Here is a 71,596-nt window from a genome sequence, read left to right as displayed (position 1 = left end):
CATGTGCTTTGAGATGCCAATTGATAAGCGTAATTTTAGGGTATTGGAAGATAGCTCATTAGACCTGAGAACAAAGTAAGGTAGTCGACGCCCTAGTTGACATCGAGATAACCAATTGACTAGCGCTGTCCACGTATTGCGTAACCACAGAGGAACAATGTTTCGTGGTGGGAAGAAGCCAAGGTATTCGCTGACATAAAAATGAAACCAGCTTGCACAGGGCAGGCTAAGATTGTGAACTTTTCTGTGTGGTGGAACTAATCGGTTGATAAGAATGTATATGATTTGTAATTCTCTGTAAATACTATAACCTACCCATGACTCTATACTTTGAGCAAATAAAGCAGCTAAGTGGCTAGTAAGGAAAGTAGCTTCAGTCAAAATCGACGTCTAGAAAACAGCTGAAGTTAACAGAAATTGTAAACAGCACGATTCGTCAGCACAATATGGTATATTCGGAGAAAACTGATTGCCGAAAATTTTGTGTAGACATTTTCTTGAGGCAAGCGTAGGGGAAGAGCCTGATAACTTGCCTTGTCAAATGGCTCTTCACTTGAAGTACATGTGCACGTCCTCTACAACTGAAAAGCTGTATTGTATTTTTCGCTCATACTGCTCACATGATCATGAAGTCGATGACATCGCCATTAGCTGAATGTTATGATCAAATAATTCACACAGATGAATAAACAGAAACCTGTTTTTTTTGGTTGTACCCTTTGGTGTGCACTCGTGAAGCAATGACCGTGTAAGAGCTCGCTACCTTCCTTGTTGCCGCGAATATTGCGAAATCGACGCGTAACGCTTCTGCACACGTGTTGTTTCACCACTCCTTGAAGTCGTTATTGATTGCAGTGTAGCTGTTAAAATAACAGGCAAGGTTACGTTGAGTTATGGAGAATATATATTGTTGGTGACTATCTCTGGGAGCAAATCTTATTAAAAGGACAAGTTTCTAAACAGCTGAAACAGTCATACAGTTGCAGTAATACGGCAAAGATCAGCTCGAGAATATGTCATAATTATCAAAAGTGCTTTTTAAAACAAAAAAAGCTGCATGATGTACCGGCAAATAAACATCGTAAATAGAACTTCAAATAATTACAGGGAAGTAATTCGGTAAAATGAACAATATAATAGCCTATAAATTGCTGAGAGAACAAATGATGGTATCTTTCAGGTCTTGTCCCCACCAATAATACCCAGACCTATAAAACGGAGCAGATTTGTTTGTTGTCAACACTACTGACCACCGATAAATAACAAAGTCCTAAATATTGCGCAAACACCAAGAAACGAGCAAAGGGTGCCGTAAAAAACAGTTTTTATACATAGTTCTGGGATTAAAAGAGCGCTAGGAACATGAGAACTTATCTATAGAACAAACTGTTACTTTTTAAACGAAGCAGTTCGCTCAGACGCCCACCAAGTAGACTTGTTAAAGAACACAAAACGCACACTGACTGCTTTAATGTATAAAGGCGCTTATGATGTACCACCAAAGAAGCTCTACTTGATTTCATTTTATTCCTGACAACGAAATTTGTTTCCGTTGACTGCATTGAGGTGGCGAAGTTACGTGATTGACACTTGTCGTCTTACTAAGGTTCGCTCCCTTTTTGTTGTAAGCTTTCGCAGTTTTGTCTGTTACCGAAGTGATTTTACCTAAAGTAGTGTCCTCATGAGACTAAAGCAATCTAGGACCAATACTCTACAGCATCATTCATGCTCCCTTTTAATGTGTCTTTCAGTACGGCACTTGAAAAAAAAATGCAGCAACTTTCTCAACAACTCGCTATGAAATCTTTGTGAGCAAACGCAAACAGCTGCGAGACATAAAATGAAGCAAAGAATAGTTTATCGGTTCTTGGGCCATGCACTTCACTGGAAGGCTGTTTACGCCTGGAATATCGTACACGAAGCGTGGCAAAACTGACAATACCACATGTTTGCCAAAGATGAATCGGAAAGCTTAGAACGTACCGTATAGTGGCTGACTGCGCCAGGAATGTAGAATGATTAGTTCACACATTGTCGTTTTACTCACACTTGCGGACGCGGCGAGAAAAGACGATTGTACGATTCGTGTGCTCCAGCATCCTCGACTTCGTTAGAATAGAAAGTGAGCACAATGATTATATCAAATAGCGAAAATCAGAGAAATGAGAAAAATAAGCAAACTACAGCTGAGAGTTATCTTTAAAGACGTGCACATTCAGGCAAAACTTCTGACGTTTTCCACATTTCTTTTTCCACGTTTGTTTTCAGCAGGTCTTTTTTTTTTTTGGTACGCATGAACGACAGAATTCTTGAAGTTCCAAGAGAAAGTCCTTGAAAAGAAAGAAGAGTTGGATAATAAGAAACCCATTCGATTCTTGTAACAGAGTTGATTAAATGCCATGAAGTACTTTTGAGGGTCAGCCACTTTACTGTTATGTTTGAATTCGACTGCACTGAAAGACAAAGTTCTGTCCAATCAATCAATCGAATTTTTTTCTTTTAATAGAAACTAACATTGAAATGCGGAAATTAACACTACGAAATGCTAAATTATATTAGCAAGTGTTTTAAAATGGCAAGAAGTGACATTATAATAACGGATTTATATGCGATAACACCTTATGGTGAGTTTGGGAGCTATTTATAAAGACTCAGTGCCTACTATAAATAGCTCCCCTGTATTTCATTTGACCGAGTCTCAGTGAATGACGTTTACACTTGCTGATGAGTGATACGCACACTCAGGGTCGACAGCGAGCTACGCGGTGAAGGACAAGGCGTCGAAAGAAAATTGCGCAACGCATACTGAGCGCAACACCAAAAGCAATGCACCCGAAGCGCCTCAAGAAAAGACAGTGGCGATGGCTCCTGCAGCCGCTGGGAAGGCGACCCTCAAGCGACAAGTCGGTCTTGGAAGTGCTGTCGCCCTCATTATTGGAAGCATCATTGGTGAGCCACCTAGGCGTTTATGACGAATACACGTCGAAGGCTCGCTGGCATGGCTAAGTGGCCCATGCTAACAGTACCAGAATCGCACGAACAGAAAAGTACCTGGTGGAAATAGAAACGGCCACCACCATAACTAATTTGGTGCACCATCTGACGAATTTTCGGGAAATTGCGGTAACGGTCCACACGAGCGGAAAATTTCTCTCGTCCACTTAGCTCATAGTAACCAATATTGAAAATTATGAACTGAAAATAGCATCCAGTCTGTTTTGATAGGCTATAGCATTCCATTGCTTTATAAATGTTGTGTCTAACAGGAAAGGCATTCTTCTACCCGTTCATTTTTTATAAGCTTCCCTTTGAAGCATAAGAACTGCGTCAAAATTGCGAGAAACAAAACTGGGTAATTGAACTTTTTTATGACTTCAGGTCCACATAAATCTCGTCAGACTGTGATAGCTTCATATCTGTAATATGCCTTCCTCTCCAGCATTTCCGCACTTTTCGGAATGCCGACGGCCAGGCAGAAATAAAAAAATATAGATATTTCTCAGCTTCATGTGCACAGCTCAACAGAGACGCCTCTCAGCTCAAAAGTCAGTACTTCTTAATTTCTTCTCCCTAAGGAGAGTAACCAAAATTCAGACTGTCAAGCAATTTGAGCAAGCCACCCGAGCCCAAAGTCGTGCCATGAATAAATAATTGATTAATTTCTTATATGAATAAATTGAATGAATTGTTGTTTTGGTGATTCGTTTGTGAAGATAAGTTTGATTACTTATTAAACAAGAATTCAAGACTGTCTAAAAGATGATAATAGACTCATTTTAGTATTCATTGCTCACATGCCTTCGGGTACTGGGTTACTAGGTTGAATTCTGTTTTATTTTATGTGTTTTTATTTTTCGCAGGTTCAGGAATTTTTGTCACTCCTAGCTCCGTATTCAGGAACTCTGGTTCTATTGGTGTAGACTTGTTGGTGTGGGTTGTCTGCGGAATCTTAAGCATCATTGGTGAGTTTGTTATTACAATATGTTTGAAAGAATAAAAACGGTAACCACAAAATAAAAAAGCGCCATTGAAACTTAATTTTCTGTACAGTTTTCTTAGGCGTAAGATTATACAAGAGACTTTCAAACTGTTTGAAACAACACTGTCTTCTCCTCACCTTTAAAGTAAGTAAGGCACAAGTTCTATGATACCACGAGAAATATTACGTTATTTTTGAATGGCATCACTAGCGCCGAGGTTTTAAAATATGTTAAAAAACCTTTATTGCAAAATAAGTCAATGAACGTCAGGGAACTACCTACTTTCCCCATCACTCTCGGATGAAATACCTTGAGACACGGCCACAGCTGGTGCTTGACTCAAGACGTCCTTCTGGACTTCCTGGTCCAGGCTGCTGAGCAAGTCCTTTCAGAGGCCCTGCCCTGCAGCCCAGAGCGCGAGCTATAGCACTTTGTCAGACATGAACACAGCCTGTGGGCCAAATTTGCTGCCTCATTCCGAAATTTGCGCTGTGACCAGCATGATTCCGAATTCCACTTTCTGTAGTAGAGTACCTGGTTTGGTGAAAGACTGGTCGGTAATCTTCGCCAAATAATCGTTTGTTTCTTCCTGAAGAGTATTGCCACTTCCAGATGCATTTGCCGATTTACTCTGTGGTGCACCCTCACTCCTTATTATCTGTGATAAAGCTTCAGAACCTAAAAATTAAAAGACGACTCTCCGAAAGGGACTTAGCGTTTCTATTTAAAGATGATTACAGAATCCTGGCACACAAGATTGTGCAACGACGTCTTCTTACAGAGGACAAGCGCCGCCTGCAATCAGCTCCCCGCCTCTATCGTCTCCATATAAGAAGAAAAAAGTTTCATACTCCCATCACAAGATGCCCACTAAATTTGCAAGCTTTTTTTCTCTTTTACCCTTTTACCTGTATTTGAACTCATTGTTATTTCCCTTCGTTTCTGTTGTTCCTCTGGGCCATATGACTATTTTAATAAATATATTCATAAATCAACCCGTGACTTGCTAAAAGAGTTAACGCGTCTTTCTTAAGGTAGGTATATAAACCCGTGACATGCTAAAAGAGTTAACGCGTCTTTCTTAAGGTAGGTATACTAGTGAAAGCCACATGTGTAGCAAATAAAAAGTCATACAACTATTTTTAAAGTGTATAAGCGCTGTAATACAGGTCTGTGACAAACTTACACCTTCACTTGCCGCAGGTGGACTGTGCTACGCCGAGCTGGCGACGCTGCTGCCGGCGTCTGGCGGGGACTACGCGTACCTGACGGCTGCTAGCAAAGTTCTGGGTCGCTTCGGCGACGCGCTACCATTCCTCCAGATGTGGTGCTACTCCCTAGTCCTGGATCCGATGAGCGCCGCGCTGCAGGGCCTCACTTTCTCGAGCTACGCGCTCAGCGTCATCTACCCTACTTGCGAAGCCCCTTACGAGACGACCGTGCTCGTAGCGCTGGGCTTCACTAGTGAGTCGGATCGTCCTTGCGTTTAATGCTAAGCGGCGAAAAGGTTCCAATGCTAGCGTGAAAAGAGTAGAACAGACCGGGAAAAAAAAGTGAGATAAGGTCGTCTTAGTCAAAACCAACAGCGTAAATGGGCATGGTCAGGTCATTGCCGTAGCTAGAGGGCAACATAAGTCCAAGTCGTTAAACTAAACAAACTCGAGCTGCATTTAAAAAGAAGGCAAGCAGCACGTTATAGCGTGACAAAAAGTTAGGTGGGCCGACACGATTAAAAAAAGTTTGCGGGTATAATGTGACCTCAGCAAGCACAACACCACGTTCAGTAGAGGAACACAAGAAGGACATCCACCCTGCTGAGGGCTCAGGATAATAATCATGATAATGAAAAGCGACAGCTAAGGACTTGAGCTTATGGCATGGCGGGTTGTGATGGCGGGCACCATCGTCATAACGATAATTATAATTGGCCGTGGTGGATCACTGTTTGGGGGGCTCGGCTGCTGACGCTGAAGTCTCGGGCGCAATCCTGGCTGCTGCGGTCACATTTAGACGGAGGAAAAACGGCAGAGGCCCGTGTACTTTGCTCTACCAGTACACGCCAAAAACACCAGATGGTCGTAATTTCAGGAGCCCTCCACTAAGGCACCTCTCGTAATTATATCTTGATTTCTGAGCGTGAATCTCTAAAGATAATAATATTTATTGATTATACTACTAGACTAACATTACTGGGTCTCAGCTGCGCGCTATGCTATTTATTGTAATAACGAGTGATATAAAAGGGTGGAACTTTATATGAATTCAGCTTCTCAGTATGATCAGGTGTGAAAAATATAAAAACTCCTTCTTTCATATACCTACATTAAGCTCTTCACTAACAAAATAATGATAGTAAGGAGCTTATGTCTTTCCTTAGTCTATGTGGGGACCTCAGATAACAGCTGTAGACCACAGATGTTATGAGAAACTGTGCGACTAAATAACGGAGTATTTTTGATACAAATTGGTGATGGTGAACGCTCTCAAATTTTCTAATGACAAATATCTCTCTAGATGTTTGAAATCAAAGCAAAATATTGTGACATTTTTCTAGGTAGACAATTGTAAATGACAGCGCTGGAACGATGCAACAGCACCATGTTTAAGGGTTTGGAAGCAGCAGTTAAAAATGATACGTCTCGCGCCTTAGAGGTAATACTGACACATTTCTGAGTCTCCAAAAAAGGAAAAATTTTTGTTTTGTTGGAGCACAATGTTGATTTGTGAAAACACAAGTAAAAAATTTGGCTTTATATAAAGTTTTCTACGCCTAGCCTTTGCAGGGCAGCTTCACAGAAACAGATGTCATCACGACGAGCCAACACCGTTCGCTGGGGTTAAGAGAGAGAGAGAGAGATAAAGATGCAAGGAAAGGCAGGGAGGTTAACCAGACGCACATCCGGTTTGCTACCCTGCACTGGGGAAGGGATAAAGGCACCAATTTTGTTGATTTCAGCTCCATGTATGACGTGATGTTCGTAACCCCAGTGATTGTGTGTACTCTCTCTGCAACCTCTTTTCTCCCCTTTATCCCTCGCTGGGGTTAAGAACATCACGTCATACATGGAGCTGAAATCAACGAACTTGGTGTCAAAGTTTCAGGGCGAAAGTTCGCCTATTTATATACACAGCATGTAACTGACGGTTGACGATGAAAATACCGCTCATATATGTCACAATAATCACTGATTCCGCGTAACGTCCCAAAACCATGATGTGATCATGAGAGACGCCGTAGCAGGAGGCTCCAGAAATTGCAACCACCCAGGGTTCTTTAACGTGCAACTAAATATAAACACACGGGCCTGAAGCACTTGCACCTCCATCGAAAATGCAGCCGTCGCGACCGGGAGTCGAACCCGCGCCCTACGGGTCAGCAGTCGAGCCCAATAACCACTAGACCACCGGGGCGCTGGTTGTTATACGTCATGAATTTCTGTGCCTACGTCAGGCTGTGTTGAAACTTTATTGTGAAATCAGTGGTAAAGTTTCAAGGCAGCGGTCTAAAATATATTTAATACATTGACACAAACTGGGCTATATAGAGCAACCAGACAAACATTTTCTAAAAGAGTTGAGTACTCCATGATATTACCGACAGAATTTAGATATTGGAAATAAACTCTTTCTTGCATTTTTTCCCAGGCCTGGCTATATCTGTAAACTGCTTCTCCGTGAAGGCATCTGCGAGAGTTCAAGACATCTTCTCCAGCATCAAGTGTCTCATTTTGATATCAGTCATCATTACGGGAGCAGTATTCGCTTCGACTACCACCCGTAAGTAAAGACGTGTGCTTTTGGTTTGATCGTTGCAGTAAAGTTATGTGCAAGTACAATGCATGCACTTGTAAAATAAGTCAAAAATGTAGATGAAACCTAATTAACATGGCACATTTTAATGTACCGCTACATTTATGTCCTTTATTGCTCACTGCTACCAAAACCATCCAAATGCAAACGGCCTCTCTACATGAAGAGCTGCACAAGCTGGAAAACTCTGGTTAGGTTACCCTGCTTCAATCATATTACTTTCTGAAGGTCTCATGATGTTTAAAGATACACCATTTGTACGCACTTAATTCTAAAATTGAAACTTAAAATAAGACTACTATCAAAGTTCCTGAAAGACATGTCTAATCCAACATGATTAACTGCAAACCGTCGCGCTGGTAACTACCGTTAAAATGACGTGCGAATTTCGCCTTTCTTTCTCAATAACATGTAAAATAGAGCCGCCTGAAATTCCCTGCATGTAGTAAGAGGACATTTTTTTTGCAAGCTTTCCTCTCATATTAGGACGTATACAACATGGCTTCCATTTCAGGCAACAATTTTCAAGGTGAAGCCATATTCAACAAGCCGGAGTCTGCCAGCCGACTAGTCCTCGCGTTTTACGGTGCACTCTTCTCTTACGGAGGCTGGTGAGTGAAGCTGCGTAGGGGTTGACGCGTCCACCATGTCCACATTCAAAATCACTGGGCATTATTTTTTTTACAGCTGAAAGTATATAGTTTACACTAATGCATTTTCCCTACGCTTAGACTATCATCAAGACAAATAAATATAACTTCAAAAGAAACAAATATCTTCCTAACTTTCTCGAAACAGCTCGTTAGATATTCAGGAAAAAAGGTTCTTTGAAGATAACTCAGCAAATATTGTAACCACGTAAAGCAAAAAGAAGAGCTTCATTGAGGCAAACTACGGCCCTGATTCATAAGTCATGAAATTAATATAGACTGCTGCGTTAAAGTAACTTCTCCCGAAAATATGCAGGCTCACCATTAGCGTGACAGGTAGTAATGGCTGCAGGGTGACGTATTTAGGTTTAGCAGAATGATTAAGTGGGCTGGTTAGTGTTGCATAGTAGACGAATAAAACAGCGCTGAAGAAGGAACGAGAAAAGGACTCACACGCGGCGCTATAGCACCATGTTTTAATGTTTTTCTTGTCCCGTCTTTACCTCTGTTTCATTTTTCGCCGACGTTTATATCCCAATTCATGAGTAATATTGATAATCTCACAACTTATGGCATTCGCACCTAGCGGCACCACGTTCCTCGAACAGCACCTGGGATTCACCATTGAGTGAGTGTTGTTAAACTGTATCGAAACATCTGTAAGAAATACCTTGATTTGCCTGGAGAGGTTCGAGTCCATAGCTAGCACGAGTGATAATTCATGACATAAATAACACAAAGTAATCATCAGTTGCGTCATGAGCGATGAAACACTCACCAGATATGAGGGTATGAGTCAGGGATACGCGAGTGCGAAACACTATTAGAAAGAAAGGGACAACTCATCGAAAGCCGTAATTGAACGCCGGCATCCTGCGTGACCAAAAGTCTGCGCAGGGTTCCCCTTCTGGGTGGGGGCAAAAGTTCGTCACAGCACCCCCCTCCCTATCATGTCATTGTATGGGGCTAATTTTGCGCCCCCCTCACCAAATGCCTAATGTATGAGACTGGCTTGCCTCCACCCTCTCGCCCCTTCTGCCCACTCACCGCGCGTACGCCTGTGCGTGACAGTCAAGTAAATTTCGCAGAGCTCCGCCAGCACTTCAAGAATCTTGAGAGAAAATAATGACGGCATACCACGCCAACGTCAGCTGTGGACGCCGAGTTCACTATCGGCTTTTATAACCGTGTAATAAGCATTACATAAAACTCCTGTTTTCCGCAAGCTATGGTACACTTTTGCACAACCAGTGTGATAATTACGCGCCCTATGATATGCACATCATCACACCGTAGCCTGCAGCTTATTTACATAAAGCTCCAACTGTGCTCTCACGGGAGTACCATCCTTACGTAGGACCATAGGATACTCCTTGAGCGTCAATTTAGCCTACATGTGTACTAAACCACGATCGATCCCGTAGCCAAAGGTGAACAGTCGGAGAAGAAAATACTGTAAACCAACTCGCCTTCCCGTGCTGTTGGTTCTTCCAACATATGCTGTCTTTAAAACGAGTGTTTACCGTAAAGAGTCAAAGCTTTCACCGAATAAAGACCTTGAAACGCCAAGCACAAACTTTCTCCCTACGGGCCTTCCCCCTATATACCCATATCTACTCAAAATTCACAGCGAAGTCTGTCGAACTCACTAGGCTTGACTGAAACAAAAACAATATGTAGTAGAAGCCACTTCCTTTGTTATTTTCTTTATGTTCCAGGAAGCAAATATGCCTCATCGCTGAAGAGGTCACCGAGCCAAGCAAGAACATTCTGAGGGCCACCCTGCTCGGCATCCTAGCGGTAACCGCAATCTACGTGCTCACCAACGTCGCCTATTTCGTCGTCCTCGACTCGTACACCTTCGCGAGCTCTGAAGCGATCGCCGTGTCCTTCACCACCGCCACCTGGGGAGCCAGAGCCGCCGTCGTGATACCAGTGGCCGTCTCCATAAGCACCTTCGGCACTGTCTGCGCTGGTTTCTTCAGTTCCGCACGCGTCATCCTGGCGGCGTCCAGGCAGGGACACCTGGCGCCCATCTTCTCCTGCATCACGGTTCACTCGTCCACCCCAGTGGCCGCCATCATGCTCCGCGGAGCCCTAGCCTTGGGCTACACATTTATTGGTTCTATTTCATACATCGTCGAAGCTTCCGTGTTCTTGGACAACGCGTGGGAAATCGCAGTGCTCCTGTGCCTATTCTGCTTCCGCCGCACCATGAAGGAGGCACACAGACCTTACGCTGTTCCGCTGCCCCTGGCGGTAATCAAGTTACTAGTGTCGATTGCTCTGTTCGTGATACCCTTACTGCGACCCGTGGACTACGTGCAGTATGTGGTCATCCTGGCCATGTTAGTCGCCGGTGGTGCTTACTATACGGTGTTCGTTGTGTTCGCACACAGTGTTCCCGGAAGTGAACACGTCACGCGGTTTCTCCAGAAAGTTCTGGTTTCGGCGCCGTGCACGAACGAGCTGGAGATCATGTTGAAAGAGAAGATGTGATAAACGTGCGTCTGTGCTGCGAACGAAGGCGAGGGCAACTCTCTGTGAATGTACTTCAGAACACGTAGTGCCCTGAACCCGGGAGAAACGTGTGCCTTGTGTTTGTTTTGTATTCTGTCTGATTAGTGTGGTAAATTGAAGTACGATAAACTACCGACACACCCAAACACCCTTCTTTCTCTGTGAATGATTTCGGCATCGAACGTACAGAATATATATACATACTTATTTTGTTTACGGTTTCACGTGTGCCAATGGCACTGCCAAATTTAGTCATGTATGCGTTGCGAATACATTAGACACAGCTGGTGCCTAACATGCACTTGAAAAGTACTCGATTTTTGCAGCTTTATAGTTTGGAGTATCCTCTTAGACAAAAAAAAATTTGGAATGTTTTTCTGGTTCGAAACGTCGTCTACTTCGCGTGTGTTCTTTGCGTTATCACCGAGGGCCCTCTACTTCCCGATAGCGAATCGCATGTGGTTATCAGGATGGCTTAGCACTCGGCAGGTCATACTACAGCGGCACAGCTTTCGAGAAAAGAAACGCAAGCAAGTTCGATGACGATTATTGTAGTGTGACAAAAAGACACCTCAAAAGGACCCGTTGCCCCTAGGAGAATAAGAAGAAGGGTACAAAAAAGGCAGGAAACCTAGTTATACACCTTTTTGTACATCAGGTGCAACGTTGTGGTTGCTATGGCAGAAGTTCGGTGATCAAAAATGCGTAAGTCCGCGTGCCATGCATGCGCTAGAAATTTGTTGTTGTAAATGAGGCATCTGCGATTGCCTTCAACGTCGCGCTACGGAAACGGATTGCTGAGGCCACTATAGGGAGACAGAGATGCTTTAGAACCACTGATTGAAAACTGTGTAAACAACTTGAGCTGTTTATTTCTATGGCAGATCATATCTTTATTTATTACTCGCCTAAAAAGAATTCCTAACAAAAAATTGGAAGAAATTATCATGGAATAATTTTATGAGATCAATGCAAGTACTGCCAGAAGTCTTGCTAGCCTCCATAGCATAGCAACTGATGTATAATGTGGAGAATAGGGCAGAGTCCGGAGGCTACCTGCACTGGTAATAAAATAGAGAGGAAGGAAAGTTAGAAAATGGTAGATCAAGGAATGTAGGAAGGAAGGAATAAGGAGAAGGAAATAGAGGTTAGCCAGTTTTTAGACCGGCTGGCTATCCTGGGCTGGAGAAAGGAGATGAAGGTTTTTGTTAAGAAAGGTGGGTGCGTTTACATACCATCGTGATCGATATTGTGAAGCATTTATATTGGTTGGCCTTGTATCTCTGTGAACCGAGCTAAAATATTCAACTAGCGCTTTCGCATGTTCGCCCTAGTCTATCGCGTGTGTTCTCATATAAGGCTGTTTGTGACGTAAGATTCTAATAGATTTTTTCGTCAGGACAGCTCAGTTTCAAATACTGTTCTTCGCGTGGAAGGCCTCGGCTTTTGCCAAGCTTCCCGACAATTCCGTGACTTCTCACCCTATTCGGAATATCATTGCCCTGCATAATGCCGCAGGCATGCTTGCGTCTAACATGTGGGGCCATAGCCATATACTAAGCCTCGTTGCGATAAACAATGAGCTGCGGTTTCCTTGCCTGCCTTGTTCACCCGCATAGATACACAACCAACTCACATGGCGTGTGTAGGGAATAATGAATATTATTGGCTATATGTACTGCTAATTCTAGTTACTGCGGATCTAAAATTCACAAGTGACTGCAGATGTTTGGTTGTTTGGTAAAAGTTAAGAATTTAGTAAATATAGTTATTATAGTTTATAGTGCCTTATTCCGGTTGTACGTAAACAATGTTATAGCAGCCAAACTGCCGTTCTTTGGGTGCGACGATGCTCTACAACGTAATGCTAACTTCATTCTCTCTGCATATTTTTGCTCTCCTTCGACCTTTATTTCCATTCGTATTCGTACTTTCTAGTGATTGGCTTCGTAGTCTCCTTACTTGGGTTCACTTTGGTCAGCCGATTTCACATTATACGGAGACAAGCGGTGCAGTGCTGCACGCAAGCATCGCCCGATCCGGGCCACGTTTTTTTTAGCAATGATTGGCTCTTTTTTGCAGCTTCTGTAAGTGAGCCAATAATTATCCAGAAATGTGATCGGAAGGAAGCCCGACCGCAATCAAAATCGTCCACGCGTAAAACCGGGATTATTACACGTTCTTGAATGAATGAGCAGTTTCACGTTTTTTCGGCGAAATGTATGGATAATCGAAGCGAAGCTGGTCCCATACCGCCTGACAACGCTTGGCTGCATTGCAAAATTTAAAAAATTAAAAATATATATAATATTAGTGAGAAGAATAATTGACAAGGTTCTGCATCCCATAAAACCACGATGTAATGATAAGGCACTCAGTCATGAAGGGCTCGAGAAATGTTGGCCATCTGGTGTTCTTTAGCGCATATATATATATATATATATATATATATATATATATATATATATATATATATATATATATATATATATATATATATATATATATATGTATATATATATATATATATATATATATATATATATTTATATATATATATATACATATATATATATATATATATATATATATATATATATATACATATATATATATATATATATATATATATATATATATATATATATATATATATATATATATTTATATATATATATATATATATATATATATATATATATATATATATATATATATATAATTGCAGGGAATAAATTCTTGGACGCCGGTAAATAGTATGAAAAAAAAAGGAGACACACGTCGAAAAACGGAAAGGTTTCTTTACGTTTCGGCCGTGGGACCGGCCGAAACGTGGTTATTCTGACGAAGGCCGGTCCCACGGCCGAAACGTAAAGAAACCTTTCCGTTTTTCGACGTGTGTCTCCTTTTTTTTCATATATATATATATATATATATATACATATATATATATATATATATATATAGATATATATATTTATATATATATATATATATATATATATATATATATATATATATATATATATATATATATATATATATATATATATATATATATATATATATATATATATATGTGTGTGTGTGTGTGTGTGTGTGTGAATAGTATATTATCACTATTATGTAAGCTGAGCCACATTCTGGCTGTGCAACATTTTTACGTTTTATCTTTAACTCTTAATTACTACAGCTAACACACGTAGAGCCTGGTTAACAGTGTGGTACATGGTATATACATGTACATGACGTTCCCTTGTTTCTGCGTCCCAATTGTCAGGGCCAACCCGTTAATACTGTTTGTGTAATGTATTGTGCGATGCGTTGTGCGGGATGTACTGGGATTGACACCCAGCATCTCCACCAAAATGTTGCGCATGTATTTTACTACTTTAGTGTGGAAAAGTATTCCAGCAGTCAAGATGGCGGCTGGTGTATTTTCCTTTGAACATCAACACGTCGCCGTTCTCTTGTTCGCACAACCCCGCATTGTGATAGCCGCAACCCTGCGATCATTTGTCTCGTTCGCGGGTGAGAGCTGACTGTGTTGAACCATGCGTGCCGATAAGGATTTAATTTAGGGCTGAATTCGAGTATTGGCCCCCACAGGGATGAGACACGCTTCGGATGCCCAGCCACGGCTGTCGCATTTATAGGTGCGGACCGAAGGAGCACTCATACATTTAGATTACGGTCTGCTTCGAAGAACGTCGGCTGTTTAAAAATTAGTCTGCACTGCTCCGCCACGACCTTGCTGGTCATGACGATAGTTATAGCGCGAGAAAAAAACGACGACACAGAGACAAGAAGGACACGAAGGATCTTGTCTCTGTGTTGTCGTTTTGTTCTAGCGCTATGACTATCGTCATGCCATACGAACTAGCCCAAATCTGCCACACTTCTTGCTGATCAACTGTGAGCTGTCTGGCACGTCAACATTTGTGTGTGCGCCGTTGTGTGTTTGTGCATGCGTTTGTGTGCTTGTACGTGAGAGAGAGAGAGAGAAAGAGAGAGTACTCGAGCAACATGCTCCGCACTCTCCGGAGCCGGCTGCGCTTAGCCATTGGTCTGGGCTCAGCTTCATGCTGGCAAAAACTGCCCGCGCGACGCGTAAAGGCCGCGCTGTTCGTGCGTTCTTGACAACACGGAAAATGCGGCGCAGTGTGTGCTCTGTCGCTCGTCACGACCGTAGCCTTTGTCGGAAGACAAACTGGAGGACAGGGAGCGCTTTCAAGCATGAACGCCATTTGACCAGCTGCGTTTCAGGCCATTGCGAGTGCATGCAGCACGGCTGTTCTGCTCATCCGTCGTCGGTGAGCTCTCCTCCTGTTTCTTTGTTTTCGTATGTAAGAATTCCCGACAGGGCGCGTAAAATACTTCAAAACTTTATGCTTTCTCAGTGCTGCGGGTAATCAGTAACTGCGACATTATACAGGAAAAAAAAATGTTTAAAAAGTGTAATAAAGATGACATAACACGTAAATTTACTACTAATAATAATAATAACAATAACATGAAGAAAGTAGAGAAAAGATCAATAAAAATCTCGATTATTCATGGTCATTGTTTTTTAAATTTTGTTTACTTCTGTCGTCATCAATTCTTAGCTCACCCCTTTTCTAAACGAAAAAAGACTTTTATTTAAATCACTAGTTTAATCAATAATTTAAATCACTAAGTTTTCGTCTAGGCAGGAGCCAAATACTCAAGGAACAAGCTAGCAAACAAACAAAACCATGATGTAATTTCGAGGGACCTCGTAGGAGGAACTGAGTGAAAACTTCATCGAACAATGTAAGTGGCATTGGGTGAATATGGGCAAAGAGCAACAACGCCTACGTGATGGCCTCGGTTCCTTTGACATGAGAGGCTGCCTCGGCGTGCCAGACAGCTCCGAGTCGATCAGCGAAGTGCTGGTTAAGCAGTCCAGTCTACTTTTAATCACCCGAGATTCGTCGAAGAGCACCTATATCTGGGTAAATAGGTGCTCTTCCACTCCACCCCCATTCGAATGCAATGGCCATGACCTGGAGTCAGAAGCGTGCCTCTTCGCCATGGGTACGGAACGCCAGTGTCAAAAGTCAGCTTGGCGCAAACGAAATTCTTATCGACATGCATGGTTTAGCAGGTTCACATAAAAAAGAGCGCCAATAACGAGAGAAAAGAGAAAGAAGGGGACAGACAGCGGCACTGCCGCTGTCTGTCTCCTTCTTTCTCTTCTCCCTCGTTATTGGCACTGTTTTTTATGTGAATCATATCGTACGAACTCGCCCAAGCAACCACGTTAGCATGTCAAGTTTTCACTCATAAGCAAGACATTTAACAGTTTGGTGCTGACATATTAGACGTAGTAAAAAGGAAGCGCCGTGCTCGCGTGCTCTCAATGTACACTGTTAATGAGCTTCTACGTATGTTAGCTGTGGTTAGAGATTAATAATCTTGAACATGCGTTGTGCATAGACCTATTGCTTCGGCAAGTGGTCGTGCATGTTTAAGGCAGTCGATGTTTGGAAAAAAGACATGGCCACTTTTCGAAGCGTTAAAGTATGTAGACCTTCACGTGTCACAACCAGAACATGGTTATGCATGCACGCCGTAGTGGAGGCATCCGAATGTTTCGACCATCCGAAGTTCTTTGACAGTTCTTTAACGTGCACTCACATCACGCAGTACACGAGCACCGGCCTTTCACCTCCGTTGAAATGCGACCACCATGGACGGGATCGAACGCATGATCAGCAGCCGAGCACTGTAATGACCGTGCCAGCATAACGCATGCTTTAGGGAAACTGTTACATGCATGTTGTCTTGAAGCATTCATCCTGTCCTCTGCTGTTGGCAACACATTATGCCGTTTGGTCGGACTTGCCTGCTGTAAGTGGTAGTTTATGCCGGACTTCATTAGGAATGCAGTCATGACTACTGATAAGATTGCATATTGGTCGAGTTCTATAAATCAACGTGGCGTGGCCCGATGAAATAGCCGGATACGCTTGCGCTGGCATGGTTAGCCTATTTGAATACAAGACATACATGCAGAAAAACTTCATTCGTAAGTCCGTTTGTAAATCACCCTCCACGAGTGACTGGGCCACCGCGGGGTCTCAATGCCACATCTAAAAGGCCGCGGCATTTTTTTTTCGCTTAAGTGGCATCGGCAGTCCGAGTCGAGGTAACAAGCAATATGGTCGAGACAGCAGACGATATCAGGATCTCCCAGTCCTCCCAGCTTAATATGGGAGGCTGTCCCTGCAAGGGAAGTTCAGGTTCAGCAGGGCAGTAGAAGAAGATGTGGGAAAGCATGGCATGAAGCTCGTTGCGGGGGAACGTTCAGGAGAAATGTGGTTTCACAAAGAGAACATTAAACTTACGAGACTTACAAAGCACAACGACAAACTTTTACAACCACTAATACAGCTATCAAATCTGCCGGCTCACGTGTTTTACTCTTTGTTGTGAATAATTACTAGAATATGAAGCTCGTGACAGTAAAAAAGCGTTGTTTTGAGAGCAAGAGTCCTCCCTTCTAGCCGTTTATTGATTCCCTTCTCAGGCACTCAAGCAGCTGATATCGTTGTTTCAAGTGACTGACATGCCTTCTCAATCAGCAGAATGCCTAAATGTGACAGCACTATCCAGCACGCCAGATTTTGTGGTCTCTCAGACCTAAAAGATCTGTGGAGGCCCACTTGAGGCTTTTTAAGCATTGATGTCGAGGCCAAATAAATATGCCGGCACAATAAAGCTCTTCATATAATGCGACTCTTCACTCCACCTGTGCTTGAAAATGCTAGAGCATCCACAATTTTCAAGGCAACAGTACCTGATAATTCTTAATCGACTTCAGTAACCCAGATTATGCCTAATTATCGCCCTTAAACATCTTCAGAAAGGGGAAGAAGACAACCACTCGTTTATAATACGTAGCCACGAGAAAGTCCAAGGGCATTTCTCGGAGATTGCGAAGTTGCCTAAAAATTCATCGTGGTTCGGGATTCGAACCCGGGATCGACGACTTTCCTGGGTGGTCGCTCTACCAATTGAGCTAACCAGGAAGCTAGAAATTAACAGTGCGAGGACTCCGAGAATTCTGTGTGAATTTTCCTGCGGCTTCGTGCTACAAACGAGTGATTGTCTTCTTTTTCTTTCTTAACCTTTCCGCCTCCTTGCGGGTTTCCGTATAGAACTCATATGCGGTAAACATCTTCCTGTTAAAATTGTCGTCTAGTTTTTTTTCTACTATACATGGAGTCACCTTCACTTGTAGTTGTTTCTTCCCTTAATAAAGAAAAAAAAATACGTGGAGCAAAACATTAAGATGCGACTAAAACTGCACATCTGAACATATCCAAGTCTATTAATAATGTGATTTTCAATTATTTATCAATTGACGTATGAAGGTTACATAATAATGAGCTTAGACATAATGAGAGGACTATATTACATTTGACAACGTGGAATGGCTAAGGCATGGCCACTTTGTTATCCAGCGGCCATGGTTAAGGTGTCCCTACAGGAAAGCTGACAGTTTTTTTTTATTTTCATTTCATCCACATAAAAATTCCGCCGCTGTGGCCTGTAAACAAACGTCTGCCTTTCAGCTCGTCGGCACTCTCTAGTAGACTTTTTCTGAAATAAATGTTTTTTACCACCACCACCTTTCAGCTCAGCCCCACGACACTTTAGCTGCTGTATGGGGCAACCCACGTCCAGTTGCCCCATACAGCCTGAATCATACACAGTGCACACGTACGTCTGCATGTGGGACCGATGTACACACATAGCCAAACTTTCCCTGAGGCATTCACGTCGGGAACCTTGTAAACACGCCGCTCTGTCATTACGCTACGCAGGAGAATAGATCCTGTGTTACGCTGCGGCACGGCGGTATATCGCGGCGTTCGGCGTCTCGTGTCCACATAATACCGTACAATTCACAGGTGCGAGCTATCGCCGGAGCAACAGGGAACGCGCGGGGAGAAAACGTAGCACCCGACCGGAGAGCCTCGGCTCGCTGGTTTCGTCGCGCGCACCTGTGTGGCAGAGCGCGTTCGTTCGCGACTATGTGAAGTTCACTACAGCCTGCCGCTGTGCACCGCCACGACGGCAAACGTGAGTTACGACGCGTCCGCATCTGCTCGAAACATGAAGCATATGTGACCGTCTGACAACGTTTGTTCGCGTCGCATCCCCGCAGAGCTGCAAAATACTTCCTGTAGTTGGCACGTTTGATAGTGGGCTGTCTTCTTTCGCATGTCAACGCTGTTTTTTTTTTTCGTTTCGATCAGCGACGAAGAAGTGTGTGATCCAAAATGCCGTGCATATCGTTTTGTGCTGATGAGGAGTTGACGATATTTTGTCGGCGTAGGAGTAATGCCTGAGTCAAGGGAGGAATGAAAATGGGTGAGATATTTTATTCCATTTGCTTTCTCATTTGTTCACTGTTATTTAGCTTTAATTACCTCTGCAGGAGTTGATCATCGTTATTTTGAATTCATCTTCTTCTTTGCTCATGCTCGTGAATGAATACATGTCCGAAGTGTTGTCTCTAAAGCTCTGTATACACTTAAAATGCTAGTCATAGGAATGTTTACAGATTTGCTTACGAGCACCGAATAAGAAAATGAAGTTTATCTGTTTGTTTATCACACCCCAGATCCATGCGCGTTATTCAAAGAATTCTAAATTTTGCACAACAATTCATAAATAAGTGCAATATAAAGAAAAAGGTTAAAAAGACACCGGCTTTTGCATGACTAAATTTCTCGTTGTGTAGCCACGTTATTTTTACGTCATTGTCTTTTATATAAGTGGCTTGAAAAGCCAGACAGTGGAATCATTCATAATTTTCACAGCTGAATTCATAATTCAGTGGAGTCATCCATAATTTTCACATTCACAGGTGAAAAAAGGACGTTGCAAACATTTGTAAGAACTTCTTGGCAGCAGTATAGAAAATTGCGTTAAAGCTACCTCCCAAAATATGCTTTCGTCCTTTGCGTATGCAACGGGCCGCGTCCTACCTATATTCGAGCATACACTTTAAATAAAAACTTCCAGAAAGTGTTGGCGTTTAAGCTCATGCTGTATAGGCCACGTTTCGCATTTTCGAACCAGGGGACGCCTACGCGAAAAACAGGAAATGTATACGTCGCATTTGCACATTAGCGGCAGTTTATTCGCTAGACGCTGGTAATGTAAGGATTAGAGAAAAAGGACACAAAGGTAACCAGCGATGTGCCGAGGGAGCTTATAGAAAAGATATTGCCAATTTTTATTTGGTGCATAAACTGCCAAATACGGGCAGAACCTCTTTTTCCCTGGACACTATTATTAGCCAACAACGCTCAGTGCAGACAAGATTACCGATAAGGTTTAGACCGTGGTTTGGTAGTGAGCTGTATGCCTGTGTGCATTGCTGTACTAAGCTTGCCTGAGGAAGGTTGGGGTAGTGGAAGGGGGAAGCCGAGTGTTTCTTCACATTTTACCGGCTGAGACCACTAAAACGGCCACAGGAATAATCACTATTGCGGTTTCGTAAATGCGGGATTCGTTCTGAGTCGGGACCTCAGAGTGCCAGCTGAGACGGAATGCATTTGTAGGTTGACAGATGCCTCTGTGAAGTAGTGCTTACCTTTGCAGTTTGTATCGCAGGAATTCAGTAACCTCGTGATCTTGCCAGATGAGGCTTCTCCTATTTCGTGATCGAATATCAATTACACTAACCCTTCAATACTTGCATACAAACTTTACCCAGGACCTTTTACCGCTGGTGGACAGTTTGTACAAAAGTTTGTTAGCTACATCTCATACTTATGCCGTTACTAGAGAACAATGTTGAGTTATATACCTGTTTAGCGATGAACAAAACGAGCTTCTGCTCTAAATACTACCTTAACTGCAAACGGTCATCCTGACGTAAACAAGTAGAATGCGTAAAAATAGACGTACCTAAAGCAATATCTCTTCACCAAAAGTTTCGTGCTTTCTTTCAAAATATGCCGCCTTCGAGCACGCCTAGGCGCCGTAAAAATAAAAACTGAGAATGTAGAGTCCCCCGGCACAAAATGTCTAGGTACATGGCACTCCACAGTAAGATATATGTAAGGCATATAAATATAAAACATAAATGTATGACGTTTATAATCGTCACACGCTCAAGTGGTCATCCGACTACATAACTGAACTCCTCTTCAGCAACTGTCGCATTGTCTGTACAGACGCTATCACATGGTCTCTGAATGAACCATATAACGGAAGAGTAGTCGTGTTGATCTGAAGCCGAACGAATCTAGGTATATGGCAGTCCTAGAATCTAGGTATATGGCAGTGGTATATGGCCCGTTTCACAGTCCCAAGCTAAAGCAGATTGCAGCATCTCCTAAGTAACTAACCATCGCCTTCTTAGCTAGTTCTACCGAGTGCGTGTACAAACATTTTGTTTTTGTGTATTTGTGCGCACCAAACTAACCTAGTGTGACTGAGAGCTAAGCTTGTTATTTGCTGAAGCTTGGGAGTACGCATTAAAAAAAAAAACAGAGGTGTGAAAAATGGGGCATTCGGCCAATAAGCCCACAATCGATAAGGAGGCAGGAAGTCATAAAGACAATGTATAAAGGTCAAGAAGTGTTTTTTTACGGCTCAATGATTAATGAAACAAAAGCTCACTAAATGCGTGTATTTCGTCAGAATGTCTTCCTTCTTGATAAATTAAAGAAGTAAGCACTGTAAGTTGCTAGTGAGTGACCATTCTGTCTATGTGTTTTCTTCTTCAGTGCAGTCATGACTTTGGCACGAAACTGAATATTTAATTCAAGGTGCTCGTTGCTTTCTGTTCTGCCGAGTCACTGCGCGTATAGCTGGTAAAGTATAGCTGAGTGTGCTAGTTTGTTGTGCAAACTGGTTGGTTGTGTATACGCGGACTTTCCCGTGTGCTTCCTGTCCATGGCCGTATTTTTTGTGGTATTAATCATAGGCTTACACGTGCGCCTCATTAGAATACTTAGCCGGTTCCTTATAAGGTCCCCTCAGACGTGCCGTAAGCCCACTCAAACGTTCCCTAAGCGCTAAAGTAGTGGTGCTTACGTAAAAAGAGGTTCTGCGGTCTACCTTGTATGGCAGACCTCGCAAGACCCAGTGCCAGGGTGGACTCGAGTGGAGTAAGTATTTCCAGTGGAACAGTTCTAAGGATGAGCTCGTGGGCGAAAAAAAAAGGCCACAAAGCTGAAAAAAAAGAATCACGATCTATGCAGATTTTCGGATGACACGAAGACCATTAAAACTGGCTTAGGTGCTACGGGTTGCGTGAGCTACGTTTCCCAACTCTGCGACTGCAGGTAGCGAACCAACGAAGGCGATAAGTACTAACGGTTCCGGTGCGACCATTAGTCAATGGAAGTCACGGCCACTACACAGGCAGGTAGCGTCTGCTTTCCGATCAGATTAATGAGGTCGCTTCATTAGGAAAGCTGTCTGGAGCCTTTAATCTTCATTCGTAAAAGCGCACAGCTGTGAGCGTGACTCCACTTGACTGATTTTGTGTCGGAGCACGTAAAAAAACATCCTACCGTTTCGCCTCAATGGTGAAGAAATGAAGGCGATAGACAGGTATACTAAAATGCAACAAGTAAAACAATCAGTTTTATGGGTGCTGTGCATTTATTGCGCGATCCTTAACTGCCCGATCCAGTCGTGAAGCCTCTGGCATGCAGCTGAAGCATATCTAGCGTTGCTGCACGTTGCTCCTGCTTGTGAACGAGCATTGGGTTATAGTACTGTCGTAGAGTTTCCTGCAGTTTGATGACCAGAGCTCAGGTCTCGCGAGGGAACTTTTAGAGCACACCTCTTAGGTGATTGTTTTTGCACCGGGTGGCGTCGGCGTTAGCGGCTAACCGTCAGAAGTGAAACATTGACCGGCGTACACGAAAAAAATGAGAAACGTTGCCCACGATTGAATGGGATTTGAAATTGGGTCCTCTGCGTGGCGATTGGCTAATGTACCACGCAGCTGCACCGGTGCTTGACACTCATTTGCACAAAGGCCCTATACACTCGTTGCGTTAAGCAAGTAGTCGCGTAAACCTATATGGTATATAGCATGGCAGAAGAGGGACAAAATAACTAGTCATCACGCAATGCTCATTGCACATGTGCGCAGTTTAACGCTTCTCACCTACTGCCAAGAGCACAAACGTCATTTATAATCGTGATCAGACACATCTAATTCCGACACAGTGCCCATAATACCTTACAGATGTGTAGCGGGCAGCTTACCCACAGATGTGCAGCTTACCCACTAAAAGACGAATATTGATGTAGTGGGTGCTGTAAAACTTCAAAAAAAATTCAGATTTATGGCGAAGGTTGTACTTTGCGGAAGGCCAAAACTTCAAACACAGTTGGCCCTGGTACGACGCTTCGTTCAGATTTAACATTAGGCCATATCGTAATCCTCGGTGAATTTCTTTTTTTTTTCTTCAGCACGACTAGCATATCACTGAAGTTTTTTGGCCAGCCTTGTGGACGCGATGCGCGTGGGACGAATCATGTGGTAAATGCATTGATATGATGGATGCAGCAGAAAGGTCAGCGCGAATTTATCTTCTATGACTTCGCGCCATCTAGTGGGCAATGGGTGAAGAGTTATCGGCCGCGCTGAAGCAGCTCGGAGACGCTGGTGTGACCTTGGCTAAACTTGGGTGTCAGATGGACGGAACTAGGTGTTTTGCCGGTTTGAAACTTCATGAGTAGGGCTATCGCTCTAAAAGAACGACTCCTCACACACTCAATCTGGCTCCTCTTAAAAAAAAAGAATACATACACTTAGATAATAGTATTGGCCATGTGATTTTCAAATCTTCATTTCATCTGAGACTTGTATGGGATAAAACCTTTGTGCACAGCGGAAGAAAAACGTACAATGTTACATGTTCATGCCAAGAGGTCGAAGACATAGGACATCATGTTATACACTGCGAAAACTTTTAAGGGCAGAGAAACATAAAAAAACATCACACGCGAAGGGTAAATTATGGGGAATAGTGAGGCATGAAGATAACAATGTTTCGACTAAAATTATGCGAAACACAAAAAATGGTAAATCATGCTGTGTTCTTTGCAGGTTTTTTTATTGCAAATGAGCTTTGTGGTGACCAGAAAGCCAGTGGAAGGGTTGAGAAAGGGAAGAGAGACAGCCAACTGATTGTAGCACGAAGTCACAAGGAAGTCTGTACGGATTTTTCAGAAAGACAGGTCTCTTAGTTGCCGAAAACTTCGTCCTTGTTCGTGTATCGAACTTAAAACCAACGCCTTCAGGGGTGGTCGCTGTGCAAATCGAGCAAACCAAGAAGCTAGCAACTGCCAGCGTTAGGGCAAATTTATGGTCAACTCGAAACACGTACCACAAGTAATTCAAACCGGTTCTGCGGAAACCTGCAAGGTGGCGGAATGGTTGGAAAAGAGAAAATAGAGAACCACCCGTTTGTAGCATGAGAAACTCTTATGAATTTTCTTGTGGCTTCGTAAAACAAACGGGTTACTGTCTATTTTTCGTTTCTTAGAGATTTCTTTGATGAACTACTAGTGGTGCCAAGCGTAAAACTAGGCATTTTTAGAACGATGTTTCTGCTGCACTAGCGTGGTCGGAAAGCGTGGTAGAAATGCAGCTTGTCCTAAGGTTCATCTCTTTTTCTTCACATCCCTGGTTTCTGTGCCACAAGGCGCAGTCACGAATTATGACGCGTTGTAAAAAACACGTCAAATTCGCGTGGCATAATTCCAAGGCACCAAGTATTACATTCTAAGTAATGAAATGAAGAAGTCTTCATTTTCTCTTACGCCTCTTCTGGCCACTTGAATAGCCCTGCCATTCGTTAAGCTTCGTTAACCATTTGTTAAATGTCGTTGCCGTGCTATGAAGGAGGCAAACAAGTCTGAGCAACTCCTCAATAAGACAAAGATCAAGTTACACAAGAGAAATTGAAGTATCTTCTATCGCGCGAGCTGTACTAAAACACATACTTAGGCGTAGGGCGAATGGTCAATCCGCAAAAGCAGCTATATTCGCAACAAAAATATCCACATGATCAGCAAGCAATCATCTAAGAACATATGAGCCCATGTGAAAATTGCGATTATTCACAAGCAGGTCATGTTGAACTGCACTTAACTGCGTCTTTTATGGCAGCTGACGTATTTTCCTAAATATTTGGTGTACGAAACAAGACAAAACTTTAGGAGAATATAGAGGGTGAAGTGATGGGAAACAATTGCACAGAAAATACCGCTGGACAATATATCTTGGCTAGTTGACTTGTTTTTGTCGAGGCATGAAATGTCCACTTTTCAAAACATTGGCTCCAGTGACATTCTCTCTTCAAGTATTTCTCAAAGCATTACACATATTTCATCGGCAGTGTTAGAAGCAAATGCCAATAAAGTTTCTAACTGGCCATATGCATTCTCCATCAACAGGAAGAAGGCTGTAATCACTTCACATCCTTTCAAATACATGCCAAAAGTAAAGGGTTAACAAGCTTTGTAGCTGAGTCAACACGCATTTACGCCTTTCCTGAAACATTTTGGGAGCAGCATGTAGGCTCTCGTCATAACAAATTATTCTAGTGACACTGCTCTATTGTCAAGTCCAGCTTGCAGGAAACTGGGCTTACTCATGCACTCATGTGAAATGAACATTTGCTCAATTAATAGATCGTTATACTTGTGCTCACCAGTTGCCAGTAGAAAGCCTGGGAGACCTACGTGCCACTAGCAATCCCTGGGTTAACACACTGCATAGACTTTGCCTCAGATGACTTTGACTTTGACTCAGATGGACAACTCTAGTTGGCCATCTGAGTTGACCAGGCCTACTGCGGCTTCCGTTCGCTGCACGCCACATCAAATGTCTAATCTCTGCCGCATTCATACTTGGCACGCTAAGGGAGCGAGCCAACCGAGCGCGATTCAACATGTGATATCGCTGAACAAACGGTAAGGGGGGAGAGGTGGCAAGCGAGAAACACGTCTTTCCGCGCTTTGCCCGACTCAAAATTCACAGAATAAGCAATGAAAAAGACAAACTAACAATGAGTTCAGCAGAGTTCCACCAAATTTTTTATCAAAAAAACTAGTGAAACACAATAAATGTCAAAATGTACGGTAAACTCAAGTTGTTCAAACAGATCTTAGGATGCCCGGCAACCAATGCGAGTGTGCATGTTTCTTGAAACCGAAGGTAGCGCTGAGTTTCCGGGCCTGGCTGACCTGGTCGCATCTACTATATTGTTTCTACCGCCTAGCTACTTGATCACGTTGTTTCTAGTTCCCTTATGAGTTGATGCTAGGCCTTAGCTAGGTGATGCTTTGCTTTATGCACTGATTCTGAGCACAGAGAGGTTCGAAATAAACCACTGACATCCGCGGATGCGACGCTGTAGCTGAAACTCCAAATATATAAGAGCTTTTTCCAGAGAAAATATACTGGGTCTTTAGGAGCTGTTTTTTTGCTTCTCAGTTCCCTATTATTTAGTTCTTTCTCGTAGCCTGTGCATTCGGCTCATCACCATCGTTTCACTGTGATTTGTCAGAATTAGTTAGTTGGTTTTTAAGAATACTGGCGCATACCCACTCAGGGGGATTGGCCAAAAAAGCTTGTAGTCGCCTATGAGTGAACATAACCATTGTTTTCAAATGAACAGAGGTGAGTCGATAGTTTTACCCCCCATTCATGACACATACCGCTTAAAAATATGTTTATCTGCGACCTATTCACAGCAAATCATTTTCTAAAAAGCTTCACTGTTTAAAGTGGTCGCAGTGGAAAGTCTTCTCGCGCAAACAGCAGCACTACTGTGCGACTGTTACAGGGAAGCACTAATGACACACATGCGGTGATCGGCCCGTGTGCTATGCACCTCAAATTGACACTGGTAGATCATTCAAGCCTAAGATATTGTAGCGTCGTCACACGCTTCAGCTGTAGCACGTGTGCCACAACATTTCTGCCACTCTTGAACAGTGCAGTTGCTGAAGGGACGGGTCCCCCCATCATTGCTGATTGATATGTGGGGCTTAACGTCCCAAAACCACCATATGATTAGGAGAGACTCCGTAGTGGAGTGCTTCGGAAGTTTCGACCAATGGGGTTCTTTAACGTGCATCTAAATCTGAGCACAGGGCCTACATTATTTCCGCCTCCATCGCAAATGCAGCCGCCGCAGCCGGGATTCGAACCCACGACCTGCGGGTCAGCAGCCGAGTACCTTAGCCACTAGAACACCGCGGCGGAGCCCCCATCATTGTACTAGGTGCATTTGAGGGGAAAAAAACTGACATGGTACTGTCAGGTAGCTTTTACGACTAGAAAAAAATTTTGAGTTTGTGATTATCTAACAAAGAAGTTCTCTCGATCGCCTCAACCTAGAAAGGAAAAGGAAATGCATACACGCATGGTCTATCTCGCGAGCACAATGAGAGAATGCCACGTCAGCTCTCGTTGTCTTCCAACATTGTTAACGTGCCCCGATCAGGTTTTGACCAGTAACTCATGCATGTAGAGCTAGATGCTGACTGTCCACTGTCTGTTCTTAAGGACCACTTTTCATGCCCCTTCGCGCCTCCTTTCTATCAGCTCCGACCAGGGTTTAGATGTCAGCCATGTCATAGGAATAAAGGGTAAGGTCTGCAGGCATTGTTTTTCCACGTGAATATTTCTTTTAATCAGGCTCCCTTTGTTTATTTTATTTATTTCGTCTCAATCTATTCGCAGCTCTGACCTCCAGAAAAAAAGCTCCCCCTGGCGATGAGTCACGGAACCCAAGGCGGACCGATTACCACGCGCTCAGCAGCCAGGAAGATGGTGCAACAGGAGTGGAGGACACGAGCTGTAGCCTGCTACCGGGAGACGACCACGACCGCCAGCGAGGGCTAACGCTCAAGAGGGATGTGGGATTGTTGAGCAGCATCACTTTTCTTCTTGGTTCAATTATAGGTGAACTACACTCTTTCATATCTCTCTTCACAGCGCATACAGATACATACAACTTCATTGAAAAACTTGACAAGATTCGATGACCTAGGGCAACGTTGCGACTCGCCCCCACGCGTCTTTTTCAATAAGATGCAGATGGGTGGGGGGAGGGGGTAAGTAACAGTTTTGATAAAACTCCGGCAAACAGACAGGCAGGTCCAGTATTTATTTTATGTACTGAAAAGGTCATAGCTTCACCGTGAGTCTAAAGAAGTGAATGTGATGGCAACCTTCTAGCCCGAGCAAAACAGTAGAGAGCTCTGGAATCGGGGACCTATGGAGCGAGGCGACAAAAAATTGGCGAGCCTTTCACGAACGTTTGCTTTATCTTTGCCCTAGACCAGGTAGCGCCCTCTTTTAGGTGGTGAATGAAACCGAAAGCTTGTGACCGCAGAAAAGAAAATAAAGACGGCACTTGGTAGTGGCTAGGGAAGACACGACTTGCGTCATCTGCATGCGGTGATTTTTGTCACAATGTAAGATATAAATTCTGTGGTTCCGGTTCTGCCATTTTGTTTTTTTTTTCTTCTGTGGCATAAGTCTGCAAGCGATAAAGCCTTCCCGCCAGCTGTCTGCCTCGGTGGAACAACGGCTAGAGTGCTAGACTACGGACCCGAATATCATAGGTTCGATACCGGTCGCTGCAGTCCCCATTTTCAATGGAGCCGAAATGGTAGAAGCCCATGTACTGTGTGGTGTCAGTGCGCGTTAGAGAACACTAGACTGTCAAAATTTCCGGATGCCTAAGCTACGGTATTATCATATTCGTACCGTGGTTTTGGGACGTAAAACCATGGATATTTATTGTTGGCATGCGCTAGCAACACCACAAGTAACGCCGAGCTCTCATTTTTCTCTGCCGACGGGCCACGAATGGCGCTGCGCAATAACGCAGAATTCGCAAACTGACGTGGGTCATCAGTGATACCACGCAAAGGAACCGCGGGCAACGTGCAACATGGCCCTCGTCTCGCATACGCCATGTGTGTTTGTATTCTGTCGTTTGTATCCTGGAGAACGAATGGCGCATAACATAATTACATAAGGCTGCGCACTGTGGAGCTAGGAAGCGCAGGTTTGAATCTCCGTTCCGGGTTTTTTTTTCTTTAGAATTGTTTTAGTTGTTGCTTTTATGTATATGTATACATGCATATACGCATACGGAACATGACTGCGACGGCAACAACTCGTGTATTTTCCATTACAATCAAAGAAAACATAAGTTAGGTCATATGCGAAGGCTCGAAGTGGTGTGAAGTCTCGGCGAAGATAATGTCAGAATACCATTGCACAAGGCTTGTTGTGAGATTAGGAAGTGCGTTAAAGAAACAGCCCCTTGTCAAAAGTATAAGTCGAGTGGCACCGGTTGTGTGGCGATCTCGCATCAAGCATAGGTTCGTGATGTTGTACACGCGACGTCAGTTGCTTTGTTAATGTTGATTATGTAAAACGCAAACTATCCTCGCTTAGCACAGCTTTTCCGTTCAATTTTTTTTTTCAGGAATGTGGCCAGTGAGGATAGCATTCTGGCCGCCTGCTTCTAGGGGCACATTGAGGGTCGAAAACACCAAGTCACTAGTATTGAGCTCTGGCGTTTCCCTTGACAAATGGCTCTAGCTGCGCAATGAAGCCATTCAACTTTCTGCGCCTACAGTGGCGTCAGGCGTTCAGATACGTTCAGAAAAGATAAGAATTAGTATCAAATCTGAACGATTTGTAGCGGCAGAAACCTTGGTTAAAGATGGCTTCACTCCTTCCACCACGGGATGTCACACGTGCCATGGCAAAATAGTGGTCACTGGTGATCTGCAGGGTTTACAGCTGGTGACGATTGCGGCTTCTTAAATGTTCTTTTACTGTCTAGTTTTCTAGTATGCATAGGCATATATAGCAGGCCCTTCACTACTAGCTTAGTTGAAAGTCACGGATTGTTGGGCGACCGTGCAATGATGTAAATAGACACTCCGTTATCTCATTTTTTTTCAGGTACAGGAATCTTCATAACTCCGGGTAACGTGCTCAAGAACTCAAGGTCCATAGGCGTCGACCTGTTGATGTGGACCCTTGGCGGACTGAATGCATTCATAGGTAAACATATTAAATCACAGTCATATTTTAAATGCATCAAGCATCGACATGAAGCTTCTTTCGCGGACTTACCAAGCACCCTCGCACACAGTTAATTATGTCTTTGTTCTGGGGATTTATCCGCAACAGCAAATAGATGGTAGATTTTTCGAAAGTAAAGGTAACTAATTACAAACCATGATTGACCTGCTTTGGAGTTCAGCACAGCATACACATGTTCTGTTTTTTTTTTGTTGCTACGCCGTATATGATTGCTAAGAATTGAACAAAACCCTTTGCCAAAGTCCCTTGCCTACTAATCACGCCAAGAAATTTAATTAATTTTGCTTCACCAAAGGTCATGTCAATATATGACAGAAAAAGTGATTTAGAACAAAGCCTCCTCATGCGAAATTATTGCTAAGTCTAGACCGACCGTAATTATGAGGAACGAAATTTGATGAAGCGGTAGGTTAATTTTGCATTTCGCTTGACCTCCTTAGGTGGGCTTTGTGCTGCCGAAATGGGTGCACTACTACCGGCATCTGGCGGTGACTACGCATTCTACCTCGCCGCTGGCAAGCCGTACGGAGAGTATGGCGACGTGCCAGCATTTCTTTTTGCTTGGACCCTGTTTTTCATAGATCCTGCATCCACAACTATTCAAGGATTGACATTCTCGGCCTACGTACTTAGCGTGCCGTACCCTGATTGCGTGCCTCCTTACGAAGTGAAGGTATTGGTTACGTGGCTTTTCATCAGTAAGTGGCTCCTAAAGTGGTGTTGGTAATTCATCTGTGTCGCACCTGGGGGGCATCTCTAGCTATCAGTCCCTGGCAGTCTTAGACTGTTCGAGTCACTGAATACAAAACGGGAGTCGGCTGAAGGCATGATCTTAAGCCGTACGGGACATTTAGGGATGGATATTCGAAGACAGTCTGTCTTCCTACCTAAGTACATGATGAAAGCATACCCTAAAAGCACGTAATGAAGCGTTCTATGATGATGATACTTTTTTCTAAATGTTTGTGAATTTACTCATTTGAGTATTGAACATTCTTGCGCAGCTGACTGAATGGTCGGGAGCTTAGTGCCTTCTTAGATGAAGGCACTTCGATGGCGGGCAGGCAAAAGGTAACCGCGTACATGGACATCTGCACACGTTTAGGAACTTGAAATGGCCACTATCTATTCAGCGGTTGCTTTTCCACTAGGCGTTGCAACACTTTTGGGTCATAACAGCAAAGTAAATCACTATTTTATCTCAACCAGTAGAATATCTTCAAATAAATCAAGCAGTAAACGTTGTGTGGCGTATGTCATCAACAGTGGCAGAAGGAGAGAATAAACAGTAATTGCGAAAATCCATAAATATCACCAGGCCTGCGCGGAACGTGCAACACCTTCACTGCGAAAGCAGTAAGAGCAGTCGTTCTAGAGCTTTTGAAAACTCTTGGCGCTACTACTACCACAATGTCATAATTCTTCATATTTTACTGAAATAAAAAAAAACACCAACTACGCCATTACTTGTTTTGCGGACAAGTGATGTGTCGCTACACATCTGTGAGGCATTATGGGCACTTTTCTTGGTATGGCGGCTGATCACGATGAATTTGGCTGAGAGGTTTGTAATGGGTTGGAAGCATTCTACAAGCATACATTACGTCATTCACACTGTGTGACACCTTGTTACTTTACTAATACAAATGCTAAATTACACATGTTCACATCATTTGTTTCCGGAAATAGAGCCGCCATAGGGCCAATTAGTGCGGGAGTTTCCAGCCTCGACATGCATCTTGGGTAGAATACAGGGCCCCCACGCAGAGAAACCTAAGTTTGAGTACCATTTTACGGGAGATATTTTTTTAAGGGCGAAGCTCCTCTTACCCTAACCTTGTCATGCGTCACGCGTAACCGAGAGTAGAAGAGACGAGAAAGAAAAGGAGGCAGTATCTCTCAAACAGTATAAAAGACGGTGCTGTCTCATAGAAGTACATGGAAACTGCAGTTCAGCGAAGATATTCTGGATGGCGCTGTACCGCTACCCTCCGATTGGTTGCTGCGCGGGCTATGTCTGGGTACGCAGAAAAGGAGTGCCTCTCTCGGTCTCCTGGATAGTCGCCGTACGAGGCGAATCGTTGTTGTGGCATGGACGAAGAAGAGCGTCAGGCACGCTGAAGACGTTTGCGCTCGACTTCCTTGGCTCGTGTCTCGTCGGTGTTACCCGTGCGCCACATGCATTCTCGAACACGATCGGGCGCGCGGACGCATGCGCGGATGATTGGAAACACGGACGGGTGGACGCCTCGACCCGCTCATCATCATTCCATCCGTGTATATGCTGGCATTTTATCTGTTATGATTTTGTTTCTTATTTAAAGAGATAGCGGGTACGGACACCGGCGGCAACAGTAGCGGAATAACTATGGCGTTAAAAATGAATCTTGTGGTCTCATAACAGCGTTCGCTCTAAAAAGTACTAAACACTTGAGGTTCGCCGTAAATAGCGGTACGTGAAAGCACTATCGGGTTCCATTCGCGTCGCAACCTCCTTCGCTTGCCCCTCTTGACTTCTCGGTGGACACCTCTAAGTGCTGCAAAGGAAATGAAATCGGTATGCCTTATATTGGACTTCTTAAACTCTCCTGGAATGCCTATGGCCAATACACTTGCAATGTGCCCACTGCGTCATAATTTTTTTTATTTATCGCAGTTCCCACAACTTTTCCACTAGGCCACACGCGCATCTACGTAGTGTTGAGCCTCATTCACGCTGTGACTGATGATGTTGAATTATGGCTAAGCGCTTCGCTATAGATGTTCTCTTAACACACCCACTGGTTGTACATTCACATGTTGTGACCGATGGTCTTACTCAACGCTTATTACATGCAATAACAATATATTGACACGAAACATCACAATAGATGACGCCAGTGTATGGTGCTTTTTTTCCAAAGCTCTCAGAAACACTAGTGTGGCTTTATGGTAGAATGCCAGTCTGCCACGTGGAAGGCTTGGATATATGAATCTCGTGATATGTATTGTTTGCTTTCATACTGATTATTCACTCACAACATACGCCACCGACACCTACACCAGAATTTCCGCTACACTGGCTCTTTAATGCTACATCATTAAAACGATGCATTACGGGGAAACATGCATATTAGCAGTACTGATTTAAACAGCGTACAGTTAACTGAACTCCTATTCTGTTTTGAAAGCTGCTATCTAAAGCATAGAAAACGTTGACATATAAAATCCTTGAGGTTGTAACACGTCTTCTATATCAGCATTCATTGCAGAATTCTCGCTCTCCAAAGGCACGAACAATAAGACGCATATTGAATACAGATATCAGAATAAGTGCTTGTGTGTGTTGTGTTGTAATACGCAGCCCACCAGAGTTGATTCAGGTTGAATTCTATAAGGCTATTCTTTAAGATTTTGTGAAATAAATGTAACAATAGTGGTATAAGAGAGCCTAATTAACCATACTTGACTTTTTTTCATGGTTTACTTTACAGCTTTTGCGACAGCAGTGAACTGCTTCTCAGTGAAGACGTCCACAAAAGTGCAAGACGTGTTGTCCGGACTCAAGTGCACGTTTCTGTACGCTGTGATTATCACGGGGGTCGTATACTCATTCTATGGCAAGTTTCTCAATCATATTTATAAATTTGGTTTATACAATGACCTGCGTCTGTACAAATGTTATACAGATGCTGACATTACTTTTGTCATTGTATTTTACACCAAATCAGGTAATCACGTTTGGGATCCACAGCCTCCCGCAAACCTTCCTCCTTCTATCGGAGACCTGGCGTCGGCTATGTACTCAGCGTTATACTGCTACGGTGGATGGTAACGTTTTTTTGTTGGCATACATTTAAAATATGTCATATTTTTAGTATGGTCCTGTCCAAAAAAAGCAAATATCAGTTTGGCGTCCCCACACAACATATTACTGCACAAAAGTACGTTCGAAAAATGCGTAGGCGAGGCTAAGTCATCGTGTAAAGAGACAATTCTTACGCATACAAAACCATGTTTGGACCCGCAGCTTTGACCGCAAGTTGAGCCTCCAACAACAAAAGCAGCCTACTGAATATGCGAGACAATTTAAACACGTCATTAAAGTTATTAAATCATACATTGAAATAAAGGAAAAAAAAACTATAGCACGAGAACAGGGGATACAAATAGAAAGCTTTGGCCAAAGTTTCCACTCATCTTTGTATTGTTTGATTGATTGATTTGTGGGGTTTAACGTCCCAAAACCGCCATATGATTATGAGAGACGCCGTAGTGGAGGGCTCCGGAAATTTTGACCACCTGGGGTTCTTTAACGTGCACCCAAATCTGAGCACACGGGCCTCGACATTTCCGCCTCCACATCTTTGTATTGTCAGAGAGTGTGTTTGATATTATAGCATCGTTGAAGTCCACAAGTCTTTAGGTATATAAAATGTAATATAATGGTAAGTTGATAGAGTTCTCATTAGTGCCCTCAGTTTTCGTGCGAGAAAATTAAATATTTTAACGGGTAGCGCACAATATTTAGATTTCCAGCCTGAAACACAAAGCTAGCCTAACTACTAACAAGTGCACTATTACCTTAGGAATGCCACTCGGCATATAATTGGATACTCTTGGAGTTGAACGATGCTACAATATTGAATGCATTCTATCTGTGTGAAAACTAGTTTTAGGCCTGGACCGCCAAATGTGTTACTAAACGTGAGCAGTTCTGGGATATTTTGGAAGGGTCTAGAATGTTCCCCAGCATCCATTTCGCGATAACGTAACATGACGCATGATATATAAAATTTAGGCCACGTTCTTCTCCTAAACGTACACAATCGCTACGTCAATAGTTGAAAAAATCCCTCTGAAAGCTCATTAAAACACACCAATAAACTTCACGCACGTGCCAACGCCACATCGCCTAGCATAAGGAATTATTCTTCGGCAACACCCAGTTTTTCGGAGGTGCGTTAAGAGAATTTGATCTTAAAAAAAAAAAAACGAATGGCACAATGGCAGGCGAGTATCAAACGCTCTACATATCGATAGTTTCTTGTTTGTGTGGTGAGAACTTCTATAACACTTTGCAGGAGCGCCATCAACTGCGTCGCCGAAGAAGTAAAGAACCCGGGCCGTAACATCCCCCTCGCCATTGCAGTCAGCGTCACCATCACTTCGATCATGTACCTGCTCACAAACATCGCCTTTTTCGTCGTTCTGGACACGGACACCATAGTGAATGCTGACGCCGTCGCTGTCACCTTCGTGCGTGCCACGTGGGGCCAAGGAATGGCACACGTCATGCCCTTGGTAATTGGACTGACCGTGTTCGGAACGACCTGCGCCAACGTGGTCACTTCTTCGAGGATATTCTTCGCGGCGAGCCGACAGGGTCACCTGGCCCGCGTCATATCGTACGTGCACGTGGACAGTTCCGTGCCCCTAGTAGCCATGGTGGTCCGCTGTCTGTTTTCCCTGGCCTTTACCCTGGTCGGCTCGGTACACTTCCTGATCGAAGTGAGCATCCTTCTGGGTAACGTCCTCGAAGCAGCGAGCGTAGCGAGCTTGTTCCTTCTGCGTCGTTCCATGCCCGACGCCCCAAGACCTTACCGAGTGCCTACCGTCATCGCCGTGCTACGACTCCTAGTGTGTCTCGTTCTGGCCGCCATGACACTAGTCCAGGTGCGGCGGTACGCGTATCAATACATGCTGTTGGCAATCGCGTTTGCGACGGGAACCATCTATTATTACGTTTTTGTGAGGGTGATGTTCCGGCTTCGAGGATGCGAGAGCATCCCGGTGTGTCTGCAGAAGTGCTTCAAGTCAGCTCCATGCTCTAATGACTTGGAAAGGCGCGATGAGTGTGTTGTCGAATGGAAGTAGTGTACGTGGGTTACTAAGGCGAACTGGTTTAGCGTCCATAGTGTGTAATTATTAAGAATGGCCTCCAGTGATGTATTTCAGAATAACTTCAATATGGTCAACGTTTTGGGGAAACCGGAAAATAAGAGCTGTTGTCCTGCAATATTGTCCCGTGCGAAGCTATTGATAGTCATGTGACCTGCTTCGCCTAGTAGATGAAGCTGTGGGCATCCGAGTTGATGCTGTCGAGTGAGTGTTGTGTTTGTTCACATAATAGTAAAAGGCGTAGATTTGCATGTGCTAGAAAATAGGCGCAGATTTCGACAGCGCCTTTACAGTCGCAGCAGAATGTACAGTTGTTGCGTGGTACTTAGAATACATGTTAATGCTAAAGCATTATTGAATGAATGAATGAATAAAAAAAGAAAGAATGAATGAATGAATGAGGTTGAACAAGCAAATTCATAATTCATATTTGAAAACAATGCAACCATGCTGCCCACCTCTCATACCAAGAATTGCCTTGTGAATCTTTCCTGACAGTTCAGTCCATGCCTTAGAAAAGGGTCAGCAGTGTTCGTGAAGCATCGCAAAGTAGTAACATGCAATCGAAGATACAATGCAGTGAGACCCCCAATTTATGCCCATTGTTAGATGAGCACTCCACAACATCTGATTATTCTGCTTTTGAGGGCCTATGCAGAAAGGCTGCGTGGCCTACGCGTAGCCCTTCTGCATAGGTCTGCATAGGCACAGAAGCATGAGTCATCCTCGGAACGATAGACTATATCAAAATAGCAATTCGGGCTAGTTGCAATCTGCTCAGAACGGTGAGCGCAAACTAGACTAGATACAAAAATGAGATACGGGATACAGGAAGTGCGTGATATTTTAAAGTTGAATGAAACAACGTGGAATATTGTATCGTACAGGGACGCCTTCCCAAATTCTCATTCTTGATATTAGTATACTATCACTACCAATATTATTCATACAACAACAACAACAACAACGACAACAATAATAATAATAATAATAATAATAATAATAATAATAATAATAATAATAATAATAATAATAATAATATCAACAACTGTATTAGTAGCAAGAAAAAGCTGTAGGAGGATGAGTCATTGTAGTATTTCACAACCACTGATTAATTAGTTGTATTCTTACTGATTAAAAGCTGGATTTTCATGTATGAAGAACTCGTAGCGCCCCCCTTTCTGTTCAAGTTTTCTACGTTTCATCATCAATCTTTCAGTTGATTGACACCGCCTGTATCGTATGCCTTCTTGTTTCTCTTGTCTTGTTTGCGTTGATCGTCATGGTTCCCAGCAAAGCCGTCGCGTAGAAGCTGCGCTGGTGCAAGTTGCACGTTCATCAGCCCGTGAACAGTGACGTCACCGTTGTGCACCATGATGCAAGGTTGCGCAACATTCTCCACGTGCGCGCTTTCGCAACAGTGGATGAACGTCGGAAGAGGATTACAGTCCCCCCCTCCCCCGACAACAGCTAGACTCTGGGCTTTCCCTTGGCCGAAAGTGACACCACATGTTTGGGAGTGGCGATTGGACGAACATGACATTCCTCACACCAGTTCATATTTCGCTAAACATCACTGGATGTGCGGCGTTATAAGTCGCAAAACCATCAAGAGATGCGTCTTCTAGTCCCGGTGGTGGGCCGCTATATTGTGTGCCTCGGCAGTCATTCCATCAAGTTGTTTTTTTTATTCAGCCTATAGAAATAACCTCAGTTTTACACATACGTTCGCATCGTTCACTAAAAAAAATACCACACAAGTACCGCGATCCCCAACAACGTGCTACGAAGTGCGCACAACTTGGCGCTGCAAACGATATTTTACAATCTAAGCAATTCAGAACACTTTAGCATCATAGCGTTCAAAAGCTCGTTTTTTAGAAATTCTGGCATTGCCATCGCTGTCGCAAAGCAGGTGTTTTTTCGCACAGAAATGGGTATGCTGGCAAAATATAGCAAAACGAACTTCCTCTGCTTGGAAAAGCAGTGAAAATAGCTCATGCTTTACACATACGTGCGTCCTGTATACATGCTTTATTATACGACGTGTAATACCACAGTTACATTGCGTGGAACAAGCATACATTGCCGTTGGGTGTCAGATGATGTGACTATCATGATGACTTTGTTGTTTAAAGCCAGCCACCTATTACAAAAAGGCACGCACGTTAACACGCGTATTTCCTAAGACCACGTGGTGAGCGCATAGCAAGATCAAACAATTTTCACGTGGTTTTAAGCGTGCTACCAATCAATCGTCCTGTAGTCATTTGCGAAAGGTTGGCACAAGCCTCTCTCAACTTTTTTCGATTACATTGTAGTAATCCACATTTTAAATATAAACTTCTTGATTTACATCGTACAATAAAAAGTGTGCCTTCATGCTTTGAGCACGCACAATTGACAGTATATCGCAATCACGTTCGACTCATATAAGGCGAAGCCTAAGGATTCCTTTTTTTGTGTGTGTGTTTGGTCGGTTTCACTATGCTGCTTGAGCGCATCGCTTTTACGGGGATCAATAATTTTCTTTCGTCTCACGAGGTAATGAGAATAAGTTTTGAGTGCTGCTACTTCACTTATACATGAGTTTTCTAATCTTGATTTCTTACGAAATGATGTTCACTCTTCCTACAGACGAAACAGGTGCTTTCCCTTTATTTCGCAAGAATCGCGTTAAAATAAAAGCACTGGGCATGCAAGCATGAGCGTGAGAAAAAAAAAAGTCTCTCCGCCACAAATAAGAAGGGGTCTTATATTGAGTTTTCGGGGCGTGTTGAACGAAAATCGGAAATGTATTGAGCGCTCTCAAACAAGGACGTACGAGAGACGTATAGCGGTGTAGTTTCTCTTGGGCCATTGCTTGCTGGTACTGATTACTTTATCGAGAAAGAATCGTGCCCATACAAGCCCAATTTTCATTACCGCGAGTGTTATCATTGTCATAATATATCCTCCCACCAAATTTTCCAATTACAGCGAAGCTTCGTCAACAATCCACCTCGGTGGAACAGTGGCTATGGTGCTAAGCAGCTGACTCAGAAGTCACGGGTTCCATCATGGCCGTGGTGGTCGCATTTCGATGAAGCCAAAATGGCGGAGGCTCAGGTGCTGTGTGACGTCAGTGCAAGTTCAATGCACGTTCAGGAATACCGATGAGTGACAATTATGTTAGGGGTATGGCGCAGTTAGCTTGTAGTACTGGCACAATACTGCATTTGGGAGGGCACACAGGCCACCGGCCTATGCAGGCTTACGTCGAGCAACGCACGACTATTCAAGAGCCTGCCCGTGCTTAGTTAAACAAAAACAGGCGAAAAAACATTACATACAATTAGCAAAGAGGAAACCAGGCGGGGAAATAGCCTGCAAATTATGCAAGGATGGATCCGCCGGCTACCTACAACACCCTAATCCTATAATTAAAAAATACCAGATGGTGAAAATTCTGAAACCCTCTCATATATGGCCTCTTTCTTAATCCTATCGTGGATTAGAGATGTAAAACATCGGATGCTAAATAATTTATTGCTCATTATTCAATCTAGAGCAACTTTGCTGTTCTAAGTTTTTTATTTATCTTTTATTACGGAACCTACAAGACAGCAGTGAATTTAGGTAAATTTTCTGTTGGCCAGTTTGGGATAAACTGGCTCTCCTACTTTTAAAGGCTAATTAACAATAAGTGTTGTATATTAGTAGATTCATATTGCGCCTTTTACGTACTTGAGCTCACTGACTCGACCACCCAGTGCTTCAAGCAAAATATTTTCAATAAATCATAAATAACACAGGTGCTTTTTGGTGGCAGTGTCATCTATGAAATGAAAATCAGGTTGTTTTGGTGACACCCATGTGTCGTTGACGTTGTCGTGCTGTCACTACGTTGTCTGGTAGTAGCTGTAGATGTCGAGGAAGTCACATAAGCAAAGGGGATGGGTCAACAACAAAGAAAACGAAATAAATTGTATTCGCAAAGCATAGTATCAAGCAGAGTCTTGACGGTATGAATGCGTGTCCCATAACCACTGAGCAATACATGCAGCCGTGCTTGCAGAATCAGTCTTACGTAAGCACATTTAAAATACAGAGTGAGCGAATAACGAAGACACATGGTCTAGCTTACAAATCACATCAATTCACCCGCTTGCATTTTCGATGTTCGACGGTTTTGACGGTGTAGCAGTGCCTGATTTTTTTTCGTCTCCACATGGACACCGTCGGGTACACCGATGATGTCGCTGTCGTGTATGTTCCCGCCTAGGCCATGGAATAACTAACGGACTGCCCGCGATCATCACGCTATTCATGTTCGGCACGACTTGCAGTCAGGTCACGCTACTTGCCGTATTTCGAGAATGCTTCACGGCCAGCAGATGGGGTCTTGTAGCTCATGTTACGTCACACTTGTATGCTGACAGCACCGTACCGCTACAACCCGTAGATGCACGAAGATTGTCCGTGACATTTGCTCTCACTGGCTTGGTCAACTCCCTGACAGATGCGAGCATCTGGCTAGTCGACGTTCTACAAGCGGCGAGCGTTCAAAGTCCGTTCCTTCTGCGTCACTCATTGCGCGACATCGTGAGACCTTACCTAGTGCCCTCTGTCATCGCGGAGTGGAGACGTCCGGTGCATGTGTTGCTCCAAACGTTGTCACCGTCACTCCGGCTTGGCAGCAGGTGTTTCAACACGCTTTAGGTTATCCATCGCCTGCGAAGTGAGATTTCCGCTATATTACGGATGAATATCGCGGTGTTTCTGGAGGATCACCTGAAGTTGTCACCCAGATCATTTTGTACAACAGAAAAAGTTAAGATGTGCGACTGATATACCCGCTCTAAATTATAGTAGTACGCGAGAACTTGAAATTGCCGTGGGTGATACGGCAAGACCAGAAAGCAATGATCGAACTATCGATAGATAGATAGATAGATAGATAGATAGATAGATAGATAGATAGATAGATAGATATATATATAGATAGATAGATAGATAGAAAGATAGATAGATAGATAGATAGATAGATAGATAGATAGATAGATAGATAGATAGATAGATAGATAGATAGATAGATAGACAGATAGCCTCTTTAGTTCACCGGGTAAGGTCTTTCATTTATAAATCGCAGGAAGTATCCTTCAATGAAAATAAAAAAACAAATACAGCGAAAGCAGCACATCCGTGCAAAACGCAGCAGTTATGGCAATAATTCTTGAATGCGTACCTGCGTACTGACGGGCTTCAGAGGGTAACGTAGCGATATAATAGTCGGAGCTGCACACATCGAAGGTAGGTCGGGGTTCATTATGATATACAGACGTACAAATGCTGCCATGCCAGCATATACACTGTACTTGTAAAGTGCAACTATCATTGCCGAGTGCACGTATGCGTACGCATTATCCGCGCATATGTAAAGCAAGTACTAATATGCCCACCGCACCAGCAAGCATCTCTGACTCGCTTCGCCACATGCCGCTCAATTTGAGAGTGCGTATGCGGATTCACAAAGTTCATACGGCAGCAAAGGTAATATTACGGCTAGGATCGCGTACAGAGAGCAGGGTTTCAGCAAACGGTACTGCTGCTGTTAGAGTAGGCATTCAAAAAAATATTTTAAAATACGCAATGATCAGCTGTGACATCTTGCAATAATTCTTTATTTTGTGTGTTGGCATTATTTTCATTTGCGCGAATATTTGTGTTTTGTGAACTTTTTTTTTGCAGCTGACCCTTTCTTTTTTGTGTTCTGAACAACTGGTACTAACAAGTGGGTGAGTGTTCGTCTATAGACTTATCCGTATAGCTTTCTGCTTGTTGACTACTTTGCGGTGGGAGCCATTATGAAATATGGGAGAAACAACTATCGCCATCAGTCTTTATTCGTGTACAATAGATAATTTGGTGGATTTGCTAAGTACGTTTAGTGTTTTAGGGTGGCCGATCGTTACCTAAGTGCGGGTCTCCTAAGCACCATCACTTCAGGGGATTCACGTGTTCGTAGAACTCATGTGGCTTGGTCAGGCTCATAATGAAACGCTCAAATAAGCCCTAAACGAAAGCTCAGAAGATGGTAAACGAGTGACGAAGATTTTATTTATTTATTTTATTTATTTTTATTTAAGACATACTGCAGTCCGAAGACCAAGCAGGTGGGCAGGGATTAATTACATAGAAAGCATCAATCCGCATGGTAAATTGGTACACAATTCTGAAAACAGTCCAACAAGTGTGAAAAAAAGCAGTACACAAAGAAAGATAGCGGCACAGTGAATGTTTAAAACATTGCAGAAAGTACACGCTTTTCAAAATCCAACACATCACGCGCCGAAAACACATCAACAGGCAATCTATTCCACTGCTCGATTGTGCGGGGAAAGAAGGAGTGCTTAAAAAGATTAGTGCGTGCAAAAATGAAATAATATAAGTAAGGGAAATAACTAAAAAGTAGTCAGAAGAGTTAATGGTGCTGAAGATGTTTCGAAAACGTGCTCTTCACACCCCTTTTATGCTAGCTTGCGCATCCTCACACGCGCCCAAAGCAAGCGAATGCTCCTCCCACTACCACCTCTCCGGCGCTTCGTCACTGCACCTCAAAGGAGAAACATGATGTAAATCTCGGCACATGACACGTATCTAACTGCACCCATAAGCAGGAACTCCACAAAGTGCCGCGAAAAGCAGCGCACAATTCGCACGAAGTGTATGCGAACCTTTCTAATAAGTTTGTACTGGGGCTGCTAAAACCGTACTGGGATCACGTCGAACTATTCACGTCATGGGCGCTATGGAAAAAGTAGCTGTGGGAACAGGAATCGTCGGGTGCCCCTGCTACGCACTTCATAAGTCTTCACAGTAGTAGAACAGTATTTACCGCCGGGTTGAAGCTGCGCCGAGTTTTACACTAGTTCTTCAATATTACACACTAGTTCTTCAGTACCAAACTCTAGCTGGTTGTTCTCTTCATGCTCATCCACTGCCCTACACAAATGTGCTCCACATCCACGAAGACCAGCTTTAATTGACTAGAGATGACTGTGGCTTAGAATTATCTATCTATCTATCTATCTATCTATCTATCTATCTATCTATCTATCTATCTATCTATCTATCTATCTATCTATCTATCTATCTATCTATCTATCTATCTATCTATCTATCTATCTATCTATCTATCTATCTATCTATTTATCTATCTATCTATCTATCTATCTATCTATCTATCTATCTATCTATCTATCTATCTATCTATCTATATCTATCTATCTATATATCTATCTATCTATCTATCTATCTATATCTATCTATCTATCTATCTATCTATCTATCTATCTATCTATCTATCTATCTATCTATCTATCTATCTATCTATCTATCTATCTATCTTGATCCTATAAAATGTAGCTGACTCAGCTGGAAATGAAAAGCGTGACTTGTGCATCCCTTCCCCGCTCTTTCTTTTACTGCTTGCAATGATTTCGCAGGCGTAATGTACAAGACGAATATTTCACTTCACGATGAGTCACGCAACCAAGTGGAGGCCAAGCAACGTGTACGGTTCAATCGCGGAAGGGAAGCAGCCAACAAACGGGACATGAGCTCCGCTGTTCCTTCTGAAGAGGGTCTACAAAGGAAGCGAGGACTGTCGCTCAGGAGAGACGTTGGATTGTTCAGCAGCATTACCTTTCTTCTCAGTGCGACTATAGGTGAAGAACATCCACCTTTACGTCTCTTTTGCCTTTTCCTCCCCTTATCAGCTACCGACATTAGTTCCGTCTTATTTTCTCGCCTTTATTCTGAGGTTCCATCCAGCATAGAAGCAAGCTAGTGGCAACTGTTGCATTAGGCCACCTTGTTTTGTTCTTGACAGTGCTACGAAAACTAGAAGCACACTGCTGTCTGTGATGTCGAATAGCGGTAAAGTGTGTTCGTGAGAGTCAGCTGAGGTTACGCAGCATATATTTAAATCATACGACTGCGGTGCATATTTTTCGTATATTATTATGTATTCATTGGCAATTTTTGGTGTACTTATCTCCGTTTACAATGGTGTAAACTCAAAAATAATTTTGGGGGCTTCGTCGTAGATTTTTCTGAAAGTTACCAGGGAACTCTGGTAATAGTTTTTATGCAAGCTGCAACGCACGGCACTTCAGCCAGCATTTTAATGATGGGGAGTACACAAATTTGTCTAAGCTTCATTTTTCCGGCTCCATCTGGCTATATGTGGCGTAAATCTGCTTTGCCGCCAGACATAGTGCAGCAAAGGCTTAGCAATAACATTTCACTACCTTGAACTTCTTAGACTCACCAATTCAGATCGGGCCATGATGTTTCCAGTGATCAAAAGTAGCTGGTTCCAGTGTCATAGTCAGGGGGTGAAACACTTAGTCTGTGCCCCTCCAGTCCTCGACCGAATTTTTTTTTCGTCGTTGTATAGAGAGCAATGCATGACCATTTCAAAAATATAACACCCCCTACCACAAAATATTTCTGTCCATGCCCCAAGCTAATGCATCTGCTATGAGGAGCGGGCCAAAATCTTCTGAAGTATACCTCTGCAAGTTAGTGCTCAACTGAATGATGTCACCTCTAATGAACTTGATTGTTGTATTCTTTTACTTAAGTGTCATACTTGAGTTATGCAACTTAAGGCTTCGCAGATGCCAGCAACAGCACAGCGACAAGTTCACTGATTGTCTTTAAGGATTTTCGGGTAAATATGTCACCAACTGCGTACTTAGTGAGCGCAACTGTGCAACAGAGCATGGTCGCCTAATGAGGTATATGTTTGCAAACTGAATTAATAAATCCTTGCTACTATGGCTGATACATGTAAGTACTCAATAAATGTTCGAAGATATACGCTAGCATTGTAATAATTGTTCATCTTAAGTAATAGATAATCTTTGCCTGAATGAAAAAGGATGTTTAAATAATGAACTTTGTTACTCCTACGTTTAAGGTACGGGCATCTTCATAACTCCGGGAAGTGTACTCAGGAACTCAAAATCTATAGGCATCGATCTTCTCTTGTGGACAATTGGTGGACTAAATGCACTCGTAGGTAAGATAAAAGCATAAAAAATACTTTCACATTACTTGGGCGAAAAAAGGTCGTACTGCAGAAGGCTGCAGCTGCACAATGCCTCGTGTGCAATGCTGCTCCATTACTCTAGGAGCAAGCGATTGAAACACTCGTAGTAAGGAGTAAAAAACGAGAAAGTTATCGCGTCATGACTACGCGGTAACAGACGACCTTCTGGCAGAACCAGGGTCGTCTTCAATTCTTCTAATCTAGAGCAGGGAACAAAAACTACCAGACAGAACGGCATCTAAGGCAAGACATGCAACACATTAAGAAATGTTCAGGCGCGCTTAATATGACTTGCAACATAGGAGCAAGTGGGCTCACGAGTGGAACGGTTGTGCATGACTTTTAACTCTTTTTGTTTCAACAACTAAATATTATTTTGTTGTTTGGGATAATGTTCAAGTGTGAGAACCGCCTTTAGTGATGGAAAAAAGTCACGCGCAATCTTGAAACTGGTAAGGTCACGTGTTCCCGTATTACTATTAATATTGAGCACGACTGTACAAGAGTTTTCTCGATAGTTTATGTGCGGAGGCTACGTCATGTATCTGGTTAGCGCACACATGGCTAATGTCGTCTGGGGCAGGTTACTGTTGAATAACGTTTAGCGTTGTTGGCTAGAGTTTGCTAAGTACTAGCTTGTTGGCTAGTGCCAAAGTAGCAAACAAAATATTTATGCATCCCCACAAAAAGAATCATAATGAATGGGCAAAGCTAGGCCGTAAGATTCAGAATGTATACGTTGAAGTCGAATACGAGTATAAAGGGTTTATGTTTGTACGTGTTTTTGATGGTTCAGTTCTAATAATAATTAACCTATTACTAAACCTTTTTTTTTCAAGTATACCATGCGTTGCCACAGCGTTGCCCCAAGTAATGTATCCGTGACTCTGAACGGGCCTCGCTCATAAGGTGGTTCGGCTCTTAATTTTAAACCACTCAATTCACGGGAGTTAAAGATCGCTGCATGGTGCCTATAGACGAGCACGAGGACTCGTCACCAGGGCCCAGGAGGTGAATGTGACTAGAGGATTCCTGGTATGAATGAACCTCCCACCTAGGGTGGTGCCGAGCTTTCGGGTTCGGGAACACTGTTTGGGGACACTAAACGTTTATTTCATCAAACTCATTCATCTTGACTAAATCATTGGTAACAGCGAATGTGAGAACAACATACATGCACAAAATATAGTGCAAACTAACAAAAACGCCGACCAAGGTGAAATACACAAAATTTAAAAAGACGTTTCGGCTCCCCACACGGGAGCCTTGTTCACAGTGACCGCAAATGGCGTAGTGCACTCTTCTTATGCATGTTTCATCACGTGTTGATGACATCGCGCGTACACAGAGTGGAGTGTCCCAATATTTCTGTTCAACGTATGCGCAGTAGTTTGAATAGCCAGAGAGTCCAGGTGCAAACGTGGTAACAACTTTCTTTCCTTGGCAATGATGCAGGCTTTATCCCATTCGACAGCGTGCCCAGTAGAAGCAACATGTTCTGCGAGGGCATTAGAAGCTACTTTTTTGTTCTTGACGTCATTAAAATGTTCCCGGAGCTTTCTTTTGTAATGGCCCGTTTCGCCAATGTATCCGTACTCACAGTCTTTGCAAGAAATTTTATACACCATGCCGGGAAAATCATGTCTGTCCAACTTATCTTTGACATTTGTAAGACGGCCTCGGAGCTTTCGTGTCGGAACGTGAGCCACTTGGACGTCGTAGCCGCGCGATTTCGAGCGAGGGTCTCGCTGAAGCCTGGGACGTAAGGCACCGATGCCCATTTTCTTGTAGCAATGGTGTGTGACTGAGCCGGACGCTGCAGTTGTCGCTGCATCGAGTTCATGAAGCAAAGCGGGTACCAGCAAGTAGCCAGTTCCAGTCGAACGGACTCAACATCTTCTACTGCGTCTTCTTCCTTAGAAGAAATCCTCCAAGCGCGCTTTACGAGTGTAGACACAACAGAACGTTTATGGCAGGATGGGTGCACAGAATTGAAGCGTAGAAAACGACCGGTGTGTGTTTCTTTTTCTGTACACGCTGAAAGTCAGGCGCCTACCGTCTCGTTTCACGAGGACGTCAAGGAACGGAAAGCAGCCGTTTGATTCTTCTTCCACGGTAAACTGTATCGCGGCTTCCACGGAATTTAGCTGTTCCAAGAATACTAGCAGGGCATCGCGTTGCAAAACACCGGAACAATCATCCACATATCGAAGGAAAGGACCACATATCGAAGGAAAGTACACAGGGGGACACTCCCCCCTGTGTACGCGCGATGTCTGCAACATGTGAGGAAACATGCATAAGAAGAGCGCACTACGTCATTTGCGGTCACTATGAACAAGGCTCACGTGTGGGGAGCTGAAACGTCTTTTTAAATTTTGTGTATTTCACCTTGGTCGGCGTTTTTGTTATTTTGCACTCTGTTTGTCCCCGACCAGATGGTGTTCCGTCGGACTCTTGACTATACGCACAGAATACGGTAAAGCTAGGCTAGTGCATCGCCTACCGACACTTTTTAATGCCTTGAAAGCATACGGCAATGTTCGCACCAAACTCCACCTTTGGCTGGTTGGCTCACGGCTTCTTGGAGGGAAAATATTTTAGCGCAAAGCAACAAGCGGACAGTCCCGTCTTCTTTGTCACCTTTGCCACAATGCCCCGTTCCCTCTGCTTGTCCGGGTATGGCTTTGCGTTTCGATATTTTTCCATCGCGGAGTCGAATCAGAATTGCGAGATTACCTGAAGAAGCGGTGAACTCCTTCCGTTTCACGAAAGCTTACTGTTTCACGTTTTGTGCATCATGCTGAAACGATGTTTTGGCGTTCATTGCGAGCAGTCGTACAGTGACTTTTACATTTTCTGTAGTTTATTTCGGTTGTGTCTCCTCTACAATAAGTAAAGCTGTGTGAAGCCCACTTCATAGAATAATTTGCTCTCTGTAAGACCCCTGATCAAGCCAAGCCGTTTCCATAGCTTTTCGCCTGTGAGTCCCCGAACGAGTGCGTTGGAAATGAAGTGGACCCTGACGTTGACGAGCATTTGTACTCTGCTCAGGTGGCCTATGCGCTGCCGAACTTGGTGCGCTTCTACCAGCATCAGGTGGCGACTACACATTTTTCCTCGCCGCCGGCAGGCCGTACGGAAAATACGGTGACATACCGGCCTTTCTTTCCGCCTGGGGTTCTTTTTTCGTGGATCCTGCGTACGTGACTATACAGGGATTGACCTTCGCGGCATACGTGCTCAGTCTGCCGTACCCGGGCTGTGTTCCGCCCAACGAGCTCCTTGTCTTGGTCGCCTGTCTGTTCATCAGTAAGCATTCTTTGTTGTACCGACATGATTTTTAAACGATTCTACGAGTTGGATTTCGGCGGTGGTGGGGGCCTGGTCCGTGAAAAATCTGGCGCAGTCCTGTCTGCAAAAATATGGCTCTACACAAATAGTCTCTTGAATGTGTGCCGTTCACAAGCATCTTTAATAACGATAATTGATGTCGGGGGTCTTAAGACCCAAAACCACGATATGGTTATGATGATCATGATGATGAAAAACATTTATTCAGTAAGTTACGTACAGGGAGGGTGGGGAACGGTCCCAAATGGGCCGCCCCGTACACACACTAGATAGTCACCCCTTCACGGGAGGCCATTGGCGTCAGCCGCGGACCGGGCAACCTCAACCAAGGCCTGTCGGGCATGACGATAGTTATAGCGCGAGAACAAAACGACGACACAGAGACAAGAAGGACACGAGCGTTCTTCTTGTCTCTATGTCGTCGCTTTGTTCTGGCGCTATAACTATCGTCATGCCATACCAACTAGCCTAAGCTGCCACACTTCCCGTTGGGCCGTCAGGTTCGAGCAGCCGAGCAGGGCTGCCTCCCAGTCCTCCCGGGAAGGGTTAGATAGAGAGGTGAGATTAAGATTTTTTTTGACGCGCCTACATCATGTGGAAAACGTCGGAGAAATTTTCCTCGCAGTGCGAGCACTTCCCCGTGCAAGCGGGGTTGAAGTGTTTCAAGATTGCCGGGCACAATAAAGTTTTGGTCTAAAGGCAAAGAAGGGTGCACTTCTTTGCTTTTGTGACGCCCTTACAGGATTCGGGATAGATCTGATGGCTTAATTGATAAAACTGAGTGACTTCAAGATGCCTTAGTGGTGAGCCTTGTAAACTTCGACCATCTCTTGTTCTTTGACGTGAACTAACATTGCACGGGCCTCATCTACAATCTCGTTTTCACCTAAATGCAACCGTCGTGGCCGGGATTGAAACCGCTACCTTCGCGTCACACGCGCCTTCGTAAGCACCACTTTCCAATAACTAATGTGCTCTGCATCGTGGACTTGCTGGCCATCAACGATTTCTCATATTCGAATCAGATTTTTTTTTTCGCCAAGGTCACCTGTTGTTCCAAGCTGCAGCCTATTTCAGCCTTGCCCTTTACTGCTGCATCTCATCGTTTCGCACATCACGGTGGTCGTTGCCTGTAACCACAGAACTGCTGCGCTGCTAAGCCCGTAAGTGAATGTACGATCGCCGGTATCGAGACGTGATATAGTTTGGAGGGAGCTTTGCCCACTGTGACAAATGTAAAGACTTGGAGGACACCTGAGCTGGACCTTCAAAAGAAAAACGGTATAACGTCATCTTGCACCGATAGTATCGCCTTCAACAAAGCCACGCGCAAAAAAAAAAAAAACACGTGGACATGCACCAATGATCGTTTTAAACTACCCTGCTATTTCTACAAAATAATTCTACTGTTTTTTAGTGCCCACAACGACAAATTTCTTCCTTCAGCGAATTGACGAGCTACCCACATGCATGTCCGTATGAGGTTCCACGCGCAGCTGGACACGTTGCAATGGTTGAACCACTCGAAACCATCCTTTCGTTGAGCATTTCCCCCTTTTTTTGACACGTAGTTCAAATCTGACATCCTGCCAGGCAGTAATACAAGAGTCGAGGAGACTTCACCGACCAAATAAGATTGTTATAGCATTCTAGCTCTTATGAAACAAATATTTGGCTTTTGCAAGACTTCGTGAGAGTGCTGCCGGATGCGTGAACCAAGAAGTATATTTTTGTTTTACTGCCAATAACTACACAATATCGAAAGCAATTAGCGTAGCGATAAGGGTGCGCACAATTTGCTTCCCGTGTTTTGAATGCAAACCTAGCCGTTATACCCACATACAGTCTCCCTGCTACACTCTGCCAAGAGTGTAACAGGGAGAATGGCAGAGAGAATGGCAGGGAAAGTGTCATCTTCATTCACTAAGAGAAAGGCACAGTGTCGCAGGATGCAGCGGTTATGTACAGATTTCATTTCATTACAACTTTTTGTCGTGAACTCTGAATATGTCAGAGCTTTTTACGGCATTAGAGAAGTGCATCACACGCTGAATAACTATAGCAATAGAACTAGAGGTCCAGTGAGTGTGCTTCACTGTCGTCACGTTCTGCATGACATCACAAATACAGTTTTGTTTCGAGATTACACGTAGACAACACCACTTTCTTAACTGACCGTGAGAGCGCACTTCACAACACTCCTGAAAAGTCGAAACATTGTGTGGCATCTTACAAATTAGGCAACGGTTCTTCATGGCACTTACTAGCGTCCTCGACGTACTTGTGCCTTCTAATGGCGCAATATACTTTGAGGAAGAAGGTAAATTATGTGTTTTGTTTACTCCTGCTTCTATTCATCGGTATTTCATGAGAAACATTTATGAATGAAGTAGAACTTCAGTTATGGGGTATCAAACACTGCACCATCTATGCAAGCCTTACCAATTACTCTTGCATATAACCAACCCCCTACCCGCAGCTTTGGCCACAGCCGTCAACTGCTTTTCCATCAGGACATCTGCCAAGGTACTGGACATTTTTTCTGGTCTCAAGTGCACCTTCCTGTACGCAGTGATCATCACAGGAGCAATATACTCATTTCATGGCAAGTTTTATACTTCTAAAAATTCCGAAATTCTTGCCCTATGTATACAAATATGAACACTAATGTGGGATTTCCTTACTTTCCCGAAATGACAGGCAATCATATCTTCGATTACCAGCCTTCAGGCACTCCTCCTTCGTCCGGAGATATAGTATCGGCACTGTACTCTGCGGTCTATAGCTACAGTGGATGGTGAGATGATTTCATCACTTCTAAGAGCTGTGCAAATTGGCTGGTTGTGAATTGCCTATAATTAGCATTAAGCCTACGTGCAGAAACGAGAGAAGTTAAATTGGAGTATAGCTGCGCCTCCACGGCTAACAGACAAAAGTAGCTTAGTGACGGGACAAGACACAGGGCTACAGAAAGAGTTTCTATGTTGGAATGAAGTTGCTAACATGCCTTTATGCTGAGATTGTACAATTTGAGCCATTATTTATTCTGTGTTTAATAATTGCGATGAAAAGCCAAGTTTAAAACACGGGGGTGGGGCTAGCATCACTCCCCTTCCTTTTTCTTAAAGAGTAGTAGAAGGTGTGGGAGTTGGATAGTCCCAAGCACCACGTTTGATTTCTTGTTGCTTCTGTCCTATCACTTCCCACTGTTTCATTATCATAATACATAGCTTTCATATTTATAAAATACTGATTCTCTTGCCCAGGACTTGCATCACCTACATCGCCGAAGAAATCAAAAACCCTGGCCGGAACATCCCCATCGCCATAGCCGTCAGCACCGCCATCACCGTGGTCACATACCTGCTGACCAACTTAGCCTTCTTCGTCGTTCTGGACGCCGACACCATCATGAGTAGGGATGTTGTAGCCGTCGCGTTCGTGCGCGTAGCGTGGGGACAGGGTATGGCAAGCGTCGTGCCCTTGGTCATCGCACTGACCGTGTTCGGGTCAACGTGCGCCAGTGTGCTCGTGTGTTCGAGGGTCCTCTTCGCAGCCAGCCGACAGGGTCACCTGGCTCACGTCATGTCCTACGTGCACGTGTACAATGCCGTACCGCTGCTAGCCGTGGTGACTCGCTGCTTTTTATCTCTGGCCTTTGCCCTTACCGGCTCGGTCCACTTCCTGATAGAGGCGAGCATCCTTCTGAACAACGTCAGAGAAGCGGCGAGCGTCGTGACGTTGTTCCTCCTGCGCCGCACGATGCCGAACGCGCCGAGACCTTACCGGGTGCCCACCGCTGTCGCCGTGTTGAGGATCGTCGTGTGCTTTGTGCTGGCTACAGTGACCCTAGTCCAGGTTAGGCGGTACGCGTACCAGTACGCCTTACTGGCGATCGTGTTTGTGATGGGGGCTTTTTACTACTACTTTTGTGTTAAGAACAAGCTTCGGCTTCGCGGATATGAAAAGCTGATGGTGTTTCTTCAGAAGTGCTCCAAGTCGGCTCCCTGCACTGAAGAATTGGAAAGCCAGAATGTGTGTTTTACCGATTGTGCATAATGGGCCCGTGTGAATAACATAAGGTCACTGAATATAGTGATGGGCTATAGTACACGCGAATGGGAAAGTGGAGCGTCTAGGGTGGGCTGAAGTCAGATAGAACAATACAGTGGTGAACACATTTGTGAAGACCGGCAAAAGTGGGTGAAGATGATCAATCTGGCATGTAAGAGCAGGTCACCCAGATCAATGAGCGATAAGCTAACGAATTATTCAAGCATGCTCAGTTGAGAAAATATATACTTGATTCATCTATGGTTATTCATGGGTAATGCATATAGTGATGTAGATAAGTTATCCATCGATAGCTGAAGAAAACAATGTAATAGAAAACTTTGAGGGAGTGTTCGAACCATGGTTGTTCTAGAGCTCAAATTCATGGGCGTCCAGGGGAGCTGTGCGAGTCTTCGAAATTGAAGGCACTAAGCCGTACAGATAACTGATGTTCTTGGTGTTCTGATGACGTTTAGTTGACCTGTTTATTTCGCAATTTTCGCTCAAAGATGAACCGAAAAACTGATGACGTCGTCCTTTAACGGCATCATGTACCATGGCACTGGACATCTAGTGAGCTAACCACTTCAATTTTTATCACCACTTTCGTTTTCATTGCACCAAATTTCAAACTTCAGGAGTGATATTTTTTACCTAGTTTTGATAGACACTGCTGTTCCTAACCTTTACGGCAGATTTTCCAATTGGGCTGCTTTCAGACTAATTGAAGCTAATGAATATCATCCTGAAAACACTTCTTGAAACGTGAAATGCACTGTTTTTTTATTAACGGACATTGTTATAAAACATGTTAGCCTTCATTGGTTTTCTCCTGACGAAAATGAAGAGCTTTATGTAAAACAAACCTCTCAACTCCCTGTTGCAAGCTGTCTTGCACGTCGTGACCCTGGTAAGCTTGTATCATACAACATAAATGTGTTGTTAACGCTTATATATCAAACTAATAAGTCAGACCAGGTCCACATGTCTTCTTGCATGTGAATTAAACACTATCTTTCACAAATTAACTAACAGTAAAGATTAAAATCTCCAGAAACATGTTAATCTTGATGATGTTTCTCCATAGGGGATTAGGCTTAAATTACGAGTCGTCTCAACCATAGCAACATTCTCAGTCATCTGAACCATAGCAACAATCATTTCTACTGAGCATGCAAGTAACACGTAGCGCAAAGCTGACATCGATGCTGTAATGGGACAAGCGTAGTTAGTACATATGCTCATTCTAACAGGACGCTTTGTTTGTGTACAAGCGGAGCACCGATAGACTAGAATTTTGTGTGAGTACAGCCGCACTTGGTGGCATTGATATGCCTTACATACGTCGGAAAGCTTAACGAATCTACAGTATTTGAGCTTCAAAATGAGCTTACACTTGTTGTCTCACAGTGTCTACTAAGTCATAAATAGTGCAGGTGCACGTGCATGCACAAAGAATGGTGAACATATGCACTTTGACATTGGCCCTTCCGTCCAACGGTGGCCTTATTTCTAGACGGAAGTTGCTGATACTATATACTGTAAGCACATTTATCGTACTTCATTGTTTTCACTTGTACATAAGCATCATCGCCGTCATTGGTCTCTCACGTTGCTTTTCTGAGCCGAGGCAGACATCGCGGAATGAATGCTTCTGCTGGCCCTGCCTGGTGAAGTCTTCCTACGTCGTCGTACATCCGTATTCACGGGCTGACCTCGGCCTACGTTCTCAGTCTGCCGTACCCAAACTGCATTTCGCCCAATGAGCTGCTTGTCTCGGTCGCCTGTCTGTTCATCAGTAAGCGACCTCTGGCGTAGCCGCATCTTTTTCAAACGAACATTCTGTAAATTAGATTTTGATAGCAAAGAAAATTTTCTGAAAACTTTGGTACCCTACTAGTGTGAACAAATAAGGGTGTGCATAATGATTCTCTGGAAGGTGCACTAGTTAAATGCAAACCTCTACGCACCATTTTCCAATAAGTGATGTCCTCATGATCGTCTAAGTGGCGGCAATCAGCCATTTTTGGTATGAAAACCTTTTTTCATAGTTTTTGATTGGTGTGAAACTCTGATACCAAAATCTGACGCTGCCCCAATCGCAATGTGGGCTGGTTGGTGAATCGTGAGGAATTTCCTGGAGCTCGAGCTCGACGCAATCACAAAACAAGGTACGAACAATACGCACATACTGCCCGACTAGCAAAAACAATGTTTCTTTTTCCAGACTTGACACTTGTATGCCACACTGGATGCCCTGGCACTGTGCGCAGCGCCGCTACGTTCAGCCGGGTCGTATAGAGTGCATGAGCCAGTACCGCTGCTAAGTGCACAGTGTAAAAAATTATCCTTGCTTTTGCGAGTAATCTCTTTTGCGGAAAGTTTGGCCTGCCTGCCTGCCTGCCTGCCTGCCTGCCTGCCTGCCTGCCTGCCTGCCTGCCTGCCTGCCTGCCTGCCTGCCTGCCTGCCTGCCTGCCACACAATTCAGCCACCTGGCCAAAGTTTAAGCACTTAATTAGTAAACGCCAAGTCATTTTCAACTGGTTGTTGTGTTGCTACTTGTGAACATTGTCGATGAAAAAGCAAGACTTGGGCACATATTGAGCACAACTTCAGTATGTAGGTATTCGGTGGTGTGTTCCTTTCAAACCATAGATATACTTAATTTTCCAGATCATGGCTGCGGCAAAAATGTGATGCTATGCGCGATAAAAGTGTGACGCTATGTACGAAAAATTTCTTTGCCGACGATATGGTGCTGCTACCTGGCAGTAATACTGGGTTCTACCACCTTCGTCCCCTTCCTGATAGAGGTGAGCATTCTTCCGAACAGCGTCAGGGAAGCGGTCAGCGTCGTGGCTTTGTTCCTCCTGCGTCACTCGATGCTGAACTTTCCGAGACCTTGCCGTGTACTCACCATTGCCGCCATGTTGCTAGTCATCGAGTACTTTGCTCTGGCTACTGTGATTCAAGTTTAGGTTAGGCGGCACGCCTACCAATACACTTTGCTGGCGATCGCGTTTTGTGACGGGGACTCTTTACTATTGCTTTTAGGGGCGAAGCTTTTTAAGGCATGGGTCTCTCCAACCTTCGTTGTCGTACGTAACCACTAGAGGCACATATCGTCTCAGAGCGGGTATATGCCACAGGGGATGCGAGGTGGGCGATGGCAGTACTTAAAGTGTTCCATAGATGAACGCACGGACGGACGCATAAACGGACGGACAGACAGACAGACAGACAGACAGACAGACAGACAGACAGACAGACAGACAGACAGACTAGGAGACGGATGGACAGATGGACGGACGCGCGGAGCGGGTATGTGCCACAGGGGATGCGAGATGGTGGTACTTGGAGTGTTCACTGGATGGACGCACGGATGGACGGAGAGACAGTCTAGAAGACAGACGGACAGATGAACTGACGCACGGACTTACAGACGGATGGCATAGACAGACGGACGGATGGAAGCATGGACGGGCTGATGAACGCTTCGCCCAAGTCATCATCATTGACTTCATGGATATAATGTGATTTTTTTTAGTAATGAACAACTTGCGCATTCACGGATGTGAAATACTGGTGGTGACCTTAAAAACATTCTTCGAGTCAGCAATTGGCCCTAAATAATTGAGAGTCGAGAAGACTATTTTGGCGTAAGTAGGTAATGTGTCTATGTGACCAATGTAAGCTCGTTGAGTATCCTGATAGGCCCGAATACGTGAGAACGAAAAGTACCGCGTCTATAGTGTTTGAAGCTGGGCAATACAACGATACCGATGCGCAGAGTTGGAAAAAGATGGTACGAGTGGACGGAGGTGAAGCACAACATAAGGTGCCATGGTCCACATCACTGAGGAATGAACGAAACAATAAAGAACCCTAGATTTAAAAAAAAAAGATGTGTACAAAAGAATTACCAATGCTGCTTGGACGCCTGAAGAAAACAACGAAGAGGACTTTCTAGGAGAGTTCTAACCGTGGTTGTTCTGCGGACTTGATTGCATGAAAGTGTGTCTTTAGAAACAAATGTTTAACGATTTTGAGTACTTGGTACTCAAATTTGGGAACGATACTTGGGTGTTCTCATCAACAGTAAATTAACATGGACTGACCATATCGCACAGCTTACTGCCGATGCAGACAAAACATTAGGTTTCATCAGAAGATCCCTGTCCTGCTCACCGGCCTCAGTTCGTAAACTCGCCTACAAAACCTACGTCCGTAGTAAACTCGAGTATGCCTCACCAATTTGGAATTCACACCAATCTTATTTAATAGACGCACTTGAAGCCATTCAAAATCATGCGGCTCGTTTTACACCCTCCCAATACAATTTCCGCACAAGCGTTACTACTATAAAATCATCACTGCCTCTCACCTCTCTGGATTTTAGACAAAAAATAGCACGCCTTTGTTCATTTCACAAACTGTATTTCAATTATTCTTACTTACATGGCTGCCTGCTTCTTCCGCCAATTCGAACTTCGCGCCGTCTCTTCCATTCTTTGAGTGTCCAAAATTTAAAAGGTTCAACCAACGCTTTTAACAGATCTTTTGTCCCGTTAAGAATTGAGGATTGTAATCAGCTTCCAAACGCAATAGCCAACGAACGTAATACTCTGAAGTTTAAAATCTTACTCGAAACTTATTTTACAACCACACCATCGTACTTTCTGTGTGTAGCCAGTTGCTTTTAATTTTTATGCCACTTTGAATCATATTATTAGTTGAATAACGAGTTTTGAAGTTATTATTGCCCTGTAATTCCAATTCTTGAATTGTATCCTACTTTATGTTCTTGTTCTGTAATTGCCTTTGTGTATCCTTGTTCAACCCCCCCCCCCCTTATGTAATACCCCGTCAGGGGCCCTTAAGGGAAAATAAATGATGTAATGATGATGATGATGAGCGCAGTACACTGGCGACCACTGAGGCTATAGAAAGTATAGAAAATTGAAGGCCCGGGCATGTAACTGGACAGTTTATTCCCTAGATGTTTCCAAGGTCTCTTCAGGTACTCCTGTACAACAAACGTCTAAGGCGTTCTCTGTCTGCTTCAAGAGTGATCCAGGAAAGCAGTATACACTTCCGTACACCTGCCTCTGTATCAAAACCACGCGACCGGGTACTCGGCGACTAGGCTTCCCATTGTACATTATCGATTGCGCTCCAAATGCACCACACTGTTTAAATATTAGGAGTGCCCTCTTTTATATAGTTTTCAACTGTGTCGGCAATGCTGCAAAAACTTGCACGTTTCATATTTTGAATTTATTTGACATTATCCGAAAGTGATGAATAATGAAGAAAACTTTTCGCAAACCACGAATCATGGTGTTTTTTATACTGCTTGAGATTTCAAATAAAAATGCTGAGTCGTAAGTTGTTATGTCTTGCTAAAAAACATCCTCATGGCAGTAATCTTCTCAACTCACTATAATATTTTCTAATGTATGTTTTGTTTGGGGTAACCCGCAAAAACTTTTTTTCAGTTTATTTTAGCGCTGCCGAGCAAAACCAAACTAGTCGGACCACATCGAGACGCTGTTCACCGCTTGAATGAAACGCTTGCCACATTTTTATTGACCCTGAAGATGGCGTTCCAGGCAAACGTCGCACTGTTGTCACCGCTTTTACACTGCTGGCAAGCTTCAACTCCATGGGCCAAGTGTAAAGGAAACTCATAAAACGGGGAAAGAGAATGTGCAGCTGACCGCAAAACGGGGCGCTTCCCTCTGGAAAAAGAAGTTTGTTACAGCAAAATACCTTTGCCAACTACGCGGAATAACCGCTCTTGCGCACAAGAAAAAAAAACACAAAATAGAGTAACAGCAAGAAGACAAGTGAAACTCGCCCACGGGGACCCAAACACGTCCCCAGCATTCTCTGTCGGTGCAATCACCCAAACGAACAATGACTGCTATTCTGGAATCCGGGGTGAGCAGGAGACAACCATGCGCCTCTGCGTAGCGTCATCACGAAGCGGCCGGCCAATTTAGCTCGGCCGAAAGCACGCCACTGCCTCGGTGCCAGAATGCTAACTCCTCTTCTACTCCCCGCTGTCTTATTCCGGGATACACAACTGTGTGATGGCACACGCCCAAGCCTACTGCGGCTCGCTTTGTGTCTGTGCCTGCCGCTGACAGCGGTGTAGCCATCCGCAGCAGAAGCACCCGAGAGAGAAACCCAGAATGGACGCAGCGATCACTTGCGAGGATGCAGTTCCTGAAGCCGTAGCTCCGTTTGTTGCGTAAGGATTTCAGTTACGGATGAGTGCTGAATGGTGACAAGACGAAGAAAAAAAAATTGTAAGGAAAACAAAGGCGGTTATCGGATGCAACGGGGCTCGAAGTTTCCGTTTTGGCCACAGTGAGGCGTGCAAGCAGACTTCTGTAGTGATTTTTCCGGAAACACTCTGAAACACATTACTTTAGATGGTTACTAAACACAAATTAGGTTTTTTTCTCGCAAAAGTCAGTTAGTCTTTTAGAATACTAAAATTACTGTGGTGTCTGCGAGAAGACGCTTGCTTAGCGAGTAAACGCCCAGAAAATGCGGTAGGCAGTGACGCCAACATGAAATAGTTGCACCAATTACCGTGACGTCATAGATTACATCGGCGTCTGCTGGGAATTGCATAGTTCCTGATGGTAAAAAGTGAAGTACATTGTCCTATTAGGGCGCCAGAGACGTGGCATAGCGAATACCTTGAGTATTCATAGATAGCGTTGCCACTTTATGAAAAAAAAATCTTTAAAATTGTTGACGTCACTCTCCGAAACTACTTCGCGAAATTTAAGAATGAAAGTTGACCTTACATTTTCTTCTAACAATGAAACTATGAGAGCGGACTTGACATCGTTATAGTTTCCAAAGTATCATTTATCAATCTAAACAAATTGACTTCTTCTCTGTGTGCCTTGTTGAAACATTGCTAAAAACCTAACAGCTTCAATTCTGAAGTTAATAACTTTCCCCTAATTCTCGCAGACTTACCTTTATTATTGTCGTGTTTTTTTTTGGGGGGGGGGGCTACCATATGTTTATCTTTGTATGTCTTTCGTGTGTTTTTTTTTTTGTTATAAAAATGTCCTTGTAGTTCCTACAAGTAGAGTTTCATTCGCTGAATTGTACTTTATATATTTAACTCTTTTCCATTCACTTAGGCGTTGTTTGCTGATTGATCCTATTGTTAAATTTGCATGTTGCCATTTCTTATATTCATTCTTCTCACCATGAGCAAGAGGTCTTATTTCAGTTTCTAGCTCTGCGGGCTCTTTGTCTATGTACACTTGGTGTAACTATGCATCTTTATGTAATTCAATAAGGTGATTCTAATAGCCAAATAACGTGCATTACGCACATTACGTGCGTGACATGAACGCAAATATAATTTACTATACACGTTCTTCTGATTTCGCGATTAAATGGCTCCGACTAAAAGAGTATATAGTTTGCGCAAGACGGTGCTCATTCATCTTTGAGAACACACAGCTTCATTTAGGCAAGGAAAAAAGAAAGATCACAACATTGGGGCGTCTCATCACTACTGCCAGTTGCCAGAGATGCAACACCTGCAATTTTCGTCGCGAAGTGATAGATGCACAAGCATGTAAACTTCATCCCGTATGAGCGCAAACGTTAGGCTATACGTACAGTTTCATAAAATGACGGCGTAAAGTGTAATATTCAGAATTACTTTTCACAAACGACATTTTTTACTTACTGGAATACTTGAAAGCATTACGTACTAGGCAAACAACAAGTTTCAATGGTCGACGCCCTCTAGGTTGCACGTCACAAAAGTAGTGTGCCCATTTTCTCACGACGCGGTTTCATGCCAGCATGTACCCAGAATCACCTGATGTCGTTTTCGTCACGGGAATGTCGTCAGTAAGGAGGAGGGTCTTTGGAAAGTATTTTCTTTATTTTTATTTTTCTTTCTTTCTTTAGTAGCACACATCAGCACACATGCTGATGTGTGCTACTACGAGAGAGCAGCGAGCCCCTTGTACGCTTCGAACAACTATGCTCACAGAGAAACTAGGGAAGACTTGAGGTACCAAGCAATCTGCAACGGTAGAAAGCTAATCTGTTCATAACTGAAGTCAGCTAAGCTTGCTGTGTTTACGATAAACGCGCACCAAAGTGTGTTTAGAAAAGTCCTACGGCCTTAACACATGTAAAAACGAAAGCCATCTTTTCTTTAAGGTCAACTGTACTGGTTCCTTCTCTCCTAACACGTCCTTTCCGAAAGCATTGTTCACTTTACGTGGTTCGCACAGCGTTGGGGAATGGAAGCGTTCGCGGCTGTCTGCACCTCTCCTGCTTTAGCGGTACCTCTTGCCAAGTGAGGACGCCATTAAGACGCTGCAAATTTTTGTTGATCTGCGACGTCACGATGACGTCACCAGAAGCCCGTAGCCAATGGGGTCTTTAGGGTCACCCCCTTCCACCCTTCCGGAATTCGGATGAAGGGGGTGCTTGCTGCGGGCAAATAATGAAAATAAGTGCAAGGCGTTGCCAAAGTTCCCCGTTGCGAAAAAAAAAAAAAAATCTTCGCTATGGCCCTGCGTCACCAGGGGTTGAACTGTTGAAGCCTACACGTCCTGTTCAAGTCAACAATCTCCTTTTGTGATTGATAAGACGTGTTACAGTATTTTCTCAATGGCGGCGTAGCAGTTAGGGTGCTCGGCTGAAGAGCCGAAGGTGGCGTGCTCATTCGCAGTCGCAGTGGTTGTACTTCGATGAAAGCGAAGTGGTAGAGGCCCATGTACTGTGCGATGTTGGTGTACATTAAAAAAGATTACATTCTCCAAAGTTCCGGAACCCTCCACTACGGCGTTCCTCGTAACCATATCATTAATCTGGGAAGTTGAATCGCAGATATTTATTATGAGACTTATTAGGCTTTCACCTTATCAACGAGTGAAGGAGCCGTAGGTTTTGAAAAGCTGTTTTTGTGCTTAACAAGTTTTTGTGCTTAACATGCGTAGTGGCGGCAAACACCTGCGCTGGCCGGTGACATGATAAATGCATACCGTAGTTTTAATGTGGTGGCTTAGATAACATCAATGCGGCCTAACCATGCGGCAATTATCTTGCTTCAGTGGGATAATGACACTGCTAGAAGGTTATTGGGTCCCCGTGTATGAATGACGAAAATACCAGCAGGCTTTTCTACTGATAAAACTGGCAAGTCATCACGACGTTAACGCCCCACAATTTTGGGGCTTCAATGTGGCTGTTACTGTGACGTCAGAACAAGCCATCTCTTCTAAAGCTGCCTAATGAAACTGAACGATTCCGTCAGGTATGTGCATTGCGCAATGCTGAAGCAAGCAAGTAGGAAAGAAAGAAGGAAAAAACGCAAGCAAGCAAGCAAGCAAGCAAGCAAGCAAGCAAGCAAGCAAGAAAGAAAGAAAGAAAGAAAGAAAGAAAGAAAGAAAGAAAGAAAGAAAGAAAGAAAGAAAGAAAGAAAGAAAGAAAGAAAGAAAGAAAGAAAGAAAGAAAGAAAGAAGAGTGTCCTTCACATCCCTTGGATGGGCTCTCGAATATTTTTGGGCATTCCATTCATAACAGGATGCTTTGGCAACTGCCAGGATTGAGTACGCTACCTCGACCTCACTGGAGCTACATCAAGGCTATTGAGGCAGGGGCAAGTGCTACCAACTCTACGCCCAATGGAACACAGCTGCAATGACAGTTCAGTTATATGTGAAACATGGGAAATCAGATGAGTGCCTTCCATGACACACACACACACACACACACACACACACACACACACACACACACACACACGCGCGCGCGCGCGCACGCACACACACCACACACACATACACACGCACGCACACACACACACCACACACACACACCACACACACACACACACACATTACATTGCGTCCTATCATTAGCGTCAGGCAGCAAGTGTAGACAAACGTACACATTTCTACACTCATAGCATTGTCAGAAACACACACGTATGGCACTCTTGTCGCGAAGCGAGGTTGCCAGCTCACGATTATTGAAGACTAGCTGTCGCTGTCGCTCGCAGTTGCGAATGAGTAAAAGTGCGAGTCTCTTTCGTTGCCTCGCTTCTGCGAGACAGCAGGGACAATACATGCAGTGTTATGCAATTAAGCACTAAGCTGGCCAAGCCCTTGGTTCATCTGGCAGCTCACTTTGGTTGTCTGGCCAGGTGATCTCTTGCACCTTCACTCAGTCGCACTAAAATGCTCGTCATGTGAACTCTACTGAGAACATGCCAGCAACTCCTGAGTCAGAGCTATGGCATCGTTAAGAGGCTATGTACGTAGGACTGTAGTAACACGGACCATTTGGGCGCGGGTTATTTTCGCCCCCAATGTGTGGTCGTATCAGGTAGCTGTGGTTAACGACCAGCAAGTTGCTACAGCCGACTGTGTGATGAACTGAGACTCCTTAGCTTGCTTTTAGAGAACAACTGCTCCAGTTAGCTTGTATGGGTATGCTTGATTTAGTTGATGGTAAATTTCCCTACATAGGTACGTGTAAAGAAGGAGCCATTGCGGGGAGGGGGCTGGTTCCCATAGCCGACTTAAAGTGAAGGCCAATTCTGCCCATGCCTTCGCTAAGTCGCACTTTTCACGTAATATTTCAAGGACTGCTGTTTAATCTACTCATGTTATAAAAATATTATGTAGGATTTGACGTTACAAAACCATGATATCAATATGAGAGATGCCGTAGTGAAGAGCGCCGGACATTTGGGCCTTCTTGTTCTTTAACGTGCTCTGAAATCACACACTACGTGGCTTCGTAAATTTTTCTACTATATTAGCCATCAAAAACATTCGTTGCTGCACTCGAAAATCTGTTTTTATTCTACGTTTACCCTGGAAATTCGTGGGACTTAAGGCAGGCCCTTGTGAGATGCCCGCAGTCACTTCATTTTATGTTCGCACCTATCACGGAGCTTGTTTTTTGTCGCAGTTGACCAATGGCGAGGTGGAGGGGCAAATACGTGGCGGTTAAATTCGGCTCCCTCAAATGAAATACTCTGAGCACTCCTTTGTCAACACAAGTAATAAAATACCAAACACACTTGGTTTGTAGGTACCTCTGAGTGGCATTCATTTTATTTCACAGTATGAAAGCAGTGTAATGAAAATACCAGCAAACGAGTTGTTTAAGATGACTGCCAGTTGGGTGTGCTGGAAAAGGTTCATGATGAAACAAGCGCTAAAAATACACACACTCAGAGAGGGCACAGACAAGCGCTTACTAGACACTGAAAATTTTATTTAGAAGCGAACACTAATAAATACCACTGAGAAGCACGCGCAGGCTGAATAAATATTTCACATCGCATCTTTCATACGTGGGCGTGGACGCTAACTGAATGTTCTCATTTTAGTACCGCTGCATTCCTAGTTGCCATTCTTCCCCTAAAAGGCGACTGAATAGCTTTCGTCCTCGTAATGTCGCGTAGACGTCTCTGATTGTCGACCCAGAAATTAAGTGATTGCATTTAGGCCTTCCTTCAGAAGAGAGTGTGCATTGCGTTGGAGTAAACATTTTCGAGGATTGCCAGCTCTATCGAATAGAAATGAGCACTCCATTAGGTGAGCTGTTTGACTGCATTGAATCACTTGAATTTTTCAGTAAAACACATCGCAGTAATGTTAGCATTAGTGCTGCAGCTTTATATAACGTAGTTAACTTTCGTATGCGTTTTAAGGTAGTAAAATATTTCTAAATTTTTCTGGAGTCCAACTTCGTTTACGGGCCTGTAAGCATTTTTCACTTAAATATCGTGCTCAGGACTACGTTCCATAACAAAAAGAAGAAAAAAAAACTAAATACTCTTTATGTTTTGGCCGGCTGCATCAAATTCATTTTCCAACCTGCTCTAAACTGCACTAACAATATTCACATTTGATTGATTGATATGTGGGGTTTGACGTCCCAAAACCACCATATGATTACGAGAGACGCCGTAGTGGAAGGCTCCGGAAATTTCGACCACCTGGGTTTATTTAACGTGCGCCCAAATCTGAGTACACGGGCCTACAACATTTCCACCTCCGTAGGAAATGCAGCCGCCGCCGCCGGAATTCGATCCCGCCACCTGCAGGTCAGCAGCCGAGTACCTTAGCCATTAGATCACCGCGGCGGGGCGGCCATTTACAGTGCTCGACTGAATACGACCTGAAATATGCTGAGAAATTTGAAATTTTCTATGGTCTGGCGGTTTCAAAACATGTCAGCTCTACTGCACATATCGCATCGAATGCATTGAGCGCTAGCTTCGACTTGGCACTGCTCTTTTTTTTTGTCTTAGTTTCAGTGCTCTAAAAATGCAGAACCATGGCAACATTTTTGCGAGCACGTCTCCAAAAGTTCAAGAGTATCACTCATGCATTTCTGGCACGCAACGCGCACGATAGCGTGTTGGCAATCCCTGAAACAACTTTCTCTTTTCCCAGATATTTTTTGTATTTTACTAAAGAGGAGACAACAACTGAAATTAAATAAAAACTAGCTGTAAATTCTGCACAGCAGAACCACTTGCTAAAATCAAAGTCTAGCTGTAAGTGACGACCAGCGCACACGTATTTACGCAACACGTGCCGAAAAGCCAGGCACTCGCGTTCGCTGCAAGAGGCCCTACAACGGGGAGCTAGTCAGAATTGGGAGAGAGCAACGCTTTTACCACCAGACATATTGCTTACGTAAGGCCCGAAACATAGTCATATCCAGCCACGCGTTCCACAAACAAACGTGGACGATGAATGTTCAGGCTTCCAGACCTGCTTCGAAGGGCTGAGCCGTGCCAAGCTCCCCCTCACTCGTAAAAGCTTTCTTCGGCTCGAGGCAAATAAACCGCGAGCTATCGGCACGAAAACTCAGGTTTGAATGTTAGGCCTCCGATACCCACGGCGCTGCGGCAAGACGCTGTCTTGCCTTGACAGATGACCCCTGAAAGCGTTGGCCGTCAAAACATACACACCGTGGCCTCAATAACAAATCGACGCAGACCATGTGTATCCAGTGCGGCAGCCATTCGTAGGAAGGGTGTTTTCAGAACGCGAAAAAGGTCCGGCATGGGATCTGGTTCACTGACCCTGTGGTCGTTCCTTCAGCATAAGAAGGCAGCTCCGCTGAAGCCTCTTTCAGAATCTCTTGCTAGGTAGAGACGGCAAGGACGCCGCACGAAAACACGACCATGAAGGACCTCAAGGGAAAAGTTGCTCTCGTAACTGGAGCTGCGACTGGCTTCGGAAAGGCGATCGTCGATCTTCTTCTGAGCAGAGGATGCAAGGTAAGGTCACTTATAAGGACCAGCAGGCCGTGTACACGTTATCAAAGCACTAAACGCTCTTTCGGAGAGTTGAAGCTTGCAGAATCAGGGATGCCAAAAAAGAGTCCATTGTTGAAAAGTAATCTAACTCACCTGTAACTCAGAAGTGTGGCAGCTTGGGCTAGTTGGTATGGCACGACGATAGTTATAGCGCTAGAACAAAACGGCGACACAGAGACAAGAAGGACACGAAGGACACTAGGTGTCCTTCTTGTCTCTGTGTCGTTGTTTTGTTCTCGCGCTATAACTATCGTCACTTGTAAAGTTGAATGATCAAAACAATATTTTATATCGATGTATATACGGTGTATGTCGCAGACCTGTTCTTAGACTATTGCTATGTGTATGAATATTAGGCTTCTCATATAGCTGTCCCATTCGTATAGAACATTCATGCCTCCAAGAAGCATAGTTGTATCAACAGGTCCACGAGAATCAGGCACGACTGCGATTCTCCTGTCTTTTTCTAAACTTTCGTCTCTATTTTGATGTGATTGAAAACATGCGAAAATCAACGGTGACCTCGTAATGCTTGACTAACCAAACGGTTGCATCTTGAAAGCTCGCTAATAGCAGCTGTAAAATAAAACGTGCTGCAAATTCACTTCTACTGAAGCATCTGCGTATGTTTACTGCCTCAGTTTATTAAGTTTGCACCACATGATCACCCCCAATCCTATGTTTTCAGTTCGGTTTGGTAACTGATATCGCTGAAACACTAATTAGGTTTAAATGATCGGGACTGTTATTTTTTTTAGCTGAAATACTCCCCACCCACCCGAATGCATTTCTTGCTTTACAGTGTATGCCGACGTATACTTGCCTATTATGACTCAACAAATGTGAGAACGTTTAAGAGAGAACACGACAAACTTGTCAACGCTGATCAAAATTGTCAAACGCTGATCACCTGCTCTTTGTGCACGGGTCCATATGCCCTACGTGTAAGAAATTGTACGTGGCTCTTTGTAATCAATTAGAAGCAACGCTAAAGCCCATGAGGTCACAGTGTTTACGCTTAATTGATCAACAAAATGGACAAAAAAAGGAGCTGCCTCTGCACGTCCATCATTAAGTAATCATTCAAAGACGAACTATATTGTTTTATTTGCACACGTTTGTCAATTGTCATTGAGCATCCGCTGCCTCGGCTACGTTTTACAGGTAGCTCTTCTGGACATGGACTGCATTGTAGGCAAACAGACAACCACGGAGTTTCAGGCCAAGTATGGGAAAGATGGGTGTATCTTCCTGAGGTGTGACGTCACGGACGACCAAGAGCTTGACGGTAAGTTTATTCAGTCAGTATATGCTGCACTAAAATAACGGTTAGGTTATTTTGTATTCAAAAATAAAAGCAAAGAGCTGCAGAACCCTGAAGCTTTGCCTTTAGAAGTTGAACAGAATATCGACATCCGGTCTCTATAGGGCGTACTTCAAGCACTTGGTGCACAAAGCCTCTTCGAACTTGCCGTGGCCCCGCCGTGGTGGTCTAGTGGCTAAGGTACTCGGCTGCTGGCCCACAGGTCGCGGGTTCGAATCGCGGCTGCGGCAGCTGCATTTCCGATGGAGGCGGAAATGTTGTAGGCCCGTGTGCTCAGATTTGGGTGCACGTTAAAGAACCCCAGGTGGTCGAAATTTCCGGAGCCCTCTACTACGGCGTCTCTCATAATCATATGGTAGTTTTGGGACGTTAAACCCCACATATCAATCAATCAAACTTGCCGTGCACCCGCTACGTGACATTAAAGAAATAGGTCCAGTAATGTGTCAGCTTTTTGTAGCGGGTGACCGGCTTCAATCCGTGAAATCATTACGATAATCGCATGTTCGGACGCCCAGTGACAATGTACGCTTGTACTACGCCATAATACTGCAATATTTGATGTATTATGAAGCATGTACACAGGACGTGTGTGTATGTAAAGCACGAAAGTTACTTTCATTGCAAACAGAATTAGTCATTTTCACTGCGTACACTGGAACCCGCGTGGCGGTGTGGTATAACGTACGCTTGCCACACAAACAATGCGGGTTCGATCCCCTCTTGGACCCAACGACATGCGTGTGATCCCCACTCTGACCCAAGATGGTTTTATTATTTCTTTTGTTAGCATCCTTCTCGGCTTTTCGGTCACGCGTAAGGGCATACCTTTTTGCTCTCAACCAACGACACCGACGCGCAAATTTCTGTGAAACGAGCTCTCTAACGCTATCGCGTCACTCATTATTCATCCTATATAGTCACAGAGCACCGGTATGTTCCCAGAAACGTTATGCTAACCAAATGACAGCAAGCGTTGCCAAGCTCTGCCAGTTTCAGAAAACAAATGTATTAGGCGGAGAGACAGCACATATACCGAAGAACTGTTGGCACTGAAGAATTGTTGTGCTGAGTGAACGTGATTTTCCTAAATTTTTTTCTTTCTTCAGAACTCTAACTCACGACGCCAATGGCGTGGTTGTTGCTTTAGGTTTGCGGCGCCAAACACACATACACAGCACACTGTCAGAAACTGGGACTCCACAGTTTATGCAAATGCATTATAGAACAGAAGAAAGGCTCTATCCTCAGGCTAAAGTAACTCTTCGTATTTTACAGGACTTTCGTAAGTTAAATGTTTCGTGCGCTGTCTGTCGTAAGTGTTATGGCGAGTTAGAAATTTCTTCGGCCTTCTCTTCTTCCTTCTGCCAGGGGCGTAGACGAGTGGGGAGGGGGTAAACATTGCCCCTATGCCCGAAATGTTTCATTCTTGCATGCCTATGCATACACGTACACACACAATGGCACGCACGACCATATACAAAGTATAGTTAGCCCCCCCCCCCCCCCCAGAAAATATTTCTGGCTGGGTGAGCATCTCCTTTATAACGGGGTGGTGACATGTGTGCCACCAGGCTCACAAGAGAAAACGAAAAGAAAATTTTCGTTCGGCATGCAGGAGCAACGTCCCTGCATACCACCACCAAGTGAGGTTTACATAAATCATTTTAATTTGTATGTCTACTAAATGCTGATGTTATTTATAACTTGCATGCTGGACAGAAGTATTGACTACACTTTATGATGAAAATTTGCTTAGTAGCCATCACGTGTTCAGTAGCTCGATACAATATATTGCTGACCAGAGGGGCTGACACCCGGAGCAATTGTTTACACGGTTCATACTAAAATCAGAAGGAGTTTCAGCTGTCACTCTGTCAGCTTCTTTCCTTATCGTATTGACAAGCACGTCGTGGATGTTCAGGAACTCGACGGCCGCTTCTGTGCCCTTGTGTGCTGTTCCATGGACAATTCTATGTCTCAATCCCCTGATTAGGCCACTGGATATGGCAGACCATTCTCGGAACAAATGGTTGGAAGAGATCAGCCTCACTGCCTTAATGGACTGTACTTCTCATCGACTCTTGCTTCTTCACTGCTCATCCTGGTCGAAGTGCTTGGGGCAACCAATTATGTTTGACCGTATAGTGGTCGTTCGAATCTTTCTTCTATCCTTCGACGCTCTTTCCCACGTCAGTTGAATTCGTTTGAAGCGGATGATGGGACAAACTGTGCAAACCGATTACTCTGAGTTTTATGGTATTAGAAACGAGCCTCAACGTTGCACAATTTCGCTTCATGCCGCTGCTTTCGTGTCGTTTAATTACAGACTGTTTCTGCCGGACGCGCGCCCACTTCTGCGGCCTCGACATCGTCGTCAACAACGCCGGCATCGCGGGCGAGGCTAAGTGGAAAAAGATATTCGCCATAAACACCGTAAGTGCTTTGCGAAACGAAATACGTACTTTATCAAAGCGAAAAAAAATGATGCAGGTTACTCACAAAACAATAGGACAAAATTATAGGTGTGTCTTTCTCTGCTCGCGAAGAGGAAACGTTCGTCTAGTTGGTCAGACATTATTGCTGCAAGAATGTAGCGCATAAAATTACACATACAAACGACACAAACATAACAGTCATGGACGAGAGCTTGTTGGTTGTCTGTTGTCTGGTGTGTTTCACTTTTATAAATGTGGGATTTTTTGGCGCTAATTCTTACAGCAAAAATTTTTCAACTCCATTGGTGAATTCCAGGGTAAGTTTGCAAGAGTTACAATTGTCTTTAAACGATGTGTTTTTTGTTTCGTCGCTTCGAAAAATCCGGCACACGCATCCCTGTGCATACATCAGAGGGCTGCCCAGTTAAACAAAAGTTGGCGCAGCTACTCACTCTAGCGATGTGCAGACTGAGAAAACAGTGAGGCTTGCGGCTTTCGCGCCTCATTTCTCTCCTTCACAATCTTACCCAGTGGGTATTGACGATGCTGACTCTTGTGATAGGTCGTAATACCTTTGAATGACAGCAGATATCCGCCTTCGAGTTGCAGGCATTCAGGATCTAAGCGGGATGACCGGTGAACGGGTGCTCGGGTGGCAGTGTTCGCCGCTTCATTCCCAATTAGGCCCTAGTGGCCTGGAGGGCAGACTAGGCAACGAGAGGTAGAGCCGCTTCCCCAATTGCTATAGTTCTATAAAATTCTTTCGCTAGTGTGTGATCCAGCCAGCTTCATAATTTCGACATGCCCCACGCGAATCTCACATGATACAACGCGATCGATGGTCGGAGCCAGCTATAGGGCCATAGCTACCTCTTCCGCCTATGTTTTGGCAGGAGCTTAGGAAGTGAGTCCATGTACTTGCTTCTACTCGTGAATTACCACTGCCGTATACCATCCCACTGCAGTCAGGACCAGCCACGTCCACGTAAAATACTCTCTGTTTATTCGAGCTGCGAAGCTCGCGTCTCTTGAAAAGCGTTCTTTTGCGATCGGTACCACGTATATGGCAGAGACGCTGATAAGCGCTGTCGGTGGCTCATTAGAAAATACAGTAGAGTCCTGGGTATGTTCTACTTCACTATAGTCCTGGGTTCCTCGACATACGGGCTTCGCACGCGCCCAGCCAATACCACTTTTCTGTCCACCTCCGGCGCCTCCCTCAAAACCCCTCGTTCGTCTCATTCAAACACCTCTACAGTCGCGGACAACCCTATTAACAATGAAGTGGAATCTACACAGCCAAACCACGTGTATTACACGCGTACCATACGTGTAGCTGCCTCCGTTTTTTCTTTTGCGTGGAATATCAGAAATATGCCTTCATTTCTTTTTTTTTTTCAGATATAGCTCTTTCAGAAACCACGCTGCACACACGAGTGAAACTAAGCATATCTTTTAGTTTTCGCGCTATCACTCTGCATTTGAAAGTCGCACCTTTTCCCGTACCTCAAACGCTGAGCGGATTCAACTTTGAAAATCAACGCTTATTGCACGAGGTTATTATTTTCCATTGCGGCCCGAGACGTTTGCCAAACGAACCAGACTGTATACATCGCGTAGGGCTTCATATGCAGAAGCCCCCTCCCCCATAGCTTTTTCTGCATTGCCAAGACGTCCCCAAGTGTAGTACACTCTTGCTTTACTGTAAACACGATGCGACGCAGCGCGCATGCAGTACGAGTGGCGGAACGTAGAGCCGACGTCGCGACAAAACAAGCCGTGGTGCGTGGCTCCGAGCCGGGCAGTCCAAATTAAGGAACGCGACAAGTCGTCGCCCGCTTGTTTATCCCGAATGCCAGCCACGTGCCGTCAAACGCGCACTGGATGACGGCTCCAAACCGTTCGAGACTCCCACGACGAGGCGAGCGCGTCATAAAGCTCCAATACTTGGACCACCTCTCCCCACTTCCTTGA

The 71,596-nt window shown here is 44.0% G+C and overlaps 4 protein-coding genes across 7 annotated transcripts in view; all 4 read left to right on the top strand.

Annotated features, from left to right (window-relative positions):
* The window catches only part of LOC119164487 (large neutral amino acids transporter small subunit 1-like), a 15,294-nt gene extending 4,188 nt beyond the window's left edge, over nucleotides 1-11,106 (top strand). For both annotated transcript variants that reach the window (XM_037416684.2, XM_075871865.1), the window contains 6 exons: nucleotides 2,746-2,949; nucleotides 3,861-3,962; nucleotides 5,184-5,444; nucleotides 7,626-7,757; nucleotides 8,305-8,401; nucleotides 10,159-11,106. In XM_037416684.2, coding sequence (XP_037272581.2) covers nucleotides 2,746-2,949; nucleotides 3,861-3,962; nucleotides 5,184-5,444; nucleotides 7,626-7,757; nucleotides 8,305-8,401; nucleotides 10,159-10,939 — 1,577 coding nt within the window. In that variant the 3' untranslated portion in view covers nucleotides 10,940-11,106. The remainder of the gene's footprint in view (nucleotides 1-2,745; nucleotides 2,950-3,860; nucleotides 3,963-5,183; nucleotides 5,445-7,625; nucleotides 7,758-8,304; nucleotides 8,402-10,158) is intronic.
* Nucleotides 11,107-15,117: 4,011 nt separating this feature from the next.
* LOC119164488 (Y+L amino acid transporter 2-like) lies at nucleotides 15,118-36,397 on the top strand. 3 transcript variants are annotated; one of them, XM_075871864.1, is made up of 7 exons: nucleotides 15,118-15,273; nucleotides 27,729-27,950; nucleotides 29,976-30,077; nucleotides 30,560-30,817; nucleotides 33,593-33,718; nucleotides 33,830-33,929; nucleotides 35,183-36,397. In XM_075871864.1, the coding sequence occupies exons 3-7, from the start codon at nucleotides 30,044-30,046 to the stop codon at nucleotides 35,973-35,975; spliced, it is 1,311 nt and encodes a 436-aa protein (XP_075727979.1). In that variant the 5' UTR covers nucleotides 15,118-15,273; nucleotides 27,729-27,950; nucleotides 29,976-30,043; the 3' UTR covers nucleotides 35,976-36,397. The 3 variants fall into 3 exon arrangements, with proteins under 3 accessions (XP_075727979.1, XP_075727977.1, XP_075727978.1); XM_075871862.1 differs by lacking the exon at nucleotides 15,118-15,273 and adding an exon at nucleotides 18,946-19,363; XM_075871863.1 differs by lacking the exon at nucleotides 15,118-15,273 and adding an exon at nucleotides 22,015-22,119.
* A 6,995-nt stretch (nucleotides 36,398-43,392) lies between these two features.
* On the top strand, nucleotides 43,393-53,222 carry LOC119165433 (Y+L amino acid transporter 2). The gene is made up of 6 exons (XM_075870511.1): nucleotides 43,393-43,708; nucleotides 44,968-45,069; nucleotides 48,154-48,411; nucleotides 50,933-51,058; nucleotides 51,154-51,250; nucleotides 51,720-53,222. The coding sequence occupies exons 1-6, from the start codon at nucleotides 43,492-43,494 to the stop codon at nucleotides 52,510-52,512; spliced, it is 1,593 nt and encodes a 530-aa protein (XP_075726626.1). The 5' UTR covers nucleotides 43,393-43,491; the 3' UTR covers nucleotides 52,513-53,222.
* Nucleotides 53,223-65,665: 12,443 nt separating this feature from the next.
* LOC142761705 (15-hydroxyprostaglandin dehydrogenase [NAD(+)]-like) overlaps nucleotides 65,666-71,596 on the top strand; it is a 13,394-nt gene continuing 7,463 nt past the window's right edge. Inside the window, exons 1-3 of the mRNA XM_075871861.1 lie at nucleotides 65,666-65,821; nucleotides 67,025-67,148; nucleotides 69,514-69,620. Coding sequence (XP_075727976.1) covers nucleotides 65,726-65,821; nucleotides 67,025-67,148; nucleotides 69,514-69,620 — 327 coding nt within the window. The 5' untranslated portion in view covers nucleotides 65,666-65,725. The remainder of the gene's footprint in view (nucleotides 65,822-67,024; nucleotides 67,149-69,513; nucleotides 69,621-71,596) is intronic.

Source organism: Rhipicephalus microplus, chromosome 8 (genome assembly GCF_043290135.1).
Source record: "Rhipicephalus microplus isolate Deutch F79 chromosome 8, USDA_Rmic, whole genome shotgun sequence".
Taxonomy (NCBI): domain Eukaryota; kingdom Metazoa; phylum Arthropoda; class Arachnida; order Ixodida; family Ixodidae; genus Rhipicephalus; species Rhipicephalus microplus.
The sequence above is the reverse complement of the archived record's forward strand: the minus strand, read 5'-3'. Positions and strand labels throughout refer to the sequence as shown.

Excerpts from the sequence above, each read along its gene's own strand:
- LOC119164488 (XM_075871862.1), top strand. Across the intron at positions 30,078-30,559 it reads CGGACTGAATGCATTCATAG|GTGGGCTTTGTGCTGCCGAA; the intron begins GTAAACATATTA and ends TGACCTCCTTAG. Across the intron at positions 33,930-35,182 it reads TTATACTGCTACGGTGGATG|GAGCGCCATCAACTGCGTCG; the intron begins GTAACGTTTTTT and ends AACACTTTGCAG.
- LOC119165433 (XM_075870511.1), top strand. The coding sequence starts at position 43,492 with ATGTACAAGACGAATATTTCACTTCACGATGAGTCACGCAACCAAGTG. Across the intron at positions 43,709-44,967 it reads TCTTCTCAGTGCGACTATAG|GTACGGGCATCTTCATAACT; the intron begins GTGAAGAACATC and ends CCTACGTTTAAG. Across the intron at positions 48,412-50,932 it reads GGTCGCCTGTCTGTTCATCA|CTTTGGCCACAGCCGTCAAC; the intron begins GTAAGCATTCTT and ends CCCTACCCGCAG.